This window comes from Elephas maximus, chromosome 15 (genome assembly GCF_024166365.1).
Source record: "Elephas maximus indicus isolate mEleMax1 chromosome 15, mEleMax1 primary haplotype, whole genome shotgun sequence".
Lineage (NCBI taxonomy): Eukaryota > Metazoa > Chordata > Mammalia > Proboscidea > Elephantidae > Elephas > Elephas maximus.
This window is the reverse complement of record NC_064833.1, coordinates 90454735-90526823: the sequence shown is the minus strand read 5'-3', so window position 1 is coordinate 90526823 and position 72089 is coordinate 90454735.

Sequence of the window (72089 nt, the reverse complement as noted above, 5' to 3'; positions counted from 1 at the left end):
AATTAGGGAAGGATTTTTGGTCCCTGGGTTTTTTGTAGCTGCTTCTCTCAGGCCAGAAGAATGGGTTAGGAAAAGACCAAAAAGAAAAAAAAAACGCAAGCAGTTCACTCTCTGGCTCAGGAAATTCCAATGTTAATGAAGCCGCCTGGGAAGTGGAGGGGAGGGTTCAGACAAATAGGAGAGAGTAACACCCTGAATATAAACAAAGTTACTTATCTCGCTTGGGATGACTGTTTTATCTGAGATTCCCAAGGGGTGTGTAGACGGTGTGCGCTGGCTGGGTAGAGATTGCCCCCGAGGGTCAGGCCCGCGTCCCGTGTTTGCACTGTCTCAGACGCCGCAGTTAGTTCCTCCACTCCCAATCCAAAGCCCAGTGCCAAGGTTCCCCGGCTGGTATGCCACACTCCCAGCTCCAAAACCAGTCGCTGCCTCCCGGTGAATTCTCCTAATGTCAGCCGCGTTGCTGGGCTGCCTGAGTGCGCTGGCTGGGCTTCCCCCGAGGTCAGTTCAGGGAGCTAGGGCTGCGCCCCGTGTTTGCACCGTCTCAGGATGCTGTGCTCAGCTCCCCTGCATCCAGTCCAAAGCCCGGCGCCAGGGTTTCCTGACTGGGACGCTGGCTCCAGGCTCCGAAAACAGTCGCTCCTTCCCCTTGGTTGTTTGTTCTCAGTCTCTGTCACTCAGGTCAACTCTTTAGATCTGTGTTTGATGGTCAGGGTTCGTAGATGGTCATGTATGTGATCGATTCACTTGTTTTTCCGAGTCTTTGTTGCAAGAGGGATCCGAGGTAGCTTCTACCTAGTCAGCCATCTTGGCCCCCAATCCCTCCGTGTTTTTATGAAGCTTCTTTTTGGATGTCCTGTCCTTCACCAAAAGTGGTGTGTTGAAGTCTCCTACTATTATCGTGGAGCTGTCTATCTCACTTTTCAATGGTGATAGAGTTTGTTTTATGTATCTAGCAGCCCTGTCATTGGTTGCATGAATATTTAATATGGTTATATCTTTTTGATATATTGTCCCTTTAATCATTATGTAGAGTCCTTCCTTATCCTTTCTGATGGATTTAACTTTTAAGTCTATTTTGTTAGAAATTAATACTGCCACTCCTGCTCTTTTTTGATTGTTGTTTGCTTGATATATTTTTTTTCCATCCTTTGAGTTCTAGTTTGTGTCTCTAAGTCTAAGGTCAGTCTCTTGTAGGCAGCATATAGACAGATCATGTTTTTTAATCCATTCTGCCACTCTCTGTCTCTTTATTGGTGCATTTAGTCCGTTTACATTCAGCATAATTATAGATAGGTATGAACTTAATGCTATCATTTTGATGTCTTTTTTGTTTTTAACAGTTTCTTTTTGCCACTTAATTTTTTGAGCTGAGTAGATTATCTTTGTATATTGTCCTTTCCTCATATTTGTTGTTGTTGATTTTGTTTCTGCTGAGTCTCTATTTTTTTTTTTTTTTTTGATGAGTAGGATAGTTTGTCTCCTTTGTGGTCACCTTATTATTTACCCCTATTTTTCTAAATTTAAACCTAACTTTTATTTCTTTGTATTGCCATATTTTCCTCTCCATGTGGAAGGTGTGTGATTATATTTCTTAGTCCCTCTTTTTTATTTTACTGTTGTCTTTTTTTTTTATATAATAATATCACTGTTACCCCATTTTCAGCTTTTTTTTATAATTCTGCTTTTTTTTTTTTTATTTCCCCGTCTGGGTTGAATTCTGGTTGCTCTGCCCAGTGATCTAGTCTTGGGTTGATACCTGATATTATTGATTTTCTAACCAAAGAACTCCGTTTAGTATTTCTTGTAGTTTTGGTTTGGTTTTTATGAATTCCCCCAACTTGTTTATCTGGAAATGTCTTAATTTCACCTTCATATTTAAGAGACAGTTTTGCTGGATATATGATTCTTGACAGGCAATTTTTTTCCATCAATTTTTTGAATATGTCATCCCATTGCCTTCTTGCCTGCATGGTTTCTGCCGAGTAGTCCGAGCTTATTCTTATTGGCTCTGCTTTGTAGATGACTTTTCATTTATCCCTCACTGGTCTTATAATTCTTTCTTTATCTTTGGTTTTGGCAAGTTTGATTATAATATGTCTTGGTGACTTTCTTTTAAGATCTACCTTATGTGGAGTTCGATGAGCATCTCAGAGAGATAGCTTCTCATCTTTCATGATATCCGAGAAGTTTTCTGCCAACAAATCTTTAACAATTCTCTTCGTATTCCCTCTTCTCCCTCCCTGTTCTGGTACTCCAATCACTCGTATGTTATTTCTCTTGATAGAGTCCCACGTGATTCTTAAGGTTTCTTCATTTTTTTTTAATTCTTTTATCTAATTTTTCTTCAAATATATTACCGTCAAGTGATTTATCTTTGAGTTCAGAAGTTCTAGCTTCTACCTCCTCAATTCTGTTCATCTGACTTTCTATTGAGTTGTCTAATTCTGTAATTTTATTGTTAATCTTCTGAATTTCTGATTGCTGCCCATCTGATGATTTTTCCAGGTTATTAAACTTTTCATTATGTCCCTGAATAATCCTTCTGATTTCTTCAGTTGCTTTATCTGTGTGTTCCTCGGCTTGTTGTGTGTATTGCCTCATTTCCTTCCTGATGTCTTGAAGGGTTCTGTGTATTAAACTTTTGTATTCTGCATCTGATAATTCCAGGAATGCACTTTCATTTAGAAGATCCCTGGATTCTTTGTTTTGAGAGCCTGTTGAGCTGATCATGGTCTGTTTCTTTATGTGACTTGATATTACCTGTTGTCTCCGAGCCATCAATAAGTTATTGCATTAGTTTATGCTTGCTTACTGTGTCATAGCTTCTGGCTTTGTTTTGTTTTGGTATACTCTTATGCATTGCTTGAGTGAGCTAGCTTGATTATTTTCACCTTTGGAGTTCTGACGTCCTCTCCCAAGATGCCTAGAGTTGTTATCAGTTATATCAGTCTAGGATTCCATTCAGGTTTCTTGTATGAATTCAGCTCAGGTGTCCAGGTAGGTGATCATCAAGTGTGTGGTACAGGCTCTGTCGAGGGACAGGGGTAATTGGCATACGTACCAGTATCTGATTGCAGCAGGGTGTCACACTCTGAACGAGGCAGGGGGCTGAGAACCGTCCCCCAAGTGTTTCTGAGGAAAGCGTGTCCCTGTTCCCTAGAGCATGCAGGTGGGTGGGTTCTGCAGATGGACCATGAGCACACAAAGTTTTTGGTTGTAAGGACTGGGAGGTACCAGTTATCTTTGGACCCCTGTCATGGGTGACTGGGCAACCTGAGTGGAGCTACCAGTCCTTAGGTCTCTGATGTGGGTAAGTGAGGACCTTTTTTAATTGGCAAAGCAATGTCAAACATCAAATGCCCACCTCTCCCCGCAGAGGTGAAGTGGTTGGAGTCTGCCCACAAGGGCCTGTTCGGAAATAGGCCCACACAGGTCCATGCAGAAAGGAAAGGTGCTCAAAGTCCATGGACAGTTTATGCCTGGACAGGTGCTGCTTCTGTCCTGAGCTCTCCCAGTTAGTAGAGCTAGCAAATTATCTTTTCCCCCAGTTGCAAATTTTTTCCTTCCTCAAGGTCAGGAGGATGGCTCTATGTGCTCAACTGTTCCTATCTCAGGCCCAGGGAATTCAGCCGCTGAAGCCAGCTTGGGGGTGGGGGGGTGCACTAAAATATTCGCAAGTACTTAGCTTTTGCCAAGAGTGCCTTTCTTCTCAGTTTCTGGAGGTGTGACTGGGCTGTATGGCTGGCTGCTTCTCCCTGAGGAAACTGCAGCCAAACGCTAGTACCAGCCCACCGCCGCCACAGCGCAGGGAGTGGTGCCTGAGGGCTCCCCGCAATTCAGTTTTGGTAATTCCTTTCTGCTTCTGAACAGTCTCTGCCTCCCCCTCCCCCTCCCCCTTAGTTCATTTTCTAAGCTTGCCTTTGAAGCTCAGGGATCCCAGCTTGTCACAAATATACTCATTTCACTTGTTTCTTCGTGTCTTTGTTGTAAAGAAGGCTCTCCAGAAGCATCTGTCTATTCTGCCTTCTTGGCTCCACCCCCTCCTTTTTCTTAATATGCAATTCAAAGTGCCTCTGGAGGAAACTATATTTCCTCTTTACATCAGAATTGTAGAATAAGTTAAATTTTTATATCTTCATTGCATAACTTAAAATACTATGGTCCATCTATTAATTCTTTAAATCATATTTTCAGTATCTAAAATTAATTACTTAATTGGTGGCATAGAATTCTTAAACTTATTCAATAAAATGAGGTTAAAATTGAGCAATAGTTAGGAGTCTTGAAGTCAGAGTCTCATACAAATTCTGGCTCCATCATTAATTGTTAGAAAAGTTACTTAATCTGTCCAAATCTCAGGATGACAGTCTTTTATTTATGCAAAGCTCTTGAATTTATTCCTGACATAAAGGGAGATCCTGATAAATGGTAGCTATTGTTAAACATTTAGAAATGAATAATAGGAAGCAAAGAGAAAAATAGTAAGCTTCAAATACACAAGGGTGCATTGTAACCTGCATTTTTCAAAGTCCCTAAAAATTAATTCAATTTTTTTCTGTTTAATACATCAGTAATTGTAGTAAAATCTTAGTCTTAAAACATTCTGCTAAAGTAACTCTGAAAACACACATTAAAAAGAAGCAAAAATATATGTCCTTACTCATGAGATGTGCTATGAGGACTTGATGGTTGCTGTGAGAAGATGAAAGGACTTTGAAGAAATAAAATGCCTGGAATTCCACTCCATAACATTTTTACTTTTTTGAAAAGTTGCCAGTTTTACTAAGATCCTCTGAAGTTACAGCAAAAAAGTTCAAAAAATAAGTGATATTTATCTTCATTACCACTTCAAAGGAAAACACATTCTCTCAAATTTTAATGGCAATGTTTTTCTCATTATTTCCCAATATGACCAGGACAATGCAAGCACATAGACCCATGGTTAAATACAATCGAGGTGATATCAAGGAAAAATATTCTATGTAATGAATTAACATTTGTTTTAGGGGTTTTAAACAAAATGTTTTAAAATACATTATACAGCTGAGCAATTTTTTTCAAACTTTATGAATAATTCATCCTGTGGATGTAATTAAATTCTTATTACATTTGGAAACAAAAAAATACTGTTAATTACTATACTAAACTATCACAATCCATGCGCTGAAATAATAAAGCAACTTTATTTTTGTGTTTAAAGTATATTTTCTGGAACTATTTCTTCCCTTGCCCCTGGATGAAATGTAGGGCAAGTTCCATGACTTCTTGGTTCTTCCTGGTAATAAAAGTTTCTTCAGGCAGTAATAAACACATCTAGTGAATGATAATAACATCAAACTTCATTTTAAAATCATAGCTCTTAGAAAAGGTAACTCTGTTGACAGCAAACCCCTAAGAGCTTTGAAAAAAGGAGTGATTGAATGAAGAAATCAGTTCTTTCTCGCACTGTATTGCTGATAAGCTGACACCAGGCTCTCTGGGCCTAAAAGATGTTAAAAATGAGCACATTGTCACTTAGCACTCTTTCATGGACTTTTCAGAGCTCAACCACCTCCTTCACCACCAGCACAAGGATTCCCTCGTTTACAGTGTCCTAGGTAGATATGGATACCCTCTCATCTAGCTGGTTGTTTATGACTCTGTCAGCCATATTATCTTATGTCAAAAACCACCCCAAAATCTCATTGACCTCTCTCTTTCTCTCTCTCTCTCAAACACACACACACACACACACACACATAGTTCCTTTGCTTGATTGCATGAAAATCAAATTACAAGGGCTCTGCTCTATGCAACACTCATTCAGGGGTCTAGGCTCCTCTTAGAAGACACCAGTCCAGCATCTGACTTTCAAGATTGGGAAAGGGGAGATGGAGTTAGAGAATCCATTGTGGGAATTTTTATAGGCCAGGAATCAAAGTAACGTTATTATTTCTGCCCACCTTCCATTGACTGAAACCTAGTCAAAAACCTTTGTTTGCTTAATTTCAAAGAAATAAAGGGAGTGTAGCATTTTGTGTCCAAGAGGAAAATGAAATAGATTTGGTAAACACATATTGTTGGGCTTTTTTTCCATTCCCTGTGGCCTGGTGGTTAGATACAAGGTTGGTGGACCTCTTGGACAGAATCTGAGATAACCTTATCCAACTCTCTTTTGCAAGAGGCATATATGTGTCCTGTTGGTCTACAATGTCCTATTAAGCACATTTTGCCCCAGTGACTTTTATGAGATCAGAATGAGAGGTTCTAACACATCTCTTCTAATTCCATTATCGGGGATCTTGTTGGTCTTTTCTCAAGTATGCATTAGAAATCCACTTACATTATTAGCCAGATGTCTTCTCTTAGGAGTAGACTAATCACAGCTCCTTTCCCTAGGTCTGAGGTGGATTGATGGGGTCCCTCAGTTCTTCCCCTTGCATATATGGAATCATAGAAGATCCACACCTCTCTCTCTTACCTCAGACTTTACCTTTCTGTCTTAGGCTAAAAGTGAAAAACTGGTTTTATTTCCTTATTTTGGTGGTTTCAGAATCTCCTTGGAATAAGGTGTCTATACCTTGAAGCATTAGCCAAACCTGAGACTAAACAATGTGACATTATAACACTTTCTCATATGTTTAAAGTCTACAATAAGTTTTCTAAGTAATCTATGATTTGGGACAAAATACCATTTGCTTACAATAATGTATTTTTATCACGAATAAATTGTTGATAGAAATTATCCCTACACTTGAAAATAATTCTCTTAAGAATGACTCTAAATAACAAGTTGCAATTACCTAAATAAATGTAACTAAAAATCTAATATGTGCCAAAAAATGCCTTAATTCAAGCCTTTCAATAGTTACAGAACCATGCAATGATTTTAACTTAACCCTTCTTCCTGTGCTATTGTATTCATATATTTAATTTCTCATATAATTGTAATAAACCCCAGAAAATATTAGCCTTATTGTTGTTTTAAATATTCAATCTTATATATTCACGTATGTTAATTTTTCCCAATCTTTCTTATTCCTTTCTGCAATTTCTAGAGTGATTACTTTTCAGTCTGCAGAACTTCCTTTAGAATTTTTATAGTGTAGATCTGCTGGTGATTAATTCAGATATTTGTTTTAAAATGACTTTATTTTGCCTCTACTTTGTGAAAACGTTTTTCCTTGAAATTGAATTTTAAATTGACTCATTTTTCCCCTGCCAGCACTTTAAGGTTGTCATTATATTGTTTAATGTCTTCTATAGTTTCTGTTGAAAATTAGCTGTCAATCCTGTCATTACTATCTTTCTTATCTGTCTACTTTGAATAATTTCTATTTATCTTTGCTTTTAACAATTTTAATGCAATTTTCCTAGGTGTGAACATTCTCAGCCATTGTTATTTCATATATTTATTTTTGCCTAATTCTCTTTTTTCTCTACTTTTACTACTCAGATTTCACTTATGCTGGACTCTGACTAGGTCCCATAAATTTCTTACAATTTCCACCTTTGTTTCCATTCTTCAGTCTCAGCTTGAAAATTTTCTATTGACCTTCCATCAAGTTCTTTTATCCTATCTTCTCCTATGTCCTGCAAGCTCTTAAACTTATTCACAGAGTTCTTAATTTTAGTAATTTTAATTTTTTGTTAAAGAATACTATTTGATATTATTAAAATAGATTCCAATTCTAATTTGAAATTCTCTATTATTTCTTACTTTCTATTTATAATTTACTCTGCTTTTAAATCTATTTATCATAGTTTTAAGAACCTTTTTACCTGACGAAACCATGAACTTGATCATATATGGATCTCTTTCTATTGATTTTTTTTTTCTGATTTTTTGGCCTTGTTTTATCTGCTTTGAAGTTGTCTAGTACCTTTGATTTTATGCCAAACATAATGTAGAAAAGAACTTCAGAGACTCTAGATAATACACCCCCTTTCTCTATTAAGCAGATAGAATGAGGAGTAGATCCCCTTACTCCAATCAGGAATTAATTAGTTGCGATTTATATAAGACATTACATAACCTGCCAATCCTGGGTTTGCTTCCATGGCTATTGATTGTGGATCCAAGTAAAATGAAATCCTTGACAACTTCAATCTTTTCTCCCTTTATCATGATGTTGCTCTTTGGTCCAGTTGTGAGGATTTTTGTTTTCTTTAAGTTGACGTGCATCCATACTGAAGGCTGTAGTCTTTGATCTTTATTACCAAGTGCCTCAAGTTCTCTTCACTTTCAGGAAGCAAGGTTGTGTCACCTGCATGTCACAGGTTGTTAATGAGTCTTCCTTCAATCCTGATGCCCAGTTCTTCTTCACATAGTACAACTTCTCAGATTATGTGCTCAACGTACGGACTGAATAAGTCTGGTGAAATGATACAACCCTGACACACACCTTTCTTGAAATAAACTACACGTTATCCCCTAGAGTTGTTGGAACAACTACCTTTTGACCTACGTACAGGCTCCTCATGAGCACAATTAAGTGTTCTGTAATTCCCATTCTTCGCAATTTTGTACATAATTTGTTATGATTCACACAGTTGAATGCCTTTCCATAGTCAATAAAACACAGACAAACATCTTTCTGGTATCTCTGCTTTCAGCCAAGATCCACACGACATCTGCAGTGATTTCCCTTGTTCAACATCATCTTCTGAATCCAGCTTGAACTTCTGGATGATCCCTGTTGATGTACTGCTTCAACAGCTTTTGAATGATCGTCAGCAAAATTTTACTTGCATGTGATATTAAATACAGTGTTCGATAATTTATGCATTCTGTTGTATCACCTTTCTTTGGAATGGGCACAAATATGGAACTCTTCCAGTCAGTTGTCCAGGTAGCGGTCTTCCAAATTTCTTGACATAGATGAGTGAGCACCTCCAGCGCTGCATCCCTTTGTTGATATATCTCAATTGGTGTTCTGTCAAATCCTGGAGCTTTGTTTTTTGCCAATGCCTTCAGTGCAGCTTGGGCTTCTTCCTTCAGCACCGTAGGTTCTTGATCATATGCTAACTCCTGAAATAATTGAATGTCGAACAATTATTTTTGGCACAGTGACTCTATGTATTCCCTACATCTTCTTTTGATGCTGCCTGTGTCATTCAATAGAATCCTTCAAAATTGCAAACTGAGGCTTGAATTTTTCTTCAGTTCTTTCAGCTTGAGAAATGTACAGTGTATTCTTCCCTTTTGTTTTTCTAAATCCAGGTCTTTGCACATTTCATTGTAATACTTTGTCTTCTCAAGCTGCCCTTTGAAACCTTCTGTTCAGCTCTTTTACTTCATCATTTCTTTCATTCACTTTAGCTACAATACATTCAAGAGAAAGTTTCAGAGCCTCTTCTGACATCCGTTTTGGTCTTTTCTTTCTTTCCTGTCTTTTTATGACCTTTTGCTTTCTTTATGTATGATGTCACTGATGTCATCCCAGAACTCATCTGGTCTTTGGTCATTAGTGTTCAATGTATCAAATCTATTCCTGAGATTGTCTCTAAATTCAGGTAGGGTATACTCAAGGTTGTATTTTGGATTTCATGGACTTGCTCTGAATTTCTTCAGCTTCAACTTCAACTAGTATATGAGCAGTTGATGGCCTGTTCTGCATTCAGCCCCTGGCCTTATTCTGACTGATGATATCGAGCTTCTCCATTGTCTCTTTCTACAGATGTAGTTGATTTGACTCCTTTATATTTAATCTGGTGAGGTCCATGTGTACACTCAATGTTTATGTTGTTGAAAAAAGAAGTTATTTACAATGAAGAAATCACTGGTCTTGCAAAATTCTGTTACATAATTTCTGGTGTCTTTTTTTTTATCAGCAAGGCCATTGTGATGTTTTAAGGTTGTGTGTCAACTTGGTTGGGCCAAGGTTCTAATTGGTTTGGCAGTTATGATGTAGTTTGGCAATTGTATAATGTCGTGATTACTTCCATGATGAGATTTGATATAATGTGACCACCTCCATGATAGGGTCTGCTGTGAGTAGCCAATCAGTTGCAAGAGAGATTCCTTGGGTGTGTGGCCTGCATTAAATATAAGTGGACATTCTGGCAGGGCTCATGAGCTTTTGCTTGCACCGGATCCTGCAGCTGGCATCTGTTCGTCTGATCTCCAGTTCTTGGGACTTGAGCTAGCAGTTTACCTGAGGTCTTACCTGCTGATCTTGGGATTCATTGATTTTCCCAGCCTATGAGCAAGAGCCCTGCTCTCTGACCTGCCGATCCTGGGTTTGCCAGCCCCTGTGGCTATATGAATCAGGAGGCGCCTTTATGCTGACCCACAGACTTGGGACAGTCCAGCCTCTACAACCATGTAAGACATTTCCTTGATAGAAATCCCTCTCTCTATATATATGTTTTTCTGATATATATTTATACACTTTACTGGGTTTGCTTCTTTAGAGAACCCAGCCTAAGACAACCATATTTTCCAACTACCGATCCTTCTCAATTTCCTCATCTTTGCCATTAGTGGTTGGTGCATAAATTTGAATAATAGTCATATTAACTGGTCTTGCTTGTAGGTGTGTGGACATTATCCTATCACTGACGGCACTGTATTTCAGGATAGATCTTGAAATGTCCTTTGACAATGAATGTGATGTCATTCCTCTTCAATTTGTCATTTCTGGCATAGTAGACCATGTGATCGCCCAAATCAAAATGGCCAATACCTGTCCATTTCAGCTCACTAATGCCTAAAAAAAAAAAAATGCCTAGGATATTGATTATTATGTGTTCCATTTCATTTTTTACAACTTTCAGTAATAATAGATCCATACTTTGTACATTCCATGTTCTGATTATTAATAGATGTTTGCAGCTGTTTCTTCTCATTTTGAGCAATGCCACATCAGCAAGTGAAGGTTCGGAAAGCTTGACTCCATCCATGTCATAAGGTTGGCTCTACCTCGAGAATACAGGTCTACTCCAGTAGTGTTTTGAGCGCCTCCTAACCTGAGGGGCTCATCTTCTGGCACTGTCTTGGTCATCTAGTGCTGCTATAACAGAAATACCACAAGTGGATGGCTTTAACAAAGGAAAGTTTATTTTCTCTCTGTAAAGAAGGCTGAAGTCCAAATTCAGAGTGTCAGCTCCAGGGGAAGGCTTTCTCTCTCTGTCGGCCTTTTCATCAATCTTCCCCTGGTCTAGAAGCTTCTCAGCACAGGGACCCTGGGTCTAAAGGATGCACTCTGCTCCCGACACTGTTTTCTTAGTGGTGGTCCCTTGTCTCTCTGCTTTCTTCTCTCTTTTATACCTCAAGAGACTGCCTCAAGACACAACCGAATCTTTAGATTGAGTCCTGCCTCACTAATACAACTGCTGCCCATCCTCCCTCATTAACATCGTAGAGGCAGGATTTACAATAATAGGAAAATCACACAATACTGGGAATCACGGCCCAGCCAAATCGATACATACATTTTTGGGGGGATGCAATTCAATCCATGGCAGGCACCTTACCAGATAATGTTCCACTACTATTCCTAAGTTTTCATTGGCCAATTTTTTCAGAAGTAGACTGCCAGGTCCTTCTTCCTACTCTGTCTTAGTCTAGAAACTCTGCTGAAACCTGTCCACTATGGGTGACCTCCTGGTATTTGAAATACTGGTGGCATAGTTTCTAGCATCAAAGCAACACAGGAGCCACCACAGGATGACAAACTGACAGACACTTGGGAAAACTACGAGGTGGGTTTTTTATAGATTCCCTTTTTTGGGTTGAAGAAGTTTCCTTTTATCTCTTATTTTTTGAATTTTTTTTTAATCATGAAAGAGTGTGGAATTTTGTTGTAGAAATCTTTATATATTGAGATGACCATGAGGTTTTGTTTTTTTTTTGAAGTATTAATACAGTGTATTAATTAATTTCAATGTGTTAAAATACCCTTGCATTCCTGGTATAAATCCCATTTCCTCATGTACATAATTGTTTCTATATGTTGCAGAATTCTATTTGCTACTGTTGTGTTGATAATTTTAATATCTATATTCATAATAGATCTTCATATGTAGTTCCTCTTCCTGTGATTTTTTTTTTTTTTCTGCTTTTGCTATCCAGATATTACTGTCATCTTAGAAACAGTTGGGAAGGCCCTCTGTTTTTTGGAAGATTTTGTGAAGGTCTGATATTAATTTTTTAAATGCTTGATTGAGTTCACCAGGAAAGCCAGGATATGAGGGTTGTTTGTTTGCTTTTGATGGGAAATGTTTTGTTGTTTTTGCTGTTTATTTGTTTAAAAAAAGCTCTTGGATTAATTCTGTAAATTCTACATTCTTTTTTTATTTGTGGCTATTGAATTATTTTCTCAAGTAGCTTACTGGTTAGTTAATGATTGGACAACAGTTTCTTTAAATGACTAGAGCTGATACGTCTCCCAGGTTTGGCCAAGTGGCTCTGTGTGTGTGTACTAAGCACGTTCACCTTTCACTGTGTTTGTGGCTCTCAGTTTACAAGAGGGTTGACAGGAGGGGCTTTCTTAAGTGACAGAGAGAAAAATTTTCCTACCTTGTAGGATTTGAAGGGGACTGATTTCTCCATGTGGATTTATTTTCCTGGGTGCCCTCAGAAAGATGGGCTTTGAAGTAGAAGACAATCAGCAAAAGTTAATTTCCTCTACTGCTCTTCCAGCCCTGGTGAGCCAGTTCACTGTTTGTACTTTTCAGTGTTGCTCAGCATAATTCTTGAAGTATTTGTGGCACATGGTTTACATGGTAGATGGATGGGAGAGGCTCTAGTAAGCAATGGAAAGAAAGCTTTTCCTACCATTTGGTCTTGCCCTTCCTTTTGCCTTCAGCCAGGTGCTTTATTTCTTGGACTAGTTGCTAGAGCACCAAGTCCATCAGTTCCACTACAGTGTTTGTGCTATTTTGTTTCCTTTTTTTTTCTTTCTTAAATTGTTGTGAGGGGATGGATATATTCAACCACTTATGTCATCATCTTGAGGGAAAAGACACCATAATTATTTTAAAATTATAATGATTATAGTTATAATGATCACAATTAAAAAAGGAAAATTGAAGTAATCGTATCAGAAACTATGTGAAGAGCACTTAAGAATCATATATTAGGAACCAAAAAGCAAAAGCCAAACCCAGTGCCATCGAGTCGATTCTGACTCATAGCGACCCTATAGGACAGAGTAGAACTGCCCCATAGAGTTTCCAAGGAGCGCATGGTGGGCTTGAACTGCTGACGCCTTGGTTAGCAGCTGTAGCACTTAACCACTAAGCCACCAGGGTTTCCTTACTAGGAACAGTATAGCTTAAATTCTAAAATGTAAGTGTACTTTCTGATGTTTTACAAAATTTCTAAAATAAAACAGGGCTGGATCTATTTATTGACAACTGAACTCAGTGGAGCTTATAGCCTTACATATATTTCTGAATGCAGTAGTTAAGAGCTTGGCTGCTAACCAAAAGGTCAGCAGTTCGAATCCACCAGCCGCTCCTTAGAAACCGTATGGGGCTGTTCTTCTCTGTCCTATAAGATTGCTTTGAGTTGGAATCAACTCAATGGCAATGGATTTGGTTTGGTTTTGGGTACTAAAATTTTTTTTATTATTGTATAAAAATTTAGGATCTTAAACTTTTAAAATACATATAGTTGATCTTACTTTCTAACATTTTTCCTTGTTTATTTAGAATAAGTAGGGCCTAAAACTTAAATAGTATTTATTAATAACTATATACTGTACTAGCCTAGATGTATATTTCATTTTATTTTCATTGTAACTATATTAAAAAGCCTTATTATTCCTATTTTATAAGAAAGATATAGCAACCTAGAAAATATAAGTAATTTACATAAAATTGTATAATAATTGAGAAGGTCAGAAATTGAAACCTATTAATTTTGACTAATTCTTCTGGTCTTTCTCGTGTTCTACATCGACACATTATCTAGTCTTATTAACAAATACCAATAAATTTTGTTAATAAAATAAGTTGTTATAAGTGTTCTTACAGTGTTTGAAACTATTTATCATTGTTATTTTACAGTCAATTTTGAAATTATCTATGTATTATTGGGCCTTTCTTTTTTAACACCCAAGATACATTTGAGCTCTAAACACTTTAAAACACAAGGCACCAAATTTTATAACAGTTGATAATAAAAAATTAGCTATTTTTATTTATTTGTAAACCCAAAAGATACGTTTATTTCTAAGTCACACCAAATGGATATGCCCGATTGAAAAAACACTCCCTTCCAACTCTTGATTCAGGGACTTGAAAATCTTGGGGCTTGAACATTTCCAAGAAATTGCTTCCAAGATCAAAGCATTTGGTTGTATCAAGCCAATAGACAAGGAAGGTGTTTATGTGCCAAGCATTAAAGCCATGCTCATAGTCAACTCATATTCTGTTGTCTAGAACACAGTCCTGTGGTTGGGTGGTATAGTCACTGTGTTTAGAAGAATAAAATTGTCTCTGAAACACATGTGACATCACCATTAAGTTTTAAATGATTTGAAAAAAGTATAAAATAAAAAATACATACTTAAGCTTAATGTTAATTATTTTTAAAGATTTGTTCTAATTTTTTCAAGGATAATTTTTGTTACAGCAAAATTCTACTTGACTTTTTACCTCTTTAATAATACTAATCTCTAGTAGTTTGGTGACAGAATTAATTAAGTGGCATCTTTTCATTTTGTCTTTATCTTAGCGCAAAAGCTTTCAATTTAGGCCACAACCTGCAGATAGTCCAGTTTTAGAACACTGGAATTTTTTTTTTTTTTTTGCTCTAAGTGAAAGTTTACAGAGCAAATTACTTGCCCATTTGATAATTTGCACATAAGTGTTTCATGACCTTGGTTTCATTCCCCACCATACATCAGCACTATCCTCATTTCTGCCCTGGTTTCCCAATTTTCTTTTGTCATGATTTTCTACCACTTCCTGCCCTATCATTTTTGTTTTGGGGCAGATAATGGCCTTTTGATCTTGTGTAATTAATTGTTCTAAGGAGTACATTCCTATCAGGTGTTATTGTTTATCTTTTGTGCTTGCCTTTTGTTTGGGTGGGAGGTAGTCTTTGGGAATGACTTCCCTTCCAGGTCAGAGAGCCATAGTCTGCGAGGTTCGTCCAATCTGTCAGATCAGCAAGCCTGGTATATTTTGTGAATTTGATTTTTTGTTCTGCAATTTTCTCTGGCTCTGTCCAAGACCCTCTATTGTGATCCCAGACAGAGCAATTGGTAGTGGTAGCTGGGAATCATCTAGTTCTTCTGGTCTCAGGGTCATGTAAGCTGTGGTTCATGCGGTCCATTAGTCCTTTAGAATAATTACTCCCTTGAGTCTCTGATCTCTTTCACTCTCCCTAGCTCCAGATGGGAAGAGATCAATAGTTGTACTTTAGATGGCTACTTTCAACTTTTAATACCCCAGACGCTAACCACCTAAGCAGGATGCAGAACATCGTCTTTACATACCATGTTGTGCCAATTGATGTAGATGTTTCCAGAGTCTATGATCCTTTGTCTTCTAGGAACTTCATCCCACGAGGTGTTTGGTTATGTCTAAGAGGTTTCCCTGACTATACCCTTCGTGCACTCTATATAAGCTACAGTTATGTACGTAGAAATATCCACCATCAAACCTTTATTGCCACTGGGTGTGTTCCCTTACATACTCCCATACCTCTTGGCATATCTGTCTACCTATTTGTCCATTTGTAAATTACTATTTGTTAATGCTATTGTCACAGGAATGTCTAAGCTATAATAGTTACCACTCAAATACCCATTGCTGTCGAGTGGATTCCAACTCATAGTGACCCCGTTGTTGTTAGGTGCCGTCGAGTTGGTTCTGACTCATAGCGACCCTATGCACAACAGAACGAAACACTGCCTGGTCCTGCTCCATCCTTACAATTGTTGTTATGCTTGAGCTCATTGTTGCAGCCACTGTGTCAATCTACCTCATTGAGAGTCTTCCCCTTCCTCCGACCCTGTACTCTGCCAACCACGATGTCCTTCTCCAGGGACTGATGCCTCCTGACAACATGTCCAAAATCCGTGAGACGCAGTCTCGCCATCTTTGCCTCTAAGGAGCATTCTGTCCACACTTCTTCCAAGACAGATTTGCTCATTCTTTTGGCAGTCCATGGTATAGTCAATATTCTTCACGAACACCACAATTCAAAGGTGTCAACTCTACTTTGGTCTTCCTTATTCATTGTCCAACTTTCACATGCATATGATGTGATTGAAAATACCATGGCTTGGATCAGGCGCACCTTAGTCTTCAGGGTGACATCTTTGCTCTTCAACACTTTGAAGAGGCCTTTTGCAGCAGATATGCCCAATGCAATGCATCTTTTTATTTCTTGACTGCTGCTTCCATGGCTGTTGATTGTGGATCCAAGTAAAATGAAATCCTTGATAACTTCAATCTTTTCTCCGTTTATCATGATGTTGCTCACTGGTCCAGTTGTGAGGATTTTTGTTTTCTTTATGTTGAGGTGTAATCCATACTGAAGGCTGTGGTCTTTGATCCTCATTAGTAAGATCAAATAGTGACCCTAGCTGCCCTTTATTCTTGCGTTCCTCTCAGTGTCCTCTCTCCCCTCATATAATGTATTGCTTTTCCTTTCATCAATATTAACTTGTGTCTTCTTTTTAATTGGTAATTTTCCCTTCTTTCCCATCCTGTCCCTGGTAACCACCAAAGAATTTTTTTTCTTTTCTTTCCTGTGTGTAAATCTTTTGTTGTTACTTTATAGTAGTGATCTCATAAAGTATTTGTCTTTTTGTGATTGACTTATTTCACTCAGTATAATGTCCTCTAAATGCATCCATGTTTGAGATGTTTTGCAGATTCCTCATTATTCTTTATCTTTGCATAGTATTCCATTTTGTGTATATACTACGGTTTTTAAATTCATTCATCTTTGGATGGCCAAATAGGTTGTTCCCATCTTTTTGCTATTGTGAGTAATGCTGCAATGAACACGGCTGTACTTATGTCTATTCATTTTGTAACTTTTATTTCTTTAGGGTATATACCCAGAAGTTGGATTGCTGAATCGTATGGTATTTTTATTTCTAGCTTTTTGAGGAAGCACCATACGTTCTCCAAAATGGCTATAGAATTTTACATTTCCACTGATAGTGGATAAGAGTTTTGATATCCCTGCGATCTCGCCAACACTTGTTATTTTTTTTTGTTTGTTTGATTAATGCCAGTAATGGGGTGAGATGATATCTCACTGCATCTCTCTATAGCTAATGATAGTAAGCATTTCTTCATATGTTTTTAGCTGCCTGAATGTCTTCTTTGGTGAAGTGTCTATTCATATCCTTTGCCCATTTTTAAGGGGATTGTTTGAATTTTTATTGTTGAGATGTTGAAGTTTTCTATAAATTTTAGAGATTAGTCTCTTGTCAGTTATGTCATAGCCAACCTTGTTTTTTTTTTTCTTTCCCAGTCTGTAGGTTCTCTTTGACTTTTGGAGAGGTCTTTTGTTCAGCATAAGTGTTTAATTTTTCAGAGGTCCTCTTTATTAGTTTATCTTGTGCTGTGTGTGCATTTTAAATTATGTTTGCTACACTATCCCATATATTAGGTCCCCTAGTATTGTCCCTGGTGGCATAGTGGTTAAGTGCTATCTATGGCTGCTAACAAAAAGGTCAGCAGTTCGAATCTGCCAGGTGCTCCTTGGAAACTCTGTGGGGCAGTTCTACTCTGTCCTATAGGGTCACTGTGAGTCGGAATTGACTCAACAGCAATGGGTTTGTTTTTTTGTTTTTGGTTAGTGTTGTCTCTATTTTTCCTCCATGATCATGATAGTTTTAGGGTTTATATGTAGGTCTTTGACCCAATGTGAGTTAGTTTTTGTGTATGGTGTGAGGAATGGGTCCCGTTTCTTTTTTTTTACAGATAGCCAGCGCCATTTATTGAAGAGACTGTTTCTTCCCCATTTAATGGTCTTCGACCCTTTGTCTAAGAACAGCTGACCATAGGTGAATGGATTTATGTCAGGGTTCTCAGACCTGTTCCATTGGTCTATGTGTCTGTTGTTGTACCAGTACCAGGCTGTTTTGACTACTGTGACTATATAGTAGGTTCAGAGAACAGGTAATGTGAGGACTCTTACTTGCTCTTCATGTTCAATATTGATTTTCTTATATGGAGCCCCTTTCCTTTCCATATAAATTTGGTGATTAGTTTCTCCATTTCAGTAAAGACAGTTGCTACAATTTGTAAATCACTTTGGGTAGTACTGACATTTTCATAATGTTGAGTTTTCCCATCCGTAAGCATGGTATGTTTTTCGATTTATGTAGGTCTCTTTTGCTTTCTTGAAGCAGTGCCTTGTAGTTTTCTTTGTATAAGTATTTTATGTCCCTGGTTTGATTTATCCCAATGTATTTTATACTAAGAGGTGCTAGAGTAAATGGTATTGTTTTTCAGGTTTCCTTTTTGAAGGAATTCAACTGATTTTTGTGTGTTGATCTTGTATCCTGCTACTTTACTGAATCCTTCTATTAGTTCCAGTAGTTTTCTTGTGGAATCTTTGGGATTTCCTATGTATAAGAATGTATCATCTGCAAATAGGGATAGTTTTACTTCTTTGTTATCAATTTGTATGTCCTTCATTTCCTTTTCTCTCCTTATTGCTCTAGCTAGGACTTCCAGGATAATGTTTAATGAGAGTGGTGATAATGGGCATCCTGCCTTGTTCCCATTCTCAAGGGGATTGCTTTCAGTCTTTCTCCGTTGAGAATAATGTTGGCAGATGATTTTGTATAAATGCTCTTTATTATGCTGAGCAGTTTCCCTTCTATCCCTAGTTTGCTGAAAGTTTTTTTCAAGAATGGATGTTGGACATTATCAGATGCCTATTCTGCATTGATTGAGATGATCACGTAATTCTTTTCTTTTGTTCTATTTATGTGGTGGATTACGTTGATTGATCTTCCAATGTTGAACTATCCTTGCATACCTGGTATGAATCCCACTTTGTCATGATATATTATTTTTTTCATATGCTGTTGAATTTTTTTTTTTTTTGTGAAGTCTTTTTCTGGCTTAGGTATTGGGGTTATATACTGACTTCATAGAATGAATTCAGAAATGTTCTTTCCTTTTCTATTCCCTGAAACAGTTTCAGTAGTACTGGAGTGAGATCTTTTCTGAATGCTTGGTAGGGTAGACTTCTCAGTAAAGCCGTCTGGACCAGGGCTTTTTTTGTCGGAATTTTTTTTTTTTTTGGTTATCTCTGCAATCTCTTCTTTTGTTATGGGTCTGTTCAGATTTTCTATCTCAGTTTGCTTTAGCTTAGGTAGGTAGTGTGTTTCTAGAAATTTGTCCATTGCCTCCAGGTTATCAAATTTATTGGAGCACAATTTTTCATAGTATTCTGTTATGATCCTTTTATTTTAGTTAGTTCCATTTTAATGTCACCCATCTCATTTCTTATTCAGATCATATGCTTCCTCTTCTGATTTCCTTTTGTCAATTTTTGCAACAGTTTGTTGATTTCGTTGATCCTTTCAAAGAACCTACTTCTGGTATGTTGATTCTATTGTTTTTCTCTTCTCCATTTCATTTATTTCTGTTCTAATCTTTATTATTTTCTTTCTTTTGGTGCCTGGGCTTCATTGCTGCTCTCTCTCTGTTTGAGTTGTAAGGTTAATGTTTTGATTCTGGCTTTTTTTTTTTTTGATATGTGTGTCCATTTCTATGAATTGTCCTCTGGGGATTGCTTTTGCTATATCTCAAAGGTTTTGTTAAAAACATGTTTCTATTTTTATCTGATTCTAGGAATTAGTTTATTTTGGTTTTGATTTCTTCTATTACCCATTGGTTTTTAACTAAGGTGTAATTAAGTTTGCTTTTATTTTTTCCCTTGATCATCCCATTACTGATTTCAATTTTTATAGCATTGTGATCAGAAAAAAAAACTTTGTATTATTTCAATGTTTTGGATTTCGTTGAGACTCGCTTTAGGTTCTAAAATGTGGTCTATTCTGGTAAATAACCTATGTGCATTGGAAATGAATGTATACTTCGTTGCTGTTGAGTGGAGCGATCTGCATATATCTGTGGCGTCAACTTGGTTAATTGTGGCAATTAGGTCTTCAGTATCTTTGTGGAGTTTCACGTTCTGTCCATCAAAAGTGGTGTGTTGAAGTCTCTTGTTATTATTGTGGAACTGCCTTTTTCTCTTTACAGTGCTGTTAGAAGTTTGTTTTGTGTATTTTGATGTCCTTTCATTGGACGTGTATGTATTTATTATGGTTATGTCTTCTGATGAGTAGACCTTTTAATTATTATGTAATTTTCGTTCTTATCCTTTAGGGTGGATTTTGCCTTAAAGTCTATTTTATCAGAGATTAATATTGCCACTCCTCTTTTTTGGTTATTGTTTGCTTGATTTTTTTTTCTTTCTTTGAGGTTTAGTTTGTTATGTTTGTGTGTCTCAGGAGTGTCTCTTGTAGACAGCATATAGATGGATCATTTTTTTAATCCATTCTGCCCTTCTCTGCTCTTTACTGATGAATTTAAGCCATTTACACTCAATGTGATTATCAATAGGTTTGTGTTTACTGATGTCATTTTGTTGTGTTTTGTGTGTGTGTGTGTGTGTGTCTGTGTATGGTGTTCAAGATTTCTTTGTTCTACTTAAATATCTGTGGTGATTTCTTTTTGTTTGTGAATGTTCTTTTCATTTCTTTCTGTTATCAATTTTGTGAATTATGAGCCTATGTTTTTATTCTTTTTATTTTGATGATTAGGTTTATTAACTTTCTTAGTAGTTACCTTGAAATTTACTTTTATCATCTTAAGTTTAAAGCAGTCTTTTACTTCTTGTATCTCCTTGACTTCCTGTCCATATGAAAGTTCTATAACTATACCATTTATTACACTTTTTTGTTTTGATGTTGACATCATTTACAGATTGGCTTCTCATGTTCCCTGTTTTCAGTCATTTAGCTTTTTTTAGTTTTAAGAATTCTTTATCTGGGTTGGTATCTGGCTGATGCTGACTTGGGTCCTAATCTCAGATTGTCGTCTGAGGTTGATTCTCTATATGAAGCACTCCCTTTAATATTTCTTGTAAGTTTGGTCTAGTTTTTACAATTTTTTCTTAATTTCTGTTTATCTGGAAACGCCCTAACTTTGCCATCACATTTGAGAGACAATTTTGTTGAATATATAATTCATAGTTGGCAGTTTTTGTTTTCTTTCAAGGTTTTATATATGTTATCATGTTGCCTTCTTGCCTGCATGATTTCTGCTGAGTAATCAGAGCTTAGTGTTATTGGTTCCCCTTAGTATCTGAATTTTCATCTTTCTCAAGCTGCATTCACAATTTTTTCTTTGTCTTTGTCTTTGGTAAATTTGATATATGTCTTGGTGACTTTCCTTTGGGGTCTGTTCTGTAAGAGGATCACTGAGCTTCTTGTATGGTTATTGTCTTTCATGACAAAAGGGAAGTTTTCTTTCAGCACAGTTTTGATAATTCTCTCTGTGATTTCCATTGCCTCTCCCTTTTCTGGAACTCCAATCACTAGAAAATTTTTCGTCTTGATAGTATCCCACATAATTATTAGGCTTTCTCCATTTTTCTTCATTTTTTTTTTCTGATTTTTCCTCAAACAAATTGGTATCAAAGGATTTGTTCTCAATTTCCCTAAATCTGTCTTCTAGTAATTCAATTCTGCTCCTATATCCTTCTATTTAATGGTCCTTTTCCGAGAATTTATTGTTAAACTTTTGGATTTCTAATTGCTGTTTTTATATGGTTTTGAGTTGTCTATTTTATTAGTTTGTTCTTGTACTGTTTTCCTGAATTCTTCTATTGCCTTCTCTGTGTTTTCCTTGACTTTATCTGTGTTTTCTTTGATTTTACCTGTGTTTTCCTGATTTTTTCTTTTTTTTTTTTTGATCTCTCAGAGAACCATGCATATTAGTCTCCTGAATTCCTTTTCAGGCAGTTCCATTACCATTTCTTCCTCTGGAAAGTTATCTGGTTCTTTATTTTGGTCACTTGTTAGATCCATCTTGACCTGCTTCTTTATGTGATTTGATATTGTCAGTTTTCCCCAAGGCATCAAAGCATTATTGTATTTATTGAATTATTGTATGTTTGTTTGCTGTGTCCCGATTTTCTGCTTTATTTTGTTTTAATATATCTGAGTAGGCGGGGCATGTGCACTAGTCTGGTTGCCAGTCTGGCCACAATGGAGCTCTCAGCTTCTGTCTCTGGGTGGGTGGGGCGCTGACTGGTTGTGAGAGCTTTGTTCCCTGCTTGCTGGTCTTGCAGGGCAGCTGAGGATATAGCTTGCATTTCCAGTGAGATGATGTCTTTCTGGCCAGTCACCTGAACATGGGTGCAGGGAGCATTCTCACTGGTCTCTGGGTTTGGTATTGTGTGTGCACACTGTTGGTTGCCGGGAGTCCTGATTGAAGGTGAGTGGCATGGAAACTTTCACCAGGCTGGGCTGGGCCGGGGAGGTTGGAGTGGGTGCAAGCATCCAGTTATAGAGGGGAAGGCAATGTGCGGGAAAGGTAGGGGAAATGTAGCCAGCCCATGGGTGTCCAGTTGGAAGGCTAGAGTGTACTGAGGGGGGAGGGTGTGTCACCAGTCCTCAGGCCCCTGGTGCAGGTGGATGGAGGAAGTAGAAGGTGTCACTGGCCTGCAGCTCTGGCACTGGTGGCTAGGTGCACAAAGGTGCAGGTGTCTCCACTCGCCAGGTCTGGGAACAGAAGGAGGTTAATGATGAGTGTGTGAGTGCATGGACTCATGGTCATTGGAGGTTGCCTAGTGGGGGGTGATATACAAGACTGGGGAGTCAGCAAATGTGAACTGAACAGCTGAAGTTGCACTGAAGTTGTCTGCCAGCACTCTATGGGGTTGGAAGGGAAGAAGGGCAAGATGAGTCTTCAGGTCCGTGCTGTAGCAGCCTACTAGCACTTGGGTAACTCAGTGGGCAGGGCTGAAGCCAAGTTGGAGCTCTTTGCTAGTGCTCAGGTCAGTCAGGTGTGGGGTGGGGCAGAGTTGAAGCCAAGCTGGAGCTCCCTGACAATGCTTGGCTGCCTAGGGTGGGCAGGCTAGGTGGGACTGGTTGCCAAGTGGGGGTGGAGAAAGAGAAAAGAAAAAAGAAAAAGGGGTGGGGCTTGTACTGTGGTTCAGAGTAGACTGGGAGGCAGGGATGGGGGCTTGTGGCACTGTTCACCTTGTTTCAATGCCAGTGTGTCGTCTCAGTTTCTCTGTGCCCTGATGGAAATTCCATGAAGTTACCTCTCATGCTCCTCATCTGGAATGCAGCTGTCTTTGTCTCCAGATGGCCCCAGTTGGCAAAGCACCTCCATTCCTTCCTTTTTTGTTTGCTGTTTCCGGTTTCTTCTTTCATTTGGTATTCAATCTAGCTCTTTATCCCTTCATTTGATGCTCAGGGTTCCAGTATTAACATCTATATCTGTTTTACTTGGTTTTTCAAGTCTTTGCTGCAGACGGATGGCATGTTCCATCTGACTAATCCATCATCTTGACATTTATTCAAAATTGTAAATTTTCATCCCCCAAATTTTCTATTGGTCTTCTAGCTAGATCTTTCATCTAGTAACTCCCTTTCTCCTTTCCTTTCACTGATTGACAATAGGCGAGAATATAGAGAAAAATATGTCTGCTTAATATTTTGAGAAAATAGTATAATGACTTACAATATCACTGCCTAAATCCTTTTAATTCCAACATATAGAGTATGCTAGATTTATTTAGACCCTGTGACAGGGATTTAAAATGAAAGCTCACTCTCATAATAAACTAAGAACATAATTATTATACTAAAACCATTTCCTGAGGAATTTCCTTGCAATGGTTACATGAAATTCCAATGAAGTAAATTACAGTGCTAATTTGAAGAACCTTAAATACAACACTTAGTACTTAGTTTTATTTGTGTCTTTGTAACAGGATATAAAATTCAGTGTCTAAGAGATAAGAATGTTTCCAACATCCTTAGGACAGACACTAAAGTGTTCAAACTAACTCACCATACCAATAAATTTGTAATCTTGCATAAAAATAAAATGTTATAAAGACAAATATATGTGTTTGGATTTAAAGTAAAAAAAAAAAAAACAGATTTAAAAAGTTAATATAAAATCTTAACTGGTCGACAGAAAGATCAGTCAGATTATGTCTACATCTTTTTTTTTTTTTTTCTAAATTAGTTGTTATTGAAGTTACAGTCCAACTCAGGTAATTACAGTTAAGTTCTCCTTGTATATTGTCTGATCCCAATGGTTCCTTAAAAGTTCACACCAAATGTCATATTCCTTGCATAGAAAAATTTTAATCTAAAACATTAAAAATATATATTTTCATTTTTGAACTACATTGGTTACTCAACTCACAATATATGAAGATTATACCACAACAAGTGTAACTTTTACAGTGATTTGTGAGGGTTGAAGAGTGGAGTTTTCCAATTAGCATTCTCTGATACGGCCTTCAGGCATCTCTCTTATAATAAATACTGCTTTCTATTTCTTGTTTCCTTTGCTAAAGACCGTGTTTGTCTGCTCTTTTCACTTTGCAAAATGTTCTCCATTCATTTCTTGGTGTCCTGATTTTATAAATCTTCATGAATATAGAAGATCACTCAAGTTTTTGGAAAGATATCATTTTCACTGACATCCTCAACAGGTAGTGATACTACGAATGAAATAAACTACAATGACACTACTTAGTAAAAAATATGAAAAACTCAGTTGTTTTATTACCAAAACCCAAAGCCCACTGCTGTCAAGTCAGTTCCAACTCATAGCGATCCTATAGGACAGAGTAGAACTGCCCCATAGAGTTTCTAAGGAGCACCTGGTGGATTTGAACTGCCAACCTTTTGGTTAGCAGCTGTAGCTCTTAATCACTACACCACCAGGGTTTCCATTAGCTAGGTTAAAATATCACCCCTTCTTATTAGTCAATTTCTACCAAGGTTTGATTATATAATTGTGAAATATGAAAACAGTACATGTTTAAAGTACATTAACAGCAAAAACAAGAACCAGCCAGCCAACTAATCAATAAACAAAAACAAATCATTTTGCAAAATGAAGAAAACAAGTATAAATAACAAAATTAAATGCATGATAGATTAATTGCCTCATATAAAATACAACCATCCCAAACCACCATTATTTGTTTTTGGCTATAATGTTTCCTTTCTGTTCAAAGGCGTTACCTCCTTTGTTGCAAAGTTTTACAAGCTTCTGAAATTATGTTTTCTGTCACAAATCAAAAGCCAAAAAAACAAAAACAAAACCAAAAGCATTTCCTTTCTTTCTTTCTAAATTAATTCTATGGGATTTCCCCCTAATAGAAACCCAAACTTGATGTGACAATTATTTAGTATTCTTCCCTTTGTGAAAGTATCATGTAAGTGAAGGCGATGAGTAAATATGAAATAGCTTGACCGTTTTACAAATGTCCATATTTGGAATGCATCTAAGCATTAAAAAAATGGCATTTCGGAGTGAAAGTTATCCTCTAGGAGTTGAAGAGAGCACCTAAGAATGGAAGACGGTCTCTAGGAATGAAAGGAAGCATCTAGGGGAAAAAGCAACAGCTAGGAGTAAAAGGCAGCCTTGATGAGTGGAAGGAAACCCGAAGGAAGAAAATAGAAGTGGAAGGTGTTCTTCAGGAATCTAAGATGTCTTCTAGGGGTAGAAGGAAACATCTAAGAGTGGAAGGTGTCCTCTAGGAGTGGAAGGCCACCTCTGTGAGTGGCAGGTGGCCTCTAGGATTAGAATGCCACATCTGGGGGTGAAAGAACAACTCTAGCGGTGGAAAGTTTCCTCTAGGGGTGGAAGGAAGCTTCTAGGTATGGAAAGCAGCATCTAGGATTGAAAGGCAGCCTCTAGGAGTAGAAGGCATTCTCCAAGGTTTAAAGGCAGCTTCTAGGACTGGAAGGCACCCTCCATGAGTGGAAGGCACCCTCCATGAGTGGAAGGCACCCTCCATGAGTGAAAGGCATCCTCTAGGAGTGGAAGGCAGCCTCTAAGGTGATAAGACAGGCTCTAGGGAGAGAAAACAACCTTGGTGGGGTGGGGGGGAAGCAGTCTCTAGACTTGAAAGGCAGCATGTAGGAGTAGAAAGCAGCCTCTTAGGAAGACACAGCCTCTAGAGGTTGAAAGCAGCCTCTAGGAATGGAAGACAGCCTCTAGGGGTAGATAGTGGCCTCTAGGGTTGAGACCAGTCTCTAGTGGTGGAAGGCAAGCTTTAGAAGTGGAGGCAGCCTGCAACCAAAAACCAGCAAGGAGCCAGGGCTCTCATTCATACAATCACAAAGAAATAAATTTTACCAACAACCTGAATGAGGTTGGAAGAGGATTCTTCCTGAATCCTGCCTCCATATGAGACCCTAACCCCTGCCATAACATTGATTGCAAATTTGTAAGACTCTCCTAAAAAAAAAAAAAAAAGCCAGCTAAGCTGTGACTAGATCCCTGGTTCCCTGGTTCACAGTAACTGTGACAAAATAAATATGTATAGCTTTAAGCTGCTAAGTTTGTGGTAATTTGTTATACAGCAATAGAAAACTAATACAGAAGCCCAGTAAGACCTTGAAGAAAGGAGACATGAAATACACCAAAAAATGGGTGTATGGCCACATATGTAGGTGTACTGACACATATGTGTAGGGTATGTACTGATGAGTCCATGAGTGTGCACAGGTAGTCCATGCATATGTGTGTGCATGTACAGATATGTGTGTGCACGCATATATATTCATAGAGGAGACAGTTACAGATACTTCTCAGACTTTACCAAATACCCTGGGAAATTGTTTTTCTGGGTGTGAAGGCTTAGGACCTTAGTCTCATGGAACGACTGTGTCAGTTGGTATGATATAATTCACAGAATTCATGTTCTTCATCTCATTGAAGTGAGTAGTGTCTGGGGTCATAAAATCTTGCAAGCAGCCATATAAGGTAAAACTAATGGTCTTTACTCACCAGCAACAAAAGATAAAGAAGGAAACAAAAGTCTCAGAGAAGAAACTAGTCTATATGAGTAATACACTACATGAGCCATGGCCTCATCTGCCCTCAAACAAGAACTATATGGTGCCTGGCTACCACTACTGGCAGTTCTGATCAGGGCCACAATAGGTGGACTCTGCTGGATGAGAAGAAAAATGTGTAACAGAACTCAAAGACTTATTGGACTAGTAGAGACTAGAGGATTTCTTGAGACCATTGCCCTGAGATAAACTTTAAACCTTGAAACAAAACTATCCCCTGAGGTCACCTTTTTAGCAAAATAACAGATTGGCACACATAAAGGATACTACTTGTGAGTACAGTGCTCCATTGAAAAACCAACTATATGAGACCAAAAGGCCAACGATTACTATAAAGCAAAATGAGAAGAGAAGGGGGCATGCAAACTAGAGTACTGGAAATGAAACAAGAATGAAATTAAAGAAAATGTTGGCACATTATAAAAATGCAATTAATGTCACTTGAAAATTTGTGTAGAAATTGTCAAATGAGGACCTAATTTGCTGTGTAAACTTTCACCAAAAAAAACAATAAAATATTGTTAAAAGAAAAAGAAAATGCAGACTCACACGATTAATCTTGTAGCTAGAATAGAAGGGATGCTTTTCTGGTTGTGCACCTTGGTCACAGGATGGCTATGCTATTTGTACTTGACAAAGACAACTTACTGGTAGCAGGCAGAACAAAGGCCCTTTCCTTTTACCCCCTTTCCCCTTTCTCATGCATTTCTGCAAGTATACCCCTCTAGTTTAAAATACATAAGCCCTGAGTGGCTTTGTCTCTTTGTCTTCCACCTATGATGCACCAAGGGGCTATGTATGTGTGGAAAATGTTTTCATTGTCAATTCACTCTGGGACGAGGTTCTGAAGAAGACCAGCCTCATGATAAATCTTACCCAATTCCTCTTCATCCTAATCACTGTGTAGGTAATAAAAGCTTGTGATCTCATGACCAGGTAATGTCAATTATTTGCTGAGAACTAAATCCCTGCAGAAAGCCATGGTGGCACAAACAGTTAAGTGCTCAGCTGCTAACCAAAAGTTTGGCAATTTGAACTCACCCAGCAACTCTGTGGGAGAAAGACCTGGTGATCTGTTCCTATAAACATTACAGCCAAGAAAACTCTATGAGGCAGTTCTACTCTGTCACATGGAGTAACTATGAGTTGAAATGGATCCACAGCACACAACAAAAACAAAGCCCTGCAGAAGCTCATTTTTTATCTCAGCTCACCACAGTTTCTGGCATAGTGAGCCAAGGGTGCCTAGCTGTGTAGAAAAAAATAAATAATTGACATGCGTTTTGTTCCAAGCCAAAGGGTGACCCCCATCTTACTGATCTGAGCAGATGATGTGGCTTAGGCACAGATGAACTAAGACATTCTCTTGTCTGACTGTGGGCGGAGGCAGGTGTTAAATGAGATCTTGATATACTCCCTGTTATGAAAACTGAGCTGGTGGGCTTGGTCAATGTTTAGATTAGGGAGATCAGGGAACGTGACATGCTCTGTACCATGCCTTGGTTAATCAAGGTCTATAGCAGTTTCCATAGCAGCTCAGGGCACACTTGCACATAAGCACCCCAAATTGGGACAGAGGTTGATGGGGAATATAACCTTTAACTGGTGATTGCGCAGGGCATTCCAGTAGATGCCGATGGACAGGCCACATCATGCACTAAGGTGCAGACTTTTACTGCAAAAGAGATCTTGGAGATTAAGGATCAACATGAACACATGGTAGGACAGGGTCTCTTAACCTGGTTTGCCTACCTCCATCATGAAGGGGCATAGACAGTTTTAATGAATCAGTCAGAGTGGCAGAGTGGGGAGGCTGGCTGTTAAACCTATTTTACAGCAAACTCTCACAATACGGGCTGTGTGGCCCGCCTCCAACTACTGAGGCAGCTGTGGCCAGTGCCACACCAGCGGCTCTAGCAGCTCTGGCACAATAACAGCCCAAACAGCAGTAGCTACCACTTCTGGCAGGGGAATCCTTTCCATCGCCTCTTTCCCGGTGGATTATGTACATCCCCACACTAGAGGATCTGCCTTGCATTACTACCCAGGCATTACTATTAAGACTGAAAAACTGAGGAAAGGCAGTGATGACTCTGCATCAGGTGGGAATGGGTGAAAGAATATTTATTCCTGATCACACAACCCTCAAGTTGGATAGTAGCCCACTGTTGCGTAGGAACATTGAGGATTTCATTGCAAAGGGACCTCCCCAATGGAAGGATAAACTGGTGATGTTGTTATGCCCTGGAATCACCACTGGGGAAGCCATTGAAAACTTATATCATACGTTCCCAGCTTGGAGATCATCAGACCCCTACCCTGCAAAGAAGAAAGGGATGGCAGTAACAACTAAAGGTTCTTCTACAAGGGGCCTGGGATGGAGTAGAGGGGAATGCCATCCTCTCCCTCCCTTGCACCCATGAGTCCCCCACATTCATGGCAATGTTTGTATGGTTGTTAAATCAAGGTATAGATAAATGTCTGATTGATGATCTCCTGACTCCAGAGCTGTGGGAAAAATGTAAGATAGCAGAGGCAAGCAAAAGTATTGGGGACAGGGAAGTGTACCTTTGTGTGGCACAGGTCCCACAAGTTAGGACTGTCCACCAAGAACCAGAGGAATTTCCAGTGCTTCCCTCAGCTCTGACAGGACAGCCAGGGGAACCCGAGGGGACTGGAGGCCCTATGACCCCACTGCAAGAGGAATTTGGGGGAGGTTTTTATTTATTTTTATTTATTTTTATTCAAACCTACATGGAGCTCAAGTGACTATCATTTCAAGAGACATAAAAGGGAATGGAAAACAGGTCCAGCGGAGTGGCTTCAGGCATGAAAAGAAGGTTTGGGGGAAGGAGGTCATTGCTTGCTTGTGAGTTGGGCCTTTTGGTCCTATCAACATGTCAGTGGTCATGCTGCCCTTTGCCAAATGCACTGTTGGTATAGATCTCCTGCAACAGTGTATAACCAGGGCTCATAGATGCTTGAGTGGATATACTTCTCAATCCAGGCAGATTCTGGAGATTACTGTAAGGTAAGTTAGTGACAGACAGCCTCTGGAACTTCCCAAGCCTCAGAAGACAGTACAGTAAAAAATGACACCAAATACCAGGAGGAGAAAATGACATTACCTTGCTAGTAAAAGACTTATTCATTGTCAGTGTCTTGTGGGCAGCCATCTCCACTTTCAATAGCCCAGTGTGACCAGTCAAGAAGGTCAACAGAGCCTGGCGCCTAACCTTGCTGACCCCAGCTGGCCCTGACATAGTGATGTGACTAAAAATATAGTAACTCAAGAGGAAGAATGGTACACTGTAGTGGACCTGGCAAATGCTTTTTTTTTTTTCCCCCGTTCCTCTCCAGGAAGAGGATCAAGATCACTTTGACTTCATGTGGGGTGGCCTACAATATATCTTTACAGTGTTACTTCCCAGAGTTACTTCCACTCCACCACCATGTGCACCAGTGGATGGGGCAGGATTTGGCTGGAATAACATGGCCCTATACAGATATAGTTTCCTTGGAAACTCTATGGGGCAGTTCTACTCTGTCCTACAGGGTCTCTATGAGTCGGAAATCGACTCGACGGCAATAGGTTTATATAGATGATGTGTTGCTTGTTGGAGAAACCAAGTCAGTAGTAGCAATGACCTTGCAGAACATGCTTGAGGCCCTGGAAACTGCAGAATGGCCTGTGAACCAAGTAAAAATTCAAAACCCAAAACCAAACCCGTTGCCATCGAGTTGATTCCAACTCATAATAACCCTATAGGACAGAATAGAACTTCCCCATAGTGTTTCCAAGGAGCACCTGGTGAATTTGAACAGCCTATTTTTTTTTACACTTTGTTTAGCTGCCATACCACTTAAGCACTACACCACCAGGGTTTCCAATCAAAATCCAGAGCCCAGCAGAACAGGTAACTTTTGGGGGCACTTATAGGTTGGAGCACAGAGGCAAGTTTATGATCCAGTCTGGGAGAAGCTACTAGCCCTAAGGCCCTCCACCAGTCAAAAATTCATTGCCCTTTTTGCTTATTGGAGACAGCACATACCCCACTTGGAAATTTCACTGGCTTCCTTATGCCTAATGACCAGAAAAGCAGGACATTTGCGATTGGATACAGAGCAAGACCAAGCACTCCAAGATTTTAAAAAGGTGACTGCCCTTCCCCTGGAAACTTGGCTTTTTGAGCTCTAAGTACTGGCCACACAGGCTCATGCCAATTGGTATCTCTGTCAAAAGGAGATCTCTACTGGTATTTGACAGCCTTTGGATTTCTGGATCAGAAAGTTGCCAGAGGCAGCAGCTCAGCATATCCTTTTTGGAAGTCTGTAACTTGTACGCTATCGAGCTATTACTGACACTAAACACATTACTCAGGGATCAAAAGGTGCTCAGGCACCCAGGAATCCTGATCATATCCTGGGTAATGGGAGGGGGTGTTCAGATACCCACCTTTTAGGAGCCCAACAACAGAGCATTATTAAATGAAAATGGAACATTAAAGACTGGAGGCATTCCAAGCCTCATAGAGTGTCCAGACTTCATGAGTTGGTAGCCAACATCCCAATGGGAGAGTAGGACTCATATGAGATCCCTCATGATATACTGTTCCTCAAAACACAATGAGGACCATGACTCAAAGAAGCCCCCAAGGGTTAGACAAAGTTGATTTATTGATGGCTAAACTAAGCTCAAAACCTCCAGGGTGCCCTGGGCAGCAAACAAAGTCTCTCCTCCCACAGGACAAAGATATACCAAAACTGGAAAAGAGAAAAGTGCCCAATGGGTGGAGTTATTTACCGTGGTTATGGCCATACACTCCTCCTTACCAGAAACTTTTGTTTTCAGTTACACTAACTCTTGGGCTGTGGTCAATGGGCTGGCAGTGTTATAGGTTGCCTGGAGAGACACAGACTGGAATATAAAAGGCACTTCTATATGGGGATGAGAGCTGTGGCAGCATCTGGCCAGTTGAACAGGAACTACATTTGTCACTCATTTTGATGATCATGGTCAAGGCTTTCACAAAGAAGAACATCCATGTAACCAGACGGCTGATCATGCTTGCACTGAGGCCCTGACTTGAGGACACTTTCGCTTCACCCAAAACCAAACTGATGGACAAGGCAAGTCTGTAGGGTACAACTCTTGCCTAATAACTCAGTGGATGGGAGGTTAGTGGTTCAAGAGCCCCTCCAATTTCCTTCCTGATAAATTCCCATTTGGTAATTGTGTGGCTTTGTCTGATCTCATTAGCTGTGGACTAATGAGTTGTAGTGTTGTTGAAGAAACTTAAAATATAACAATTTATGATTACTGAAGGCACGATGTGGGAGTTTGCTGGTTTAATAGGACTTATTTTGATTGCCCGGGGGTGTATGGTCCCTCATTAGGATGGTATTTTAAGTTAATGCCATGCTTTGATTCTAAACTCATATGGGTTTATCAGGGACACTATTTTGTGCGTGGCTCTAAAGCATACATGGATGATCTTTGGAAAGAGACGAAGGAAAAGCTCAATATCATCAGTCAGAAGAAGGCCAGGGCCGACTACAGAACAGATCATCAATTGCTCATATGCAAGTTCAAGTTGAAACTGAAAAAAATTAGAACAAGTCCATGAGAGTCAATGTAGAGCCTTGAGTATATCCCACCTGAATTTAGAGACCATCTCAAGAATGTATTTGAGAGGAAGGGAAAAGATGATGGAGTAGTCAGATGCTTCCAGTGATCCCTCTTACAATGAAGACCCAAAAAACAAGTGAACTGATTATTATGTATGACAAGCTAGAAGCCCTGAACATCAAAGGCAAAGTTAGGAAACCAGACTGAGGGGCAGGGGGATGGAGAGAAATTTCAGAAGCAGCAAGGAGTTGCCAGACCTGACTCAATGGAAACTGGTGCCCCTCAGGCACAATCCCCCAGTGTGACCACATCAGGGTTGGTGGTAGTGCTCAGGATGCAGTTTCCTCCAGGAGAGAGAGAGCTGCACAGAGTCTCTTCACACCTCCCAAATCAGTGAAGAACAGCCCTCTTTGCAAAAGATAAGTACTTGTGTCTAATTTACTGTGCTGATCAAATAGCACCCTTTGAGAAAGAACTCTCTCCCATTTAACTGATCCTTCCTTCCTGTGCCCTAGCCTCCAACCCCTTTTCAGAGGCTGTCAATTTCCCTGGGTCTGAGATAGGCCCTGCTGCATGCCCTGAGCCAATTAACAAATGGATGATAAGATAATCCCCCTAAACTGGGAACTCAGGGCAGAAGCAGCTCCTGTTCAGGAACAAATTGTCCATGAACTTTGAATGACTTTCACTCCTGCATGGAACTGTGTGGGCCCATTTCAGCAGCTAAGGCCCTTGTTGCCAGACTGCAATGGTGTATGTGCCTGAGGTCTGACTTCAACTGTTGCAGCTGTGCCATGGGGAGGTGGATTTTTGATATTTGACATTGCTCTGCCTATTAAGCAGGGTCTTCACCTACCCACATCAGAGGCCTGAGGACTGGTGGCTCCACCCACATCACCTAGCCAAAACATGACGGGGTCCAAGAATAAGGGGTGCCTCCTATTCTTTACAGCCAAAAGCATTGGGTGCCTATGGTCTGGCTGCAGAACCCACCCACCTGTGCACTTTAGGGAACAGGGATATGCTTTCCTCACAGACACTCAGAGGATGCTTGCCAGCCCCCTGCCTTACTCAGACAGTGACTCCCTGCTGTAACCAGATAGCTGTGCCTACACCAATCACCCCTGCTCTTCTAAGACTGTAGGAGACAGTCTGCACCACACACTTGGTGACCAATTACCTGGACACTTGAGCTGAATCCATACAAGAAAAGTGAGTGGACTCCTGGGCTCATATTTGTGGTAACAGCTCTAGCCATCTGGTGACAGGATATTAGAGCTTCAAAGATGCAAATAATCAAACTAGGTCACTCTAGCAGCCTATTTGGACATATCAAAACAAAACAAGAAGCTAGGACACAGTAAGCAAACATAAAATAAATTAATACAATAACTAATAGATGGCTCAGAGACAACAGTCAATATCAAATCATATAAAGAAGCAGAACATGATCACTTCAACAAGCTCCCAAAACAAAGAATCAAGGAATCTTATGGACGAAGAGATATTCCTGGAATTACCAGAGGTAGAATACAAAAGATTAATATACAGAACTCTTCAAGAGATCAGGTAAAACTCAGAAAAAGCCAAGGAACACATGGATAAAGAGGTCAAGGAAATTAAGAAGGTTATTCAAGAGCACAATGACACATTTAATAGGCTGCAAGAATCCATAGAGAGACAACAACCAGAAATTCAGAATATTAACAATAAAATTTCAGAATTAGACAACTTAATAGAAAAAGGAGCAGAACTGAGGAACTGGAATTCAGAATTAATGAGATTGAAGATAAAACACTTGGCACCAAAGTATTTGAAGAAAAATCAGATAAAAAACATTTTTAAAATGTGAAGAAACACTAAGAATCGTGTGGGACTCTGTCAAGAGAAATAGCCTACCAGTGATTGGAGTCCAGACCAGGGAGGGAAAACAGAAAATACAGAGAGAATTGTCAAAGATTTGTTGGCAGAAAGCTTCCCTGGTATCGTGAAAGATGAGAAGATATCTATCCAAGGTGTTCATCAAGCCCCACACAAGGGAGATCAAGAAGAAAGTCACCGAAACATGTTATAATCAAACTTGCCAAAGCCAAAGATAAGGAGAATTTTAAGAATGGCTAGGGATAAACAAAAAGTCACCTACAAAGGAGAGTCAATAAGAATAAACTCAGACTGCTCGGCAGAAACCACGCAGGCAAGAAGGCAATGGGATGACCTATATAAAGCATTGAAGGAAAAAAATTGCCCGCCAAGAATCAAGTATCCAGCAAAACTGCCTTTCAAATATGAAGGCCAAATTAGGACATTTCCAGATATACAGAAGTTTAGGGAATTTGAAAAACCAAACCCAAACTAGAAGAAATACTAAAGGGGGTTCTCTCTGTAGAAAATCAGTAACATTAGATAAGAACTCAAGACTAGAACATAGGAAAGAGCAACCAGATATCAACCCAGATAGGGAAATCACAAAAATAAATCAAGATAAAAAAATGATCAAAACAGGGAAACAGCAATATCATTATGTAAAAGATGACAACATTAAATCAATAAAAAGGGACTAAAAAATGTAGTCATAGACCTTTCATATGGAGAGGAAGTCAAGGTGATATAAAGAGAGAAAAGTTCCGTTTAAACTTAGAAAAATCGATGTAGATAATAAGGTAAACATAAAGGAGACTAACAATCCTACACATCAAAATAAAAGAAAAACATAAAGATTCAGCAAAAACAAAATCAACAACAATGCAAAAGAGGAAAGGACAATATATAAAGAAAAATTACTCAGCACAAAAAATTAAGTGGAAAAAAAACTGAAATAAAGAGACAGAGAGTGGCAGAATGGATTAAAAAAAAAAAAAAAAGAAACAGCATCCATCTATATGCTGCCTACAAGAGACACACCTTAGACTTAAAGACATAAACCAACTAAAACTCAAAGGATTGAAAAAAAAATCAAGCAAACAAAAATCAACAAAGAGCAGGAGTGGCAGTATTAATTTCTGACAAAATAGACTTTACAGTTAAATCCACAACAAAGAGTAAGGAAGGACACTATATAATGATTAAAGGGATAATATACCAGGAGAATATAACCATATAAAATGTGTATGTATGTAACAACAGGGCTTCAAGATACATAAAAGAAACTCTATCAGCATTGAAAAGTGATATAAACAGCTCCACAATAATAGTAGACTTCAACATACCACTTTTGGTGAAGGATAGAACATTCAGAAAGAAGCTCGATAAAGACACAGGAGATCTAAATGCCACAATCAACAAACCTGACCTCATAAACATATGCATAACACTCCACCTAACAGCAGACAAATATACTTTCTTTTCCAACTCACATGGAACATTTTCCAGAACACACTACATATTAGGTCATAAAGCAAACCATAACAGAATCCAAAGAATCGAAATATTACAAAGCAACTTCTATAGCATGAAGCCATGAAAGTAGAAATCGATAACAGAAAAAACAAGGAAAAGAAATCAAACACTTGGAAATTGAACAGCATCTTGCTCAAAAATTACTGGGTTATAGAAGAAATTAGGACAGAATAAAGAAATTCGTAGAATCCAAAGAGAATGAAAACACTTCCTATCAAAACCTTTGGGACACAGCTAAAGCAGTGTTCAAAAGTCAGTTTATAGCAATAAATGCACTCATCTAAAAAGAAGAAACAGCCAAAATCAAAGAATTATCTCTACAACTTGAGCAAAAAGAAAGAGTGCAACAAAAGAAACCCTCAGGCAACAGAAGAAACCAAATAATAAAAATTACAGCAGAATTAAATGAAATAGAAAACAGAAAAATAATTGAGATAGTTAACAAGACCAAAAGCTGGTTCTTTGAAAAAATAACAAAATTGGTAAACCATTGGCCAAACTGACAAAAGAAAAACAGGAGAGGAAGCAAATAATCCAAATAAGGAATGAGATAGGCGACATCACGAGAGACCCAACTGAAATTAAAAGAATCATATCAGATTACTATGAAATATAGTACTCTAAAAAATTCAAAAACCTAGAAGAAATGAAGGAATCCATCTCATTTAGGGTGTTCCTCTTTGCCACTGATCCTCTACTTTACCAAGCATGATGTCCTTCTCCAGGGACTAATCCCTCCTGATAACATGCCCAAAGTATGTAAGACAAAGTCTCCCCATCTTTGCTTCCAAGGAGCATTCTGGTTGTACATCTTTCAAGAAAAATTTGTTCATTTTTTTGGCAGTCCATGTGTGTTAGTCATCTAGTGCTGCCATAACAGAAATACCACAAGTGGAGGGCTTTAACAAACAGAAATTATTTTCTCACGGTAAAGCAGGCTAAAAGTCCAAATTCAGGTTGTCAGCTCCAGGGGAGGGCTTTGTCTTTCTGTCAGCCTTTTCATCAACCTTCTCCCAGACTAGGAGATTCTCAGGTGCAGGGACCCCAGATCCAAAGGGCATGCTCTATTCCTGGTGCTGCTTTCTTGGTGGTATGAGGTCACCAACTTTCTGCTTGCTTTCCTTTCTTTTTATCTCTTGAGATAAAAGGTGGTGCAGGCCACACCCCAGGGAAACTCCCTTTACATTGGATCAGGGAGGTGGCCTGAGTAAGGGTGGCGTTACAATCCCACCCTAACCCTCTCTATATAACATTACAATCACAAAATGGAGGACAACCACACGATGCTGAAAATCATGGCCCAAACAAATTGATACACATAATTTTTGGGGGGTCATAATTCAATCCATGACATTCCACCCTTTGGCCCCCCGAAAATCATATCCTCGCAACTTGCAAAACATATTCACCCCATCATATTATAGCAAAAGTCTTAACTCCACGTCTAAAATGTAAAAATCCCTCTTCATTTGTGAAATCTAGAGTACAAGTTATCTGCATCCAAGGGTACAATGGCAGAAGAGGCACAAGCTAGACATTTCCATTACAAATGGCAGAAACTGGAGGAAAATAAGGGATAACAGGCACCATGCAAGTCAGCAGAACACATTACATTAGCCCTGAAAGCTTTGAAAATAATCCTTTGTTCTCTGAGACAATTTACACAATAACCCTGCCCTCCAGCCTCTAGCTATTGACCACACTCTCCAGATACTTAGTGGAGGCCCCTCGGCCCTGGGCTTCAGCTCTCCCTTCCAGGCCCACTGGGACAGCAACTCTGCTCCCTTGGCTTTAGATGTACCATTCTCCTAGTCCATCTGAGTGGCTACTCCACCCTTAGAAACACTAAAGGCCATGGCTCCACCCTTTGAAACCCCTGAGGTCATGGCCATACCTTTTGAGACTGAGGCAGCTCAGCTTCTTGTGTTCCTTGTCTCTTCAGCTTCTATTTCCTGGTTTCTTGGCCTCTTGGCTGCTGGGGCCTCAAGCCTGCATCTGCCCTGCTGGGGCAAGTGTTCCAAAGCTCAGTAGCTCCACTGATAAGTGCCTGGGGGCACCGCACTCTGCCAGGAAGCCTCCTACACACAGGCACTCAGCTCTCTCATTCTATGGGTCTGTTCCAGCACCTTGTTGCACTGGTCTCCTGGTTCTGCTGCTGCTGGTTCTCTGCTGTGCTGGTCCTCTGCAGCTGTTGAAACTCTATCCATTCGCAGTTTCAAAACTGCTTCCACAGTTTAGGTATCTGTTAGAGCAGCACCCCACTCCTGGTACCAAATTCTGTGTTAGTCATCTAGTGCTGCCAGAAAAACCACAAGTGGATGGCTTTAACAAAGGAAAATATATTTTCTCACAGTAAATTAAGCTAAAGTCCAAATTCAGGTCGTCAGCTCCAGGGGAAGTCTTTCTCTCTCTGTCAGCCTTGTCTTCCTTATTCCCCCAGACCAGGAGCTTCTCAGGCACAGTGCCCCATGTCCAAAAGATGCACTCTGCTCCCAGCACTGCTTTCTTGGTGATATGAGGTCCCCAACTCTCTGCTTGCTTCCCTTTCCTTTTGTCTCTTGAGAGATAAAAGGTGGTACAGGCCACAGCCCAGGGAAACTCCCTTTACATTGGATCAAGGAGGTGATCTGATCCACCCTAATCCTCTCACTATAACATTACAATCACAAAATGGAGGACAACCACATGATGCTGAAAATCATGGCCCACCCAACTTGATATACACGTTTTTGGGGGGACATAATTGAATCCATGACACCTTGGTATATTCAACATTCTTCATCAACACCACAGTGCAAAGGAGTCAATTCTTCAGTCTTTCTTATTTATTGTCCAGCTTCACATGCATATGAGCCAATTGAAAATACCATGGCTTGGGTCAGGTGTACCTTAGTCTTCCAGGTTACATCTTTGCTTTTCAACACTTTAAGAGTTCTTTTGTAGCAAATTTGCCCAGTGAAATGTGTCTTTTGATTTCTTGACTGTAGTTTTCATGAGTGTTGATTGTGGATACAAGTAAAATGAAATCCTTGACAACTGCAAACTTTTCTCCTTTTATCATGATGTTGCTTATTGGCCCAGTTGTGAGGATTTTTGTTTTCTTTATGTTGAGGTGTAATCCATACTGAAGGCTGTGGTCTTTCATCTTCGTTGGTAAGTGCTTCAAGTCCTCTTCACTTTCAGCAAGCAAGGTTGTGTCATCTGCATAACATAGGTTGTAATGAGTTTTCCTCCAATCCTGATGCCACATTCTTCTTCACATAGTCCAGCTTCTTGAATTATTTGCTCAGCATACAGGTTAAATAAGTATGGTGAAAGGATACAACCCTGACACACACCTTTCCCTGACTTTAATCCATGCAGTATCCCATTGTTCTGCCTCTTGATCTATGTACAGTTTCCTCATGGGCGCAATTAAGTGTTCTGGAATTTCTATTCTTTGCAATGTTATCTATAATTTGTTATGATCCACACAGTCGAATGTCTTTGCATATTCAATAAAACACAGGTACACATCTTTCTGGTATTCTCTGCTTTCAGCCAGGAACCATCTGACATCAGCAATGATACCTTTGGTTCCACGTCCTCTTCTGAATTCAGCTTGAATTTCTGGGAGTTCCCTCTTTTGAATGATCTTCACAAAATTTTACTTGCAGGCGATATTAAAGAAACAGTGAGATAATATCCACATTCGGTTGGATCATCTTTCTCAGGAATAGGCATAAATATGGGTTTCTTCAATTCTGCTGGCCAAGTAACTGTCTTCTAAATTTCTTGGCATAGATGAGTGAGCATGTCCGGTGCTGCACCCGTTTGCTGAAACATCTCAGTTGGTATTCCCTCAATTCCTGGAGCATTGTTTTTCTCCAGTGCTTTCAGTGCAGCTTGGAACTCTTCCTTCAGTACCATTGGTTCCTGATCATATGCTGCCTCCTGAAATGATTGAACATCGACCAGTTCTCTTCAGTTGAGTGACTATGTGTATTCCTTCCATCTTCTTTTAATGCTTCCTTCATGTTTAATATTTTCCCCGTAGAATCCTTAAATATTGCATCTTGAGCCATGAATTTTTTCTTCAGTTCTTTCAGATTGAGAAATGCTGAGCGTGTTCTTTCGTTTTGGTTTTCCATCTCCAGGTCTTTGGACATGTCATTATAATACTTTGTCTTCTTGAGCCACCATTTGAAATCTTCTGCTGAGCTCTTTAACTTTGTCATTTTTTCCTTTTGCTTTAGCTGCTCAACATTCAAAACCAAGTTTCAGAGTCTCTTCTGAAACTTTTTGGTCTTTTCTTTCTTTGCTGTCTTTTTAATGAACTCTTGCTTTGTTCATATATGATGTCCTTGATGTCATTCCACAGTTCATCTGGTCTTCGGTCATTACTGTTCAAAGTATCAAATTTTTTTTTTCTTTATACTTTTTTATTTTTTGTGCTTTAAGTGAAAGTTTACAAATCAAGTCAATCTCACATACACAAGCTTATATACACCTTGCTGCAATGGACTCCTAGCTGCTCTGCCCCTAATGAGATAGCACACTCCTCCTCTCCACCCTGTATTCCCCGTGTCCATTCTTCTAGCTCCTATCCCCCTCTGCCTTCTCGTCTTGCCTCCAGACAGGAGCTGCCCACATAGACTCACGTGTCTACTTGAGCCAAGAAGCTCACTCCTCACCAGTATCTTTTTCTGCCTTATACTCCAGTCCAGTCCCTGCCTGAAGAGTTGGCTTCAGGAATGGTTCCAGTGTTGGGCTAACAGAAGGTCGGGGGACCTCGACCTCCAGGGTCCCTCTAGTCTCAGTCAGACCATTAAGCCTCTTCTTCTGCTCCAAAAGGGATTCTTTATTGTGTTCTCTGTCAGGGCAGTCATTGGTTTTAGCTGGGCACCATCTAGTTCTTCTGGTCTCAGACTGATGTTGTCTCTGGTTTATGTGGCCCTTTCTGTCTCTTGGGTTCATATTTACCCTGCGTCTTTGGTGTTCTTCATTCTCCTTTGCCCAAGGTGGTTTGAGACCAACTGATGCATCTTAGATGCCCGCTTGCTAGCTTTTAAAACCCTAGATACCACCCATCAAAGTGGGATGCAGAACGTTTTCTTAACACATTTTATTATGCCAGTTGTACTAGATGTCCCCTGAACCGTGATCCCCAGACCCCCACTCCTGCTACTCTGGCCTTCAAAACTTTCTGTTGTATTCAGGAAACTTCCTTGCTTTTGGTTTAGTCCAGTTGTGCTGACCTCTCCTGTATTCTATGTTGTCTTTCCCTTCACCTAAAATAATTCTTGTCTACTATCTAATTAGTGAATACCCCTCTTCACCCCCATAACAATCAAAGAATATTTTCTTCTGCATTTAAACTTTTCCTTGAGTTTTTTAAATAGTAGTCTGATACAATATTTGTCCTTTTGCAACTGACTAATTTGACTCAGCATAACGCCTTCCATATTCATCTGTGTTCGGAGATATTTCACAGATTCATCACTGTTCTTTATTGTTGTGTAGTATTCCATTATGTGAATGTACCATAACTTATTTATCCATTCTTCTGTTGATGGGCACCTTGGTGCTTTCTATCTTTTTGCTATTGTAAACAGTGCTGCAATGAACATGGATTGTGCATATATCTGTTCATATGAAGACTCCTATTTCTCTAGGGTATATTCCAAGGGGTGGGATTGATGGATCCTATGGTAGTTCTATTTCTAGCTTTTTAAGAAAGAACTAAATCGATTTCCAAAGTGGTTGTACCATTGTACATTCCCACAAGCAGTATATAAGTGTTCCAGTCTCTCCACAACCTCTCAAACATTTATTATTTTCTGTTCTTTGGATTCATGCGTTGTTGGACTGAGATGGTATCTCAGTGTAGTTTTGATTTGCATTTCTCTAATGGCTAAAGATTGTGAACATTTCCTCATGTATCTATTAGACAATTGAATGTCTTCTTTGGTGAAGTGCCTGTTCATATCCCCTGCCCATTTTTTAATTGGGTTATTTGTATTTTTGTTTTTGAGTTTTGGCAGTATCATGTAGATTTTAGAGATCAGATGCTGATGGGATTTGTCATAGCCAAAAGTATTTTCCCAGTCCGTAAGTAATCTTTTTACTCTTCTGGTGAAGTCTATGGATGAGCATAGGTATTTGATTATTAGGATCTCCCAGTTATCCAGTTTCTTTCCTGGTTTATGGGCACTATTAGTTATGTTTTGTATACTGTTTATACCATGTACTAGGGCTCCTAGCATTGTCCCTATTTTTTCTTCCATGGTCTTTATCTTTTTTAGGTTTTATATTTAGGGCTTTGACCCATTTTGAGTTAGTTTTTGTGCATGGTGTGAGGTATAGGTCTTGTTTCATTATTTTGCAGATGGATATCCAGTTATGCCAGCACCATTTGTTAAAGGGACTGTCTTTTCCCCAATTAATGGACTTTGGGCCTTTGCCAAATATCAGCACTTCATAGGTGGATGAATTTATGTCTGGGTTCTCAATTCTGTTCCATTGGTCTATGTATCTGTTGTACTGGTACCAGGCTGTTTTGACTACTGTGGCAGTATAATAGGTTCTAAAATCAGGTAGTGTGAGGCCTTCCACTTTGTTCTTTTTCCGTAATGCTTTACTTATCCCAGCCCCTTCCCTTTCCATATGAAGTTGGTGATTTGTTTCTCCATCTCATTAAAAAATGCCATTGGAATTTGGATCGGGATTGCACTGTATCTATAGATCTCTTTGGGTAGAACAGACATTTTCACAACGTTGAGTCTTCCTATCCATGAGCAAGGTATGTTTTTCCACTTATGTAGGTCTCTTTTGGTTTCTTACAGTAGTGACTTGTAGTTTTCTTTGTACAGGTCTTTTATGTCTCTGGTTAGATTTACTCTTAAGTATTTTATCTCCTTGGGGGCTGCTGTAAATGGTACTGATTTTGTGACTTCCTCTTTGATGTTCTTTTTGTTGGTGTAGAGGAATACAACTGATTTTTGTACTTTTATCTTGCATCCTCATACTCTGCTAAACTCTTTTATTAGTTTCAGTAGTTTTCTTGAGGATCCTTTAGGGTTTTCTGTGTATAAGATCATGATCTGCAAATAGAGATAACTCTACTTCTTCCTTACCTGCTTGGATGCCCTTTATTTCTTTTTCTAGCCTAATTGCTCTGGCTAGGACCTCCAGCACAATGTTGAACAAGATTGATGATAAACGGCATCCTTGTGTGGTTCCCATTCTCAAGAGGAATGGCTTCAGACTCTCTCCATTTAGGATGATGATGATGTTGGCTGTTGGCTTTGTATAAATGCCTTTTATTATGTTGAGGAATTTCCCTTGTTTTCCTATTTTGCTGAGAGTTTCTATCATGAATGGGTGTTGGATTTTGTCAAATGCCTTTTCTTCATCAATTGATAAGATCATGTGGTTCTTGCCTTTTGTTTTATTTATATGATGGATTACATTGATTGTTTTTCTAATGTGGAACCATCCCTGCATACCTGGTATGAATCCCACTTGGTCACAGTGAATTATTTTTTGGATATATTGTTGAATTCTATTGGCTAGAAATTCATTGAGGATTTTCGTGTCAATGTTCATATTGGTCTTTAAGTTTTTTTTTTTTTTTTGGTGGTGTTTTTGCCTGCTTTTTGTATCAGGGTTATGCTGGCTTCGTAGAATGCGTTTTGGAGTATCCCACCCTTCTCTATGCTCTGAAATACCTTTAGTAGTAGTGGTGTTAACTCTTCTTTGAAAGTTTGGTAGAATTCTCCAGTGAAGCCATCAGGGCCAGGGCTTTTTTTTGTGGATTTTTTTAAATTTCATTTTCAATCTCTTCTTTTGTTATAGGCTTATTTATTTCTTCTACCTCCGTTTGTGTTAGTTAATGTAGGTAGTGTGTTTCTAGAAATTTGTTCATTTTCTCTAGGTTTTCAAATTTGTTAGAGTAAAATTTTTTTTTATAGTATTCTGTTACGATTCTTTTAATTTCAGTCGGGTCTGTTGTAATATTGCCCATCTCGTTTCTTATTCAGTTTATTTGCTTTCTTTTGTCAGTTCGGCAAGTGGTTTATTGATTTTGTTGATCTTCTCAAAGAACCAGCTTTTGCTCTTGTTAAGTCTTTCAAAGATTTTTCTATTCCCTATTTCATTTAATTGTGCTCTAATTTTTATTATTTGCTTTATTCTCGTGCCCAAGGTCATCTTTTGCCACTCTCTTGCCTTTTTTTTGAGTTGTAGAGTTAATGTTTTGATTTTGACTCTTTCCTCCTTTTGGATGTGTGCATTTATTGCTATGAATTGACTTCCGAGCACTGCTTTTTCTGTGTGCCAAAGGCTCTGGTAGGATGTGCTTTCATTCTCATTTGATTTTGTGAATTTCTTTATTCCATCCTTAATTTCTTCTATAACCCAGTAGTTTTTGAGCAAGTTGTGGTTTAGTTTCCATATGTTTGATTTTTTTTCCTTGCTTTTTCTGTTATTGATTTCTATTTTTATGGCTTTATGTTTAGAAAATATGCTTTGTAATACTTCGATGCTTTGGATTCTGTTAACACTTGCTTTATGGCCTAATATGTGGTCTATTCTTGAGAGTGTTCCACTTGCATTGGAAAAGAAACTATTCTTGGCTGCTGTTGGGTGGAGTGTTCTGTATATGTCTGTGAGGTCAAGTTGGTTGATTGTGGCATTTAGAACTTCTGTGTCTTTATTGAGCTTCTTTCTGGATGTTGTGTCTTTCACTGAAAGTGCTGTGTTGCAGTCTCCTACTATTTTGTAAAGCTATCTCTCTTCTCAGTGCTGTTAGAGTTTGTTTTATGTGTTTAGCAGCCCTGTCTTTAGGTGCATAAATGTTAATTATGGTTATGTCCTCATGGTGTATTGACCCTTTAATCATTACACAGTGTCCTTCCTTATCCTCTGTGGAAGATTTTACTTTAAAGTTTATTTTGTCAGAAATTAATATTGCCAATCCTGCTCTATTTTGATTGTTGTTTGCTTGATATATTTTTTTCCATCCGTTGAGTTTTTAGTTTGTTTGTGTCTCTAAGTCTAGTGTGTGTCTCTTTTAGGAAGCGTATAGACAGATTGTGTGTTTTTTTTTTTAATCCATTTTGCCACTCTCTGTCTCTTTATTGGTGCATTTTGTCCATTTACAGTCAGAGTAGTTATTGGTAGGTATGAGTTTAGTGCTGTCATTTTGATGTTTTTGTGTGTGTGTGTATTGTTGACAGTTTCTTGGATTCATTTAATTTTTTTGTGGTGAGTTGTTTTTCTTTAAGTGTTTTCATCTTTTTCTTTGTTGTTGATTTTGTATTTGCTGAGTCTTTATGTTTATCTTGTTTTTTTATTTGATGAGTAGGATTGTTAGTTTCGTTTGTGGTTACCTTAATATTTACCCCTATTTTTCTAAGTTTAAAACAATTTTTTATTTCCTTGTATTGTTTTGACTTCCTCTGCTTATGAAAGATATATGACTACATTTTTTAGTACCTCTTTTTGTTGTTGTCGTCATCTTTTACATATTGACATTTCTGTTTCCCTATTTTCAGTGTTTTAGCTTTGATTTATTTTTGTGGTTTCCCTACCTGGGTTGATATCTAGTTGTTCTGTCCTGTGTTCTAGTCTTGGGCTGTTATCTGATGTTATTGATTTTCTAAGTGGAGGACTCTCTTTAGTATTTCTTGTAATTTTGGTTTGATTTTTGCAAATTCCCTAAACTTCTGTTTATCTGGAAATATCCTTATTCTACCATGTATTTGAGAGACAGTTTGCTGGATGTATAATTCTTGGCTGGTGATTTTTTCCTTCAAGCCTTTGTATATGTCCTCATATTGCCTTCTTGCCTGCATGGTTTCTGCTGAGTAGTCAGAGCTTAGTCTTATTGACTCTCCTTTGTAGATGACTTTTTGTTTATCTGTAGCCGTGCTTAAAATTCTCTCTTTATCTTTGGTTTTGGCAAATTTGATTATAATATGTCTTGGTGACCTTTTTTTCTAATCTACCTTGTGTGGGGATTGATAAGCATCTTGAATAGCTATCTTCTCATCTTTCATGAAATCAGGGATGTTTTCTGCCAACCAACTTTCCACAATTCCAGAAAGAAAAATTTAAGTAATGAATAAAGATAAAAGTTTTGAAGTTCCACAGAGTAAGTTTTCAGTCATGCCTTTGTCCCTACTGGTTCTGTGAAATTGGACAAGTTACTCAACTTCTCCAATCTTTCATTCAAAAGGGGAACCCAGAACTGGAGAAGTGAAGACAATAGTCAGATGTGTGGTTACTGGGACCCAAGTCTCACATTCAGATCCTGAGTCTGTAAATTTCTTGAATTCTTTGTGCTTCCATTGTCTTATCTGAAAAGTGAATATAATGTTATCTTCATAAGGTTGGTGGGCTGGATGAAATGAATTAACACATTTTCCTCATGTGTAAAATGCAGTGTACCTACTTCATAGGAGTTTATTTAGGAATAAATGGGTTATGGTATATAAAGTATTTAAAATTATTGTGTGTTATATGAACAACTTGCATGTTAAATGTAATGAGTGTTGTTAATTGCTTAGCCAAATTCATTGTGTTTGGTACACTCCCAATAAACAGTAGCTTCACTTAGTATTTGTAAAAGTAACAGGTCATTAGATACTATCCCTAACCTCTTTTTAGGACAAAAGTGATTTTAACCCTCACTAACCAAAGATCTCTTGGAGCACACCTGTGGTTGAAAAAGTTCTTATTGGTTCTTATTCATCAAAGGAGATTTCAACCATGGGGTGTCTCAGTAGATGGGTGTTAGGAAGGGCTTATTATAAGAACTAGGCTTGAAATTAGTTGATTTGAGAGAAAATCCGAGTGGGTGCTGTCAGAGGGGATATTTCTATACCAGCGTATCTATATAATTTGCTCTAGGAGGCAGGCAGCATCAGACAAGATTAAAACTGCACTTGATGAAGAAGCAGCACTCATTTATGTGAACTGGGAGCAGGGTGTTTAACCATCTTCTGGTTTGACACTTCTCGTTTATGTCTGTGCTCAGACATGACTTTAAAGTGATCTTTTGCTGCATTCTATCACAGTCACAGAACGCTCTTGTCTGATGTGGTGTTCTGTGAAATCGTTATGCTAGACAGGAGAGTACCATGGCCCAGCTGCTTCTCACTACAATTTTACATAATGATAGCAAGATGATTCATTTTAGAGAATAGCTCTTATTGCACTTCCTTAATCCAGTGTTCATTTGTATGCATCCACATATTTTATGCACATATCCTCCCAGATGAGTTCTAAAAATCCCTCCAGAACAAGGCTCCCACTGACCTTTCTGTCCTGAGTTTCCTCCACCCTACTCACCAGGAATATGTGCATGCCTCTATCTGATAACCCACTGGCCCATTTACACTCTGCTCTCCATTTGGAATATACTCTCAAAAAGTTTCATGTGATTAATTTCCAAATTAATCACATTTTCCAAATTAATCACATACCAGTTATTCTAAGCAACTTAATTTTAATATGTAGCAGCTAGTAAAGATTGGTTCACATATGTGAAAAGCTCACCATATTGAGATAAAATCTAGCATTTGAAATAAAATGCTTCTGAGTCCCTGTAGCTATATGATTCATTCTTCCTTTTCTAGAGCTAGTTTCTAAAGTCTCTGATATTATAAAAACCTGAAAAATCACTTAACCCAAATGGTGAGTCTAAGTGCCGGTACCTTACCATTAGAGCCCATGGCCTCCTCCCCTTTCAAGATTAAATGTGCTTAGCCTACCACAGGCACTGAGGTTCCAGAATGTGCCACCTCATTGCTATTTCGACTACCAATACTGGAGGTCTGCATAAACTGAAACGTGGAAATTCTGAGTCTGCAGTCTTCAGGTTGTGCTGCTCTTTCTGTTGAAGAAGCCCAAACTCCAAGCATCTTCTCAAGATTCTGAGGGCTAGAATCTCAAGAGTAGTGCTGTTTGGAACAAAACTGAGCTGCACTTATAATGATGCGGTTCTTTTATGGTCCAGCCTTCTCTCTAACACTCCCCAAGCCCCCACGCCCCACACAACATATGCAGAGGCACCCATCCCTGCCATACCACAGGGCTGTAACGACCAGTCAGGAGTTTCCGGGTTAGCCACACATCATGCCCCTGACCCACACTTACTGTGCCCAGAAAGCCTGCCCAAAACCCCATCTTTTGAGGTGGATTTCTTTGGTCAGAGCTACTTAAATCCATGCAAGCCATTTTGACAATGTTGAACCTCTCAACAGAATGAATAAAGATCTTGATTCCATTTCTCACTAGCATAATATTAACTTCTATGAAAATATTCTCACACCTTAGAGCTACAGTTTTAGCGAAGGACAGCCTTTGCCAATATAAGTGAATCCCTTATTTCCCTGGAAGGAACACTTTTAACTTCCATGATCTTTATCTTGTTAGATTTTATATTTAGGTCTTTGATCTATTTTGAGATCGTTTTTGTGCATGGTGTGAGGTATGGGTCTTGTTTCATTTTTTAGCAGGTGGATATCCCGTTATGCCAGCACCATTTGTTAAAAAGACAGTCTTTTCCCCCATTTAACTGCTTTGGGGCCGTTGTCAAATATCAACTGCTCATATGTGGATGGATTTATGTCTGGATTCTCGATTCTGTTCCATTGGTCCATGTATCTGTTGTTGTACCAGTACTAGCCTGTTTGACTACTGCGGCAGTATAATGGGCTTTAAAATCAGGTAAAGCAAGGCCTCCCACTTTGCTCTTCTTTTTCAGTAAAGTTTTCCTTATTTGAGGCCTCTTTCCCTTCCATATGAAGTTGGTGAATTGTTTCTCCGTCTCATTAAAAAATGTCGTTGGAATTTGGATCAGAATTGCATTAAATCCATAGATCAATTTTGGTAGAATCGACATTTTTACAATGTTAACTCTTCCTATCCATAAGCAAGGAATGTTTCTCCGCTTATGTAGGTCTCTTAGTTTCTTGCAGAAGTGTTTTGCAGTCTACTTTGTATAAGTCCTTTACATCTCTGCTAAGATTCATTCCTAAGTATTTTATCTTCTTGGGGGCTATTGTAAATGGTATTGATTTGGTGATTTCTTCTTCCATGTTCTTTTCGTTGGTATAGAGGAATCCAACTGATTTTTTTATGTTTATCTTGTATCATGATACTCTGCTGAACTCTTTCGTTAGTTTCATTAGCTTCTTTGAGAATTCTTTAGGGTTTTCTGTGTATAAGATCATGTCATCTGCAAATAGAGATACTTTAACTTCTTCCTTGCCAAACTGGATGTCTGGATGTCCTTTATTTCTTTATCTAGCCTAATTGCTCTGGCTAGGACTTCCAGCACGATGTCGAATAAGTGCGGTGATACAGGGCATCCTTGCCTGGTTCCCGATCTCAAGGGGAACACTTTCAGACTCTCTCCATTTTGGATGATGTTGGCTATTGGCTTTCTATAAATGCCCTTTATGATGCTGAGGAATTTTCCTTCTATTCCTATTATACTGAGACTTTTTATCATGAATGCGTGTTAAACTTTATCAAATGGCTTTTCTGCATCAATTGCTAAAATCATGCTGATTCTTGTCCTTTGTTTTATTTATGTGATGGATTACATTTATTGTTTTTCTAATGTTCAACCATCCCTGCATACTTGGAATGAATCCCACTTGGGCATGCTGAATTACTTTTTTGATATGTTATTGAATTCTATTGGCTAGAATTTTGTTGAGTATTTTTACATCTAATTTCATGAGGGATATAGGTCTGTAAATTTCTTTTTTTGTGATGTCTGCACCTGGTTTTGGTATCAGGGACACACTGGCTTTATAGAATGAGTTTGGGAGTATTCCATCCTTTTCAATTCTCTGAAATACCTTTAGTAGTAGTGGTGTTAACTCTTTTCTGAAACTGCGGTAGAACTCTGCAATGAAGTCGTTCAGGTCAGGGCTTTTATTTGTTGGAATTTTTTTGGTTACGTTTTCAATCTCTTCTTTTGTTATGGGTCTATTTAGTTGTTCTACCTCTGTTTGTGTTAGTTTAGGTAGGTAGTGTGTTTCTAGGAATTCATCCAATTCTTCTAGGTTTATGAATTTGTTTGAGTATAGTTTTTCATAGTAATCTGATATGATTCTTTTAATTTCAGTTGAGTTTGTTGTAATATTGCCCATCTCATTTCTTATTCAGGTTATTAGTGTCCTCTCCTGTTTTTCTTTTGTCAGTTTGGTGAATGGTTTATCAATTTTGTTGGTTTTTTCAAAGAAGCAGCTTTTGGTCTTGTTAATTCTTTCAATTGTTTTTCTGTTTTCTACTTCATTTAGTTCTGCTCTAATTTTTATTATTTGCCTTCTTCTGGTGCCTGCGGGTTTCTTTTGTTGCTCTCTTTCTATTTGTTCAAGTTGTAGGGATAATTCTTTGATTTTGGCCCTTCCTTCTTTTTGAATGTGTGCATTTATTCATATAAATTGACCTCTGAGCACTGCTTTCGTGGTGTCCCAAAGGTTCTGATAGTAAGTGTTTTCATTCTCATTGGATTCTATGAATTTCTTTATTCCATCCTTAATGTCTTCTATAATCCAGTCTTTTTTGAGCAGGGAATTTTTCAGTTTCCAAGTGTTTGATTTCTTTTCCCTGCTTTTCCTGTTATTGATTTCCACTTTTATGGCCTTATGATCAGGGAAGATGCTTTGTAATATTTCAGTGTTTTGGATTCTGCTCAGGCTTGCTTTATGACCTAATATATGGTCTATTCTAGAGAATGTTCCATGTGCACTAGAAAAGTAAGTATATTTGGCTGCTATTGGGTGGAGTGTTCTGTATATGTCTTTGAGGTCAAGTTGGTTGATTGTGGCATTTAGATCTTCTGTGTCTTTATTGAGTTTCTTCCTGAATGTCCTATCCTTCACCAAAAGTGGTTTGTTGAAGTCTCCTACTATTATTGTGGAGCTGTCTCTCACTTTTCAATGCTGATGGAGTTTGTTTTTTTTATCTTGCAGCCTTGTTATTGGGTGCATAAATATTTAATATGGTTATTTCTTTAATCATTATATAGTGTCTTTCCTTATCCTTTCTGATGGATTTAACTTTAAAATCTATTTTGTGAGAAATTAATATTGCCACTCCTGCTCTTTTTTGATTATTGTTTGCTTGATATATTTTTTTCCATCCTTTGAGTTTTAGTTTGTTTGTATCTCTAAGCATAAGGTGTGTCTCTTGTAGGCAGCATAAAGGTGGATCGTGTTTTTTAATCCATTCTGCCACTCTCTGTCTCTTTATTGGCACATTTAGTCCATTTACATTCAGCATAATTATGGATAGGTATGAATTTAATGCTATCATTTTGATGTTTTTTGTGTGTGTGTAGTCGACAATTTCTTTTTCCCGCTTAATTTTTTGTGCCGAGTTGATTATCTTTATATATTGTCCTTTCCTCATATTCATTGTTGATTTTGTTTCTGGTGAGTCTCTAGTTTTTTCTTGTATTTTATTTTGATATGTAGGATAGTTTGTCTCCTTTGTGGTTTGCTTGTTATTTACCCCTATTTTTCTAAATTTGAACATACATTTTAATTTCTTTGTATTGCCTTGTTTTCCTTTCCATATGAAAGGTCTATGACCACATTTCTTAATCCTTCTTTATTGTTTTAATGTCTTCTTATTTTACATGATAACGTTCCTGTTTCTCTGTTTTCAATGTTCTTTTATCTTGATTTATTTTTTTGATTTCCCTGTCTGGGTTGGCATCTGATTGCTCTGCCCAGTGTTCTAGTCTTGAGGTGATACCTGATATCATTGATTTTCTAAACAAAGAACTCTCTTTAGTGTTTCTTGTAGTTTTGGTTTGTTTTTTTACGAATTCCCTAAACTTGTGTTTATCTGGAAATGTCCTAATTTTACCTTCATATTTGAGAGACAGTTTTGAGGGATATATGATTCTTGGCTGGCAATTTTTTTCCTTCAATTTTTTATATAAGTCATCCCATTGCCTTCTTGCCTGCATGGTTTCTGCCAAGTTGTCCAAGATTATTCTTATTGACTCTCCTTTGTAGGTTACTTTCTGTTTATCCCTATCTTCTCTTAAAATTCTCTATCTTTGATTTTGGCAAGTTTGATTATGTCTTGGTAACTTTCTTTTAACATCTACCTTATGTGAGTTTGATGAGCACCTTGGATAGATATCTTCTCATCTTTCATGATATCAGGGAAGTTTTCTGCCAATAAATCTTCAACAGTTCTCTGTATTTTCTGTTATCCCTCCCTGTTCTAGTACTCCAATCACTCATAGGTTATTTCTCTTGATAGAGTCCCACATGATTCTTCAGGTTCTTTATTTTTTTTAATTCTTTTATCTGATTTTTTTAAAAAATATATTGGTGCCAAGTGCTTTATCTTCAAGTTCACAAATTCTGCCTTCCTCTTGCTCAATTCTACTCTTCTGGCTTTCTATCGAGTTGTCTACTTCTGTAATTTTTTTTGTTAATCTTCTGAATTTCTGATTGTTGTCTGTCTATAGATTTTTCCAGCTTATTAAATTTTTCTTTTTTTTCCTGTATAGCCATTTTAATTTTTTTCGATTCTTTATCTGTGTCTTCCTTGGCTTGTTCTGTGTATTGCCTTATTGACTTTCTGATGTCTTGAAGGGTTCTGTACATTAATCTTTTGTATTCCACATCTGGTAATTCCAGGAAGGCACTTTCATCTAGAAGATCCCTTGATTCTTTGTTTTGAGAGCTTGTTGAGGTGATCTTGGCCTGTTTCTTTATGTGACTTGATATTGAGTGTTGTCTCTGAGCCATCTATAAGTTATTGTATTAGTTGATTTTACGTTTGCTTACTGTATCGTAGCTTCTTGCTTTGTTTTGTTTTGATATGCCCAAATGTGTTTTGTGAGTGAGCTATCATGATTATTTTCACCTTTGGAGCTCTGATGCCCTGTTCCCAGATGGCTAGAGCTGTTATCAGGTATATCAGTTTAGGACCTCATCCACTTTTCTAGTATGAATTCAGCTCAGGTATCCAGGTAGCTGATCATCAAGTGTGTGGTACAGGCTCTGTCCTACAGTCTTAGAGGGGCAAGGGTGATTGGTGTTGGTACCAGTATCTGGTTGCAGTAGGTGGTCAAGCTCTCGGCAAGGCAGGGGCCTGAGAATCATGCCCCAAGTGTCTCTGAGGAAAGCACGTCCCTGTTCCCTAGAGCATGCTGGTGGGTGGGTTCTGCAGACATACTATAATTGAGGACCTAATATTTTTGGTTATAAGGACTGGGAGGTACTAGTTATTCTTGGACCCCTGCCTCAGGAGGCTGGGTGACCTGAGTAGAGCCACCAGTCCTTAGGCCCCTGATGTGGGTAGGAGAAGACTCTGTTTAATAGGCAAAGTAGTGTCAAGCACTTGTGTCAACCCACCTCTCCACTGCACCGCTGAAACAGTTGTAGTCTGCCAACAAGGGCCTATTCTCCTGATACAGGCCCACACAGGTCCATGCAGAGGGGAAAGCTACTCAAAGTCCACAGATCATTTATGTCTGGACAAGTGCCGCTTCTGTCCCAAGCTCCCCCATTTAGGGAAGCTGGCAACTTATCTTTTCCCCCAGTTACGAATTTATTCCTTCTTCAGGGCCTGGAGGTTGGCTCTAGGCACTCAACAGGGTCTATCTCAGGCCTAGAGAAATCAACAGCCACTGAAGCCAGCTTGGGGGCAGGGGGTGAGGTAAAATATATGCAAGTACTTAGCTTTTGCCTAGAGCCCTGTTCTTCTATGGTTCCAGACCTGTGAGTAGGTTGTGTGGCTGGCTGCTTCCTCCTGAGGAAAACGTGGCTGAATACTAGTTCCAGCCCCCCACAACCACTTCAAGAAATGGTGCCTGAGGGCTCCCAGCGTTTCAGGCCTGGTAACTCCTCTGCACTTCTGAACTGTCTCTTCCTCCCCCTTCCCCTCTGTTCGTTTTCTAACCTTGCCTTTGATGTTCAGGGTTCCTAGCTTGTCATAAATATACTTGTTTCACTTGCTTTTGGGGGTCTTTGTTGTAACAGGGCTGGTCGGAAGCACTCTGTCTACTCTGCCATCTTGGCCCCTCCTCTATAATTAGTATTTTGACTGTTAATCTGAATTAATTTGTTCCCATTTGGATTAGGGGATCTTCAAAGGCTGAGATTTTCATCTTCATTTCTCTAGTCTCACCATTTCACGCAGTATATATCATATAATACCAAAAACAAACAAACAAATAAAAAATCCAAACCTATTGCCATCAAGTCAATTCTGGCTCATAGTGACCCTACAGAACAGAGCAGAACTGCCCCCAGGGTTCCAAATGCTGTCTTTACAGAATCAGACTGCCACATCTTTCTCCAGTGGGATGGCTAATGGATTTGAACCGCCAATCTTTCAGTTAACAGCCAAGTGTTTAACCACTGCACCACCAAGTCTTCTCTGTATGTTGTATGGTAGGTAATAAATGAGTATCTCAAATAATGAAGGAAGACGTTTAGGGAAGAAGGAAAAAATGAAAGAAAGAGGAGTTTGAATTTATGAGAATTCTGTTGAAAGAATATGAGGAGAGACTATTCTGAAAGCAAGGGCAGTTTTTTTGATATAATTTTATTTGTTTTGACATTTGTTGTTGAGAATATACACAACAAAACATACACTGATTCAGTGGTTTCTACATATAGCATTTAGTGACATTGATTACATTCTTTGAGTTGAGTAACTATTCTCATCCTCCTTTTCTGAGTTTTTCCTCCCCAATTAACATAAATTTACTACCCATAAGGCTCCTGTCTAATCTTTTGAGTTACTGTTGTCAATTTTATCCCATATATAGTTCTTAAAAGAGCACAGTGCTTAAGGCAGGCATTGTTTACTAGATAGGTTAAACTATTGTTTGCCTTTAAGAAGACTTCAGGGGATATTTTTGGTTTAAGGTTTAAAGATTTATCTCAGGGCAATAGTTTCAGGTGTTCCTCTAAACTTCATGGCTTCAGAAAGTCTGGAGTACATGAGAATTATAAATTCTGTTCTATATTTTACCACTTTTGATCAGGATCCTTCTATGGAATCATGGATTGAAATATTCAGTAACGAGAGCTGGGTATCATCCAGCTTTTCTGGTCTCATGGCAAAGGAGGCAGTTGTTCATGGAGGCAATTAGCCACACAACCCACACCCAAAAACCAAACCTATTGCTGTCATGTTGATTCCAATTCATAGCAACCCTCTCCTTCTTCTGCTATTCCAGGCAAATAGAGGCCAATTATTGTGCCTTGGTTGGCCACTTGCCAACTTTTAAGACCCCAGGCACTATTCATTAAACTAGGAGGTACAATAGAGGCACTAAACACATTATTAGGCCAATTAACTGAGATGTCCCATGAAACCATGACCCTAAACCTCCAAACCAAGGAACCCAATCCCATGAAGTTCTGGTTGTACATAAGTAGCCTCAGTAGCTACATGTTTTTGTCATTGTAAGTATATCTATCACGCAACTGTTGCCAATTCAGCTTTTTACAAGTGTACAACTTATTGACAGCAATTACAATAATCAGCTGTGCAACTTTATCCTTCCTTCATTGATGCAATATTTCCATCATTGTTAAAGATTATTAGTCTGCTGTCTTAGTCATCTAGTGCTGCTATAACAGAAATACCACAAGTGGATGGCTTTAACAAAGAGAAATTTATTTTCTCCCAGTTTAGGAGGCTAGAAGTCCAAATTCAGGGCGTCAGCTCCAGGAAAAGGCTTTGTTTCTCTGTTGGCTCTGGAGGAAGATCCTTCTCTTCAATCTTCCCTTGGTCTGGGAGCATCTCAACACAGGAACTCAGGTCCACAGGACGCATTCTGCTCCTGGCACTTCGTTCTTGGTGGTATGTAGTCCCATACTCTCTGCTTGTTTCTCTTTCCTTTTATCTCTTCAGAGGTAAGACATGGTACAGGCCACACCCCAGGGAAACTCCCTTTGCATTGGATCAGGGAGGTGACCTGAGTAAGAGTGGTATTATGATCCCACCCTAACCCTCTTAACATAAAATTACAACCACAAAATGGAGGACAGCCACATGATACTGGGAATCATGGCCTAACCAAGTTGATACACACATTTTTGGGGGGACTTAATTCAATCCATGACATTCCACCCTTTGGCCCCCCAAAAATTACACCCTCACAACATGCAAAACATTCATCCCATCACGTCATAGCAAAAGTCAACTCCAAGTCCCAAATCTGAAAATTCTTCCTTATCTGTGAAATCTAAAATACAAGTTATCTGCTTCCAAAATACAACGGCAGAATAAGCACAAGCAAGACACTTCCATTACAAATAGGAGAAACTGGAGGGGGGAAAAGTTATAATAGGTGCAAAGCAAAGACAGCAGAACACATTACGTTAATCCTCAAGGCTTTGAAAATAAAATCCTCTGTTGTCTGAGGCAATTTACACAATGGCCCTGCCCTCTTGATTCTAGGTATTGGCCACACTGTCTATATTCTGAGTGGAGGCCCCTAGGCCCTGGCTTCAGCTCCACCTTCTAGGCCCACTGGGACAGCAATTCTGCTCCCTCTGCTTTAGGCGCACAATTCTCCTAGTCTTTCTGAGTGGCGACTCCACCCTTAGAAACACCAGAGGCCATGGCTCCACCCTCTGAAACCCCAGAGGTCCTGGCCAGACCTTTTGAGACTGAGGCACCTGGGCTTCTTGTGTTCCTTGCCTCTTCAGCTTCTGCTTCCTGGTTTCTTGGCTTCTTGGTACTTCAGGCCTCAAGCCCACTTCTGCCCTACTGAAGCAAGTGTTCCAAAGCTCTGTGGCACCACCGATAAGTGCCTGTAGGCACCCCACTTCACCAGGAAGCCTCCTGTGCATAGGCACTCATCCCTCTTGCTCTATAGGTCGGCAAGCCTAGCTCTTCTGATAAGTGCCCAGAGACACCCCACTCCACCAGAAAGCCTCCTGTGCACAGGCATTCAGCTTTCTCACTCCATGGGTTGGCTCCAGTGCCTTCACATGCTGGTCTCCTGGTTCTGCTGCTGCCGGTTCTCTGCTGCTGCTGGTTCTCTATCCATTCAGTTTCAAAACCACTTCTACATTTTAGGTATCTGTTAGAGCAGCACCCCACTCTCTTGTTACCAAATTCTGTCTTAGTCATCTAGTGCTGCTATAACAGAAATGCCACAAGTGGATGGCTTTAACAAAGAGAATTTTATTTTCTCACAGTCTAGTAGTTTACAAGTCCAGATTCAGGGCATCAGCTCCACGGAAAGGCTTTAACAAAGTTAAGTTTATTTTCTCACAGTCTAGTAGGCTAGAAGTCCAAATTCAAGGTGTCAGCTCCAGGAACAGGCTGTGTCTCTCTGTCAGCTGTGGAGGAAGATCCTACTTGTGAATCTTCCCTTGGTCTGGGACCATCTCAACACAGGTCCAAAGGATGTGCTCTGCTCCCAGTACTTCTTTCTTGGTGGTATAAAGTCCCCCACTCTCTGCTTACTTCGCTGTCCTTTTATCTCTCTTTTTTTAAATATTTTATTGTGAAAGTTTACAAAGCAAATTAATTTCCCATCCAACAATGTATATACATTTTGTTTCATGACATTAGTTGCAATCCACTCAATATGACAGCACTCTACCTACTTCTTCCCTGGGTTCCCCATTTCTATTTGCCCATGTTTCCTGCCCCTTCCTGCTTTCTGAACTTTGTTTTGGGGCAAATGCTTCCCTTTTTGTCTCATATGGTTGATTGTTCTGAGGAGCATGTTCCTCACAGGTGTAGGCCTGTCTATTGTTTGGTTGAAAGGTGATCTCCAGGAGTGGGTTCTGTTCCAGGTTTAAAGGGTGTCTAAAGGCCATAGTCTTGGGGTTTTTTTTTTTTTTTTAAAGGCCATAGTCTTGGGGGTTCCGCCAGTCTCTATCAGACCAGTAAGTCTGGTCTTTTTTATGAATTTGAATTTTGTTCTACCTTTTTCTCCCACTCAGTCCAGGGCCCTCTATCGTGATGAGGATCAGAGCAGTCAAGAGTGGTAACCAGGCACCATCTAGTTCTTCTGGTCTTAGCCTAGCAGAGGCTGTGGCTTGTGTGGCCTCTAAGTCCTTTGGATTTTCTCCACTCTTCTTTGCTCCAAACAGGAGGAGACCAGTAATTTATCTTAGATGGCCACTCACAAGCTTTTAAAACCTCAGATGTTTTTCATCAAAGTAGGATTTAGAACATTGTCTTTATGGACTGTGTTACGCCAATTGATCGAAATGTACCCCGAGACTATGGTCCTAAGCCTTCAAGTCCAGTGACCCAGTCCCTTAAGGTGTTTGGTTATGGCTAAGAAGTTTTCATAACTTTGCCCTCTGTGTGCTTTACTATATACATGGGTATATTCACAGCACATACAAATACATGTGTAGAAATAGCCTCTGCCAAACCTATATATGCTCGTGGACATACTCCCATCCAGGCAGCATTTTGTTTCATTGTGCATGGGGTCACCATGAATCAGGGGTTGACTCAAGAGAAGCTAACAAGAGTATGAGAGACACAGGGAGAGAGTGAGAGAAAGAGAAGAAAGGGAAGGAAGAAGGAAAGAAGGGAAGGAGGGAGGGAAAGAGGAAGGAGAAATGGAAAAAAGGGTGGAAGGGAGGGAGGGATCATTTTACCTCTTGAGAGATAAAAGGTGGTACAGGGCACACCCCAGGGAAACTCCTTTGCATTGGATCAGAGAGGTGAACTGTTTCAGCTGTGTGGTGGAGAGGTGGGTGTTTGATGTTTGACATTGCTTTGCCTATTAAACAGGGTCCTCACCTACTCACATCAGAGCCAAAGGACTGATGGCTCCACTCAGGTCACATAGCCACCTGTGACAGGGGTCCAAGGATAACTGGTACCTCCCAGTCCTTACAACCAAAAACACTAGGTGCCTGTGGTCTGTCTGTAGAACCCACCCACCTGTACACTCTAGGGAATAGGGACACACTTTCCTCAGAGATACTTGAGGGACAATTCTCAGCCCCCTACCTTGTTCAGAGTGTGATCCCCTTCTGCAACTGGATACCGGTACCTACACCATTCACCCCTCCCCTCTAAGACTGTAGGACAGAGCCTGTACCACACACCTGATGATCAGCTACCTGGACACCTGAGCTGAATTCATAAAGAAAAATGAATGGACTCCTAGACTGATATACCTGATAACATCTCTAGCCATCTGGGGACAGGATGTCAAAGATCCAAAGGTGAAAACAATCAAGCTAGCTCACTCAAGCAACACTTTTGGGCACATCAAAACAAAACAAAGCAAGAAGCTACAACACACTAAGCAAACATAACAAAAAAACAAAACAATAACGTATAGATGGCTCAGAGATAACAGTCAGTATCAAGTCACATAAAGAAACAGACCATGATCACTTCAATAAGCTTTCAAAACAAAGACTCAAGGGATCTTCTGGATGACAGTGCCTTCCTGGAATTACCAGAGGCAAAATACAAAAGATTAATATAGAGAACCCTTAAAGATATCAGCAAGAAAATCAGGCAATATGCACACCAAGCCAAAGAACACACAGACAAAGCAGTTGAAGAAATTAGAAAGATTATTCAGGACCATAATGAAAAATTAAATAAGCTGGAAAAATCCATAGACAGACAACAATCAGAAATACAGAAGATTAACAAAAAAATTACAGAAGTAGACAACTCAATAGAAAGACACAGGAGCAGAATTGAGCAAGTGGAAGGCACAATCAGTGAACTTGAAGATAAAGAACTTGGCACCAATATATTAAAAAAAAATCAGATAAAAGAATCTAAAAAAAATGAAGAAACCTTAAGACTCATGTGGGACTCTATCAAGAGAAACAACCTACGAGTGATTGGAGTACCAGAACAGGGAGGGATAACACAAAATACAGAGAGAATTGTTGAAGATTTATTGACAGAAAACTTCCCTGATGTTGTGAAAGATGAGGCAATATCTATCCAAGATGCTCATCGAACCCCACATAAGGTAGATGTTAAAAAAAAGTCACCAAGACATATTATAATCAAACTTGCCAAAACCAAAGATAAAGAGAGAATTTTAAGAGAAGATAGGGATAAGCGGAAAGTAACCTACAAAGGAGAGTCAATAAGAATAATCTTGGACAACTTGGCAGAAACCATGCAGGCAAGAAGGCAATGGGATGACATATATAAAAAATTGAAGGAAAAAAATTGCCACCAAGAATCCTATATCAAGCAAAACTGTCTCTCAAACATAAAGGTGAAATTAGGACATTTCCAGATAAACAGAAGTTTAGAGAATTTGTAAAAATCAAACCAAAACTACAAGAGACACAAAAGAGAGTCCTTTGGTTAGAAAATCAATAATATCAGGTATCAAACCAAGACCAGAATGCTAAGCAGAGCAATCACATGTCAACTTAGACAGGGAAATCACAAAAATAAATCAAGATTAAAAAACTCTCAAAAAAGGGAAACGCTGATGTTATTATGTCAGTTTGTCATACCATGAGGGCTTGCGTGCTGTTGTGATACTGGCAGCTATGCCAGCAGTATTCAGATACTGCTGTCACCCATGGAGGACAGGTTTCAGCTGAGCTTCTAGACTAAGACAGGCTAGGAAGGGCTTCACTGCAGAGTTCTACCAAACTTTCAGAGAAGAGTTAACACCACTACTACTAAAGGTATTTCAGAGCATAGAAAAGGATGGAATACTACCAAACTCTTTCTATGAAGCCAGCACATCTGTGATATCAAGACCAGGTAAAGACCACAAAAACAGAAAATTACAAACCTGTGTCCCTCATGAACTTAGATGCAAAAATTCTCAACAAAACTCTAGGCAATAGAATTCAACAACATATCAAAAAAATAATTCACCATGACCAAGTGGGATTCATACCAGCTATGCAGGGATGGTTGAACATTAGAAAAACAATTAATGTAATCCCTCATACAAATAAAACAAAAGACAAGAATCGCATGATTTTATCAATTGATGCAGAAAAGGCATTTTACAAAGTTCAACACCCATTCATGATAAAAACTCTCAGAAAATTAAGAAAATAGGAATAGGAAAATTCCTCAATGTAATAAAGGGAATTTATACAAAGCCAATAGCCAACATCATCCTAAATGGAGAGAGCCTGAAAGCATTCCCCTTGAGATCAGGAACCAGACAAGGATGCCCATTATCACCATTCTTATTCAACACTGTGCTGGATGTTCTAGCCAGAGCAATTAGGCTAGATAAAGAAATAAAGGGCATCCAGATTGTCAAGGAGGTAGTAAGTGTCTCTCTATTTGCATATGACATGATCTAATATACAGAAGACCCTAAGGAATTCTCAAGAAAACTACTAAAACTAATAGAACAGCTCAGCAGAGTGTCACAATGCAAGATAAACATAGAAAAATCAATTGCATTCTTCTACACCAATAAAAAGAACATCAAAGAGGGAATCACCAAATCAGTACCATTTACAGTAGCCCCCAAGAAGATAAAAATACTTAGGACTAAATCTTATCAGAGTTGTAAAAGACTTATACAAAAAAACTACAAAGCACTTCTGCAAGAAACCCAAACAAACCTACATAAGTGGAAAAACATACCTTGCTCATGGATAGGAAGACTTAACATTATAAAAATATCTATTCTACCAAAAGCGATCTATAGATTTAATGCAGTTCTGATCCAAATTCCCACAACATTTTTTAGTGAGATGGAGAAATAAATCACCAAATTCACACGGAAGCGAATGAGGCCTCGGATAAGTAAAGCTTTACTGAAAAAGAAAAACAAAGTGGAGGCCTTACTCACCCTGATTTTGGAACCTATTATACCACCACAGTAGTCAAAACAGCCTGGTACTGGTACAACAACAGATACATGGACCAATGGAACAGAATTGAGAGTCCAGACATAAATCCACCCACATATGAGCAGGTGATATTTGACAAAGGCCTAAGTCAGTTAAATGAAGAAAAGACAGTCTTTTTAACAAATGGTGGAGGAATAACTGGGTATCCATTTGCAAAAAAATGAAACAAGACCCATACCTCATACCTCACACCATGCACAAAAAGGAACTCGAAATGGATCGAAGACCTAAATTTTAAATCTAAAATGATACAGATCATGGTAGAAAAAATAGGGACAAAGTTAGGAGCCCTGATACATGGCATAAACAGTAGACAAAACATTACTAACAGTGCAGAAGGAAAAGTAGATAACCGGGAGCTCCTAAAAATCAAACACCTATGCTTATCTAAAGACTTCACCAAAAGAGTAAAAAGATTACCTACAGACTAGGAAAAAGCTTTTACCTATATTTCTGATCAGCGCCTGATATTCAAAATCTACATGATACTGCAAAAACTCAACTACAAAAAGACAATCCAATTAAAAAATGGGCAAAAGATATAAAAAGATACTTCACTAAAGAAGACATTCAGGTAGCTAACAGATACATGAGGAAGTGTTCCTGATCATTAGCCATTAGAGAAATGCAAATCAAAACTACAATGAGATTCCATCTTACTCCAACAGGGTTGGCATTAATCCAAAAAACACAAAATAATAAATGTTGGAGAGGTTGTGAAGAGACTGGAACACTTATACACTGCTGGTGGGAGTAGAAAATAGTACACTTTCGAAATTGATTTTGTACTTCCTAGAAAGCTATAAATAGAACTACCATACGATCCAGCAATCCCACTCCTTGGAATATAAACCCCACCCAGTGCCGTCGAGTCGATTCGAACTCATAGCGACCCTATAGGACAGAGTAGAACTGCCCCACAGAGTTTCCAAGGAGCACCTGGCGGATTCGAACTGCCGATTGTTTGGTTAGGAGCTATAGCACTTAACCACTATGTCACCAGGGTTTCCTCCTTGAAATATATCCTAGAGAAATAAGAACCTTTACACGAACAGACATATGCACACCCATGTTTATTGCGGCACTGTTTACAATAGCAAAAAGACGGAAGATGCCCATCAACAGATGAATGGATAAATAATGGTATATTCACACAATGGAATACTGTGCATCGATAAACAACAGTGATGAATCTGTGAAACATTTCATAATATGGAGGAATCTGGAAGGCATTATGCTCAGTGTAATTCGTCAGTTGCAAAAGGAAAAATTTTGTATAAAGACCACAATTATAAGAACTTGAGAAATAGTTTAAAGAGAGAAGAAAATATTCTTTGATGGTTACAAGAAGGGGGAGCAAGGGAGGGTGGGAGATGGTTATTCACTAACTAGATAGTAGATAAGAACTCCTTTAGGTGATGAGAAAGACAACACACAACATAGGTGAGTTAGCACAACTGGACCAAACCAAAAACAAAGAGGTTTCCTGAATAAACTGAATGCTTTGAAGGCCAGGATAGCTGGGGTGGGGGGTTGGGAACCATGGTTTCAGGGGACATTTAAGTCAATTGGCATAATAAAATCTATTGAGAAAACATTCTGCATCCCATTTTGGAGAGTGGCATCTGGGGTCTTAAATGCTAGCAAGTGGCCACCTAAGATGCATCAATTGGTCTCATCCCAACCCACCTGGATCAAAGGAGAATGAAGAACACCAAGGACACAAGGTAATTACGAGCCCAAAAGACAGAGAGTCCGCATAAACCAGAGACTACATCAGCCTGAGACCAGAAAAGCTAGATGGTGCTCGGCTACAACTGATGACTGCCCTGACAGGGAACACAACAGATAACCCCTAAGGGAGCAGGAGAGCAGTGGGATGCAGATTCCAAATTCTCGTAAAAAGACCAGACCTAATGGTCTGACTGAGACTAGAAGGGCTCTGGTGGTCATGGCCCCCAGACCTTCTGTTGGCCCAGGACAGGAACCATTCCCAAAGCCAACTCTTCAGACAGGGAATGGACAGGACAATGGGATGGAGGGGGTTGCTGGTGAGGAGTGAGCTTCTTGGATCAGGTGGACACTTGAGACTATGTCGGCATCTCCTCCCTGGAGGGGAGATTAGAGGGTAGAAGGAGTTAGAAGCTGGGGGAATGGACACGAAAAGAGAGGGTAGAGGGAAGGAGCGGGCTGTCTTGTTAGGCGGAGAGCAATTGGGAGTATGTAGGAAGGCGTATATAAGTTTTTGTGTGAGAGACTGACTTGATTTGTAAACTTTCACTTAAAGCACAATAAAAATTAAAAAAAAAACAACTTATTGCTTCTATAAATGTGTAAGATTTAAAGACAAATAATGACATTAAAGAACACGGAATACCACAATTCCTCAAAGAAATATGTATATTAATATTATCTATCTTTTCATAATCTTTAGTCAGTGTTTCTGTGTGGCCCAGTTTTAGGAAAGAAATTACTATTACTTTTCCTTTCTAAAAGTCAGTATTTGGTTACAATGTGGATGCTGAGCTCTCTCATATAATAATGTCTTCCTCTTTATTTCTACACGTTGCTGATTTGTTTTGGGAAGCTAGTTATATTTGTTCAACAAAAATTTATCATTTTATCTCAGTTTTGTTCTTTATACACAAAATTTATTAACAAGGGAAAGAGAATGATTCAGGATGACAACGAAGCAGGAAAGGGCGATAAGCAAGGGCTTTGCTGGTAGGTTTTAGGGTGTAGGGGTTTCAACATTCTGCTAAAGTAGTGAGAAGTCTTAGGGGGTTTTAAGCAGTATGATAACTCAGTCTTATATGCATTTAATAAGATAGCTCTTGCCTTTGCATGTAGAGGTGAGTCAGAGTGGAAGTGCAGAGACCTATTAGAAGTTCCTGCAATCCTGGATAATGGCAACTTAGACTAGAGGGGTGGCAGCAGATGTGGAAGGAAGTGGATACATTTGAGATGTTTTGGATTTCTTTTCACACACAGAATTTAAATAGTTTAGTTTGTATCAGTCATTTACTATTTGATTTTCATTTGATGCACCTGTTTTTTCTCCTGCTTGCCTTCTTTGAAAATTATCAAATATAATTTTTTTATTCCATTTTCCTCTCTATTAACTTTGTACTATACATTGTTTCACGTTTCCTTTTTAATGGCTACCCTGCATACTAAAGTCTATTCCAAATTATTACTTTGAACACTTTCCTGTAAATAATAAAACCTTGTAACACTTTGTAACCCCTTTTACCTTTCCTGTGTTTCAATTTATTGTTGTAAAACATTTTGATTATGCATATATTTTAGCTTCATGATAAATTGCTAAAATTATTTAGTTCAGTCTATCTTCTTTCCTATTTACCAACCTACCTATATGTTTTTCTTGTGTTCTTCATTCCTTCTTGAATTTTTGTGTTTCCACTATTACACCTCAAAAATAAAAAGACAAACACTAAAAAATAGGAAAAGTATTAGAATAGACTTTTCTCCAAAGAAGATATACAAATGGATAATAAGTATAAGAAAAGATTGCCAACATCATTAGTCAGTAGGGAAATAAAAGCCAAAACTTCAAGAAGGTTGCAGCTCACATCCACTAGGATGACTATAAAATAATAAACAAACAATAAAACAAGAATGTAGAGAAATTGGAACCCTCATACATTCCTGGTGGAAATGTAAAATGGTACAGCCACGTTGGAAAAATAGCTTGGCAATTCCTCAAAACTTTAAACGTAGAATTATCATATGATCCAGAAATTCCACTCCTAGATATACACTGAAAAGAATTTAAAATATAAGTTCACAAAAAAAAATTTTAAAATGCATTGACTAGTAATAGCAACATTATTCATGGAAGCCAAAAAGTGGGAAAAAATACAAATGTCTATCCACTGATAAATGAATAAACAAATTATGGTATGTATATAAAATGTAGTACTGAGGGCGGAGCCAAGATGGCGGACTAGGCAGACGCTACCTCGGATCCCTCTTACAACAAAGACACGGAAAAACAAGTGAATCGATCACATACATAACAATCTACGAACCCTGAACAACAAACACAGATTTAGAGACGGAGAACGAACTAATACGGGGAAGCAGCGATTGTTTCCAGAGCCTGGAGCCAGCGTACCAGTCAGGTACGGCACAAGCACAGAGACCTGCTCCACCCCCCTGAACTAACCCCGGGAGGGGGACCAGCTGGTTCCACGGGCGGCGTGGGACGCAGCCGGTAGGAGAAGTCCCCGGGAGGCAGTGACTGATCTTGGAGCAGAAAGAGCAGCATCCGAGCCGGGGAACCGTCCCGCAGGGATTAGGACTGCACGCAGGTACGCCATAAACACGGAGAGTTGCTCCACCCCCTGAACTAACCCCGGGAAGGGGACCAGCCGGGTCGCGTGGGCGGCGTGGGACGCAGCCGGTAGGAGAAGTCCCCGGGAGGCAGCGACTGGTATTGGAGTGGGGAGAACAGCGTTCCAGCCAGGACACTCGGTCGCGGCACAAGCACAGGGAGCTACTCCACCCATCTGAACTAACCCCGGGAGGGGGCCCACCTAGTTCACGGGGGCGGCACGGCCACGCGGCTGGAGAGACGAGAAGTCCCCGGGAGGCAGCGACTGATTTTGGAGTTGAGAGTGCACCGTCCCAGTAGGGGAGCCTTGACGCTGGGCGTGGGGCTGGAAGCGGAGGATCTGACCGTGACTCCAGCGGGCCAGACCCCCCGGGGGCAATCTCCACACAGCCAGCACACATAGGCGACGCGCCCGCGAGAATCTCAGATATAACAGTCATTCCAAGCAAGACAAGCAACTCTGGCTATATTCTGAGGTGCTACTCTCCTATCTCTCTGTTCCCTCCCCCATCCTTCCCAGGCGGCTTCATTAACATCTGAATAGCCTGAGCCAAAGGGAGAACTCTGATAGGGATCTGACTGCAGTTTTTTTTTTTAGCGGATTTTCTGGAAAAACTAGTTTCCCAGTGATGGCTCGGAGACAACAATCCATATCAAACCACTTAAAGAAGCAGACCGGGACAGCTTCTCCAAACCCCCAAACAAAAGAATCAAAATCTTTCCCAAATGAAGATACAATTTTGGAATTATCAGATACAGAATATAAAAAACTAATTTACAGAATGCTTAATGATATCACAAATGAAATTAGGATATCTGCAGAAAAAGCCAAGGAACACACTGATAAAACTGTTGAAGAACTCAAAAAGATTATTCAAGAACATACCGGAAAAATTAATAAGTTGCAAGAATCCATAGAGAGACAACATGTAGAAATCCAAAAGATTAACAATAAAATAACAGAATTAGACAACGTAATAGGAAGTCAGAGGAGCAGACTCGAGCAATTAGAATGCAGACTGGGACATCTGGAGGACCAGGGAATTAACACCAACATAGCTGAAAAAAAATCAGATAAAAGAATTAAAAAAAATGAAGAAACCCTAAGAATTATGTGGGACTCTATCAAGAAGGATAACCTGCGGGTGATTGGAGTCCCAGAACAGGGAGGAGGGACAGAAAACACAGAGAAAATAGTTGAAGAACTTCTGACAGAAAACTTCCCTGACATCATGAAAGACGAAAGGATATCTATCCAAGATGCTCATCGAACCCCATTTAAGATTGATCCAAAAAGAAAAACACCAAGACATATTATCATCAAACTCACCAAAACCAAAGATAAACAGAAAATTTTAAAAGCAGCCAGGGAGAAAAGAAAGGTTTCCTTCAAGGGAGAATCAATAAGAATATGTTCTGACTACTCAGCAGAAACCATGCAGGCAAGAAGGGAATGGGACGACATATACAGAACACTGAAGGAGAAAAACTGCCAGCCAAGGATCATATATCCAGCAAAACTCTCTCTGAAATATGAAGGCGAAATTAAGATATTTACAGACAAACACAAGTTTAGAGAATTTGCAAAAACCAAACCAAAGCTACAAGAAATACTAAAGGATATTCTTTGGTCAGAGAACCAATAATATCAGATATCAGCACAACACAAGGTCACAAAACAGAACGTCCTCATATCAACTCAAATAGGGAAATCACAAAAACAAACAAATTAAGATTAATTAAAAAAAAAAAATACACATAACAGGGAATCATGGAAGTCAATAGGTAAAAGATCACAATAATCAAAAAGAGGGACTAAATACAGGAGGCATTGAACTGCCATATGGAGAGTGATACAAGGCGATATAGAACAATACAAGTTAGGTTTTTACTTAGAAAAATAGGGGTATATAATGAGGTAACCACAAAAAGGTATAACAACTCTATAACTCAAGACAAAAACCAAGAAAAACGTAACGACTCAACTAACATAAAGTCAAACACTATGAAAATGAGGATCTCACAATTTACTAAGAAAAACGCCTCAGCACAAAAAGTATGTGGAAAAATGAAATTGTCAACAACACACATAAAAAGGCATCAAAATGACAGCACTAAAAACTTACTTATCTATAATTACCCTGAATGTAAATGGACGAAATGCACCAATAAAGAGACAGAGAGTCACAGACTGGATAAAGAAACACGATCCATCTATATGCTGCCTACAAGAGACACACCTTAGACTTAGAGACTCAAATAAACTAAAACTCAAAGGATGGAAAAAAGTATATCAAGCAAACAATAAGCAAAAAAGAAGAGGAGTAGCAATATTAATTTCTGACAAAATAGACTTTAGACTTAAATCCACCACAAAGGATAAAGAAGGACACTATATAATGATAAAAGGGACAATTGATCAGGAAGACATAACCATATTAAATATTTACGCACCCAATGACAGGGCTGCAAGATACATAAATCAAATTTTAACAGAACTGAAAAGCGAGATAGATACCTCCACAATTATAGTAGGAGACTTCAACACACCACTTTCGGAGAAGGACAGGACATCCAGCCAGAAGCTCAACAGAGACACGGAAGATCTAATTACAACAATCAACCAACTTGACCTCATTGACTTATACAGAACTCTCCACCCAACTGCTGCAAAATATACTTTTTTTTCCAGCGCACATGGAACATTCTCTAGAATAGACCACATATTAGGACATAAAACAAACCTTTGCAGAGTCCAAAACATCGAAATATTACAAAGCATCTTCTCAGATCACAAGGCAATAAAACTAGAGATCAATAACAGAAAAACGAGGGAAAAGAAATCAAATACTTGGAAAATGAACAATACCCTCCTGAAAAAAGACTGGGTTATACAAGACATCAAGGAGGGAATAAGGAAATTCATAGAAAGCAACGAGAATGAAAATACTTCCTATCAAAACCTCTGGGACACAGCAAAAGCAGTGCTCAGAGGCCAATTTATATCAATAAATGCACACATACAAAAAGAAGAAAGAGCCAAAATCAGAGAACTGTCCCTACAACTTGAACAAATAGAAAGTGAGCAACAAAAGAATCCATCAGGCACCAGAAGAAAACAAATAATAAAAATTAGAGCTGAACTAAATGAATTAGAGAACAGAAAAACAATTGAAAGAATTAACAAAGCCAAAAGCTGGTTCTTTGAAAAAATTAACAAAATTGATAAACCATTGGCTAGACTGACTAAAGAAATACAGGAAAGGAAACAAATAACCCGAATAAGAAATGAGAAGGACCACATCACAACAGAACCAAATGAAATTAAAAGAATCATTTCAGATTATTATGAAAAATTGTACTCTAACAAATTTGAAAACCTAGAAGAAATCGATGAATTCCTGGAAAAACACTACCTACCTAAACTAACACATTCAGAAGTAGAACAACTAAATAGACCCATAACAAAAAAAGAGATTGAAACGGTAATCAAAAAACTCCCAACAAAAAAAAGTCCCGGCCCGGACGGCTTCACTGCAGAGTTCTACCAAATTTTCAGAGAAGAGTTAACACCACTACTACTAAAGGTATTCCAAAGCATAGAAAATGACGGAATACTACCCAACTCATTCTATGAAGCCACCATCTCCCTGATACCAAAACCAGGTAAAGACATTACAAAAAAAGAAAATTATAGACCTATATCCCTAATGAACATTGATGCAAAAATCCTCAACAAAATTCTAGCCAATAGAATCCAACAACACATCAAAAAAATAATTCACCCTGATCAAGTGGGATTTATACCAGGTATGCAAGGCTGGTTTAATATCAGCAAAACCATTAATGTAATCCATCACATAAATAAAACAAAAGACAAAAACCACATGATCTTATCAATTGATGCAGAAAAGGCATTTGACAAAGTCCAACACCCATTCATGATAAAAACTCTTACCAAAATAGGAATTGAAGGAAAATTCCTCAACATAATAAAGGGCATCTATGCAAAGCCAACAGCCAATGTCACTCTAAATGGAGAGAACCTGAAAGCATTTCCCTTGAGAACGGGAACCAGACAAGGATGCCCTTTATCACCGCTCTTATTCAACATCGTGTTGGAAGTCTTAGCCAGGGCAATCAGGCTAGACAAAGAAATAAAAGGTATCCGGATTGGCAAGGAAGAAGTAAAGTTATCACTATTTGCAGATGACATGATTATATACACAGAAAACCCTAAGGAATCCTCCAGAAAACTACTGAAACTAATAGAAGAGTTTGGCAGAGTCTCAGGTTATAAAATAAACATACAAAAATCACTTGGATTCCTCTGCATCAACAAAAAGAACACCGAAGAGGAAATAACCAAATCAATACCATTCACAATAGCCCCCAAGAAGATAAGATACTTAGGAATAAATCTTACCAAGGATGTAAAAGACCTATACAAAGAAAACTACAAAGCTCTACTACAAGAAATTCAAAAGGACATACTTAAGTGGAAAAACATACCTTGCTCATGGATAGGAAGACTTAACATAGTAAAAATGTCTATTCTACCAAAAGCCATCTATACATTTAACGCACTTCCGATCCAAATTCCAATGTCATATTTTAAGGGGATAGAGAAACAAATCACCAATTTCATATGGAACGGAAAGAAGCCCCGGATAAGCAAAGCACTACTGAAAAAGAAGAAGAAAGTGGGAGGCCTCACCTTACCTGACTTCAGAAACTATTATACAGCCACAGTAGTCAAAACAGCCTGGTATTGGTACAACAACAGACACATAGACCAATGGAACAGAATTGAGAACCCAGACATAGATCCATCCACGTATGAGCAGCTGATATTTGACAAAGGACCAGTGTCAATTAACTGGGGAAAAAATAGCCTTTTTAACAAATGGTGCTGGCATAACTGGATATCCATTTGCAAAAAAATGAAACAGGACCCATACCTCACACCATGCACAAAAACTAACTCCAAGTGGATCAAAGACCTAAACATAAAGACTAAAACGATAAAGATCATGGAAGAAAAAATTGGGACAACCCTAGGAGCCCTAATACAAGGTATAAACAGAATACAAAACATTACCAAAAATGATGAAGAGAAACCCGATAACTGGGAGCTCCTAAAAATCAAACACCTATGCTCATCTAAAGACTTCACCAAAAGAGTAAAAAGACCACCTACAGATTGGGAAAGAATTTTCAGCTATGACATCTCCGACCAGCGCCTGATCTCTAAAATCTACATGATTCTGTCAAAACTCAACCACAAAAAGACAAACAACCCAATCAAGAAGTGGGCAAAGGATATGAACACACATTTCACTAAAGAAGATATTCAGGCAGCCAACAGATACATGAGAAAATGCTCTCGATCATTAGCCATTAGAGAAATGCAAATTAAAACTACGATGAGATTCCATCTCACACCAGCAAGGCTGGCATTAATCCCCCAAAAAACACAAAATAATAAATGTTGGAGAGGCTGCGGAGAGATTGGAACTCTCATACACTGCTGGTGGGAATGTAAAATGGTACAACCACTTTGGAAATCTATCTGGCGTTATCTTAAACAGTTAGAAATAGAACTACCATACAACCCAGAAATCCCACTCCTAGGAATATACCCTAGAGATACAAGAGCCTTCATACAAACAGATATATGCACACACATGTTTATTGCAGCTCTGTTTACAATAGCAAAAAGTTGGAAGCAACCAAGGTGTCCATCAACGGATGAATGGGTAAATAAATTGTGGTATATTCACACAATGGAATACTACGCATCGATAAAGAACAGT